Here is a 72,089-nt window from a genome sequence, read left to right as displayed (position 1 = left end):
GGTAAGGTTCCGGCAACCCTTTATAGTCTAAACTATCCACCCCTTCTGAGCCAAATAGAGCAAGATCTTAAAAGATGGCACGACCTTCCATTGAACATAATTGGTAGAGTCCACCTAATTAAGATGATGTCGATATCAAAATTAATGTATCATCTTCAAACACTTCCCCTGCTTCTCAAGCATAAAGATATTGTCCAGCTAAATAGAGCTTTTTCACACTTCATTTGGAGGGGGAAACGCCCTCGTATAGGGCTTAAGAAGCTGATGGCATCTAAGGTTCATGGAGGTCTGAGTTTGCCGAACATTCGGGGTTACAATATAGCCTGTTTGACTAGATATATATTGGATTGGATTAAAGGCTCTAGGCATTATTCAGCGTTGGAGCTTGAGAGAGACTATGCACAACCTTGGGATCTGGTGGCATTACTTCATACTAGGCAGGCTAATCTCCCAGTGAAAATCAAGCACTCTTCCTTATTTAAAGACACGATTGCAGCGTGGAAGGCGTTGAGGAAAAACTACAAACTTCCCCATAAAATATCCAAATACTTGCCTATATGGGGGAATCCAGAGTTTGTGCAGGGGACAAGCAATAAGCTGTTTGAAGAGTGGAAGGTGCGGGGTATAAGGACTGTTGCTCATCTCTTGCACACCTCAGAGCCTAGATGGTTGAGTAGAGACGAAATTATAGCGCAGTATGGCCTGGGGCCTAACCAAGTAATCCAATATGACCAAGTGAGATATAGTATTATGACTCAGTTGCATGATGTGACCCATGAGGTAGTATTTAACTCTTTTGATTGTCTGGTAAAGAACTCAATAACTTCATCATCTATCTCTTTTCTTTATGGAGCCATGCGTGATCTATTAATAGGACAGCACCCAGAAGGTTTATTTAAATCTTGGGAAAAACAATTTGAAGACCCGTCTATGGGGGTAAAAATTAGGGGAGGGTGGAATGCTCTTCGTAAATCAATTTTAAATGAGAATTGGCGAGAAACCCAATTTAGAATTATGCACAAGGCAATTTATGGTTTTAATCTCCCTCCATCAGCAACAAAGCCAGACAGGCTTACGTATTGCCCTAAGTGTAAGAGTAGTGGAACTGATCTCCTTCACGGGTTGTGGTCCTGCCCCCATTTGAGTCCATTATGGTCACAGATCAAAAGTTGTATACAAAAGGTGTGGGGTCTTGAAGTTCGGCTCTCACCTGGGTTCGCTATTTTTCACCATTGGGAGGAGGGGAACGATACCAAAGGGAAGATGACTAACCCACCCAGACTTATACATGTGATACTTCTGGCAGCCAAGAGAGCGATACTAAAAAATTGGTTGGAGTCTAGGGTCCCCGCGATTGAAGAGATCTTGGGTCAGCTCATGCATCTTCTTGAAATAGAAGGATTGGATGCAGAAAGGAGGGCGGATAGAATACGACAGCACTTTAACAAATGGAAGAAATTCATACTGGCCTATTGTACTCGGGAGGAGATAGTCAGGATTATGTCACCTTTCAAAGACACAGTCTGGTATCATACTGAAAAATTGAAGGATACATTGGATGGCTTGGAGGTGGGGGAGGAAAGGCCGAAAGCTGACTAAAAGGAGAGGGGGAAATAACCGATTTGAGTGGGACTTCTTTATTGTATGTCATTACCATGTTCACAAGGGTTCAATGGGGGGAATGATAAGAATGATGGGTTAAGGGGTCGCTGCTTTCCTTTGCTTTATCTTGCCATGTTATGGTTATTGATTTTAAAAATTGGTATGGAATTTGGGATGATCAAACATGACAATGTAATGTTGAATTTACAATGCTGAATTCGCTTATGCCAATGTTATGTTATTGAAAAATTTGAATAAAAATATAGTTAAAAAAAAAAAAAAACACAGTAGAACATAAACACAGTAAATACCTGCCGGTTCAGAGCAAAGGGGAATTCCCGGGGTCGCGCACCGGACTCCCCCAGGGAGACCACCAGGAGCGAACCCCTATACAGGGACTGTCTGGCAATCACCCCAGAAGGCCTAAATGCGCAGCAGCCGGGACACAAAGGGCAATAGGTATAGTCCAAAAATGTCCGTACGTGATGTGAGTCCTAGGGTGGATATGAAACGGAAGGAACGAAGGAACCGGGCAGAAGTGTCGACCAGAGACGGCAGACGGAGTCCAGGCACAGCTTGATGAGACCAGATGAAGTCCAGAGACGGTGTCGGGTGTTTCAACAGGATCCAAATAGCAATCAGGAACCAAGAGCAGCAGGGCAGGAGTAGACAGGAAGCAGTATACTCAGGCAACTAGACTAAGCTTAGGGACGGGCTTTTAAACAGATGAACAGGAAGTAGGGCAACAGAACAGAAAACTCCATGTTAACAAAGGGCAAGATCCTTCAGAAGAAAACTGGAAATCCCGGAACTCTGACACAGGTGCAGCAAGCCCTGCCACTACTCCCGACGGTGTCCGTTAAACGAGCAACCCCTGGGGCCAAGGGCCAATCCTCAGGAGTAGAACCCAGTGGCCCCCCAGACTGGCGGGACCGGTACATCAGAGCCCGGCCCATCATCCCTCTGGCAGTAGACGGCATCCCGCTGATGGCACTCCTGGACACCGGATCCCAGGTAACCACGATACCATACACACTGTATCAGCGGTATTGGGGGGGATGATGAACTTGCCCCTCCAGACGGTAGCATGACACTGATCGCAGCTGATGGACTCCCCTTGACCCAAGTGGGATACAAGCAAGTGGCCATGACTGTGGGACGGGCTGAACTGCAGCACCAGGGAATGATTGTGATAATGAATGAACCCAGCGACCATAACCCCAAGGTAGTGCTAGGGACTAATGTGATGGAGCACTGCATGAGTGAGGTGCTGACCCTACTGCAGCAGCTGGCCGCCACCGCAGCAGGAGGCCGACAGAGGGCTGTGCAGCGTGAGATCCGGGCCTTGATGTATCGGCAGCAAGTGAACTCAATAGGAGGGGAGATTGGGGGAGTGAGCGTGATGGATGCGGCCCCTTTGATTGTGCCTCCCAGGAGTGAAATGATGATTTGGTGCAGGGCAGCGGTAGGTCCCCAGGGGCGTGATTACCCAGCCATGGTAGAGCCCATGCCCTCCGAACACTGGCCCACAGTAATGGCCGCCTGAGGGGTAGTAGACGTTAAGAAGGGGAGAGTGCCCGTAAGGGTGTTAAACTGTGGGGAGGAGGAGGTCAGGCTTCCCCAATACGCTACCCTTGCCAAGCTGCTTACCCTAGACCCCCACACCATCCAGGAGGCCGTTCCCCCGACCTCACCGCCTTCTGCCAGTCACTACACATCCGCTGAGCGGTTAGATGAGTGGTGTCAAGAGTTACATATAGGCACTGATGTTACCCCCACACATCACAAAGGGGTATACAGGGTGGTACAGGAGTACGAGCAGGTTTTCAGCAAACATTCACTAGATTTTGGGCGGATTAAAGGGGTCCAACACCACATCCCCACCGGCGAGCATCCCCCCATTAAAGAGAGATACACACCTATCCCACCCGCACACTACCAATGCGCCAAAGACATGTTGAGGAACGTTGAGGAACATGAAGGAGGCGGGGGTTATTCGGGATAGCTGCAGTCCCTGGGCCGCCCCGCTGGTGTTGGTAAAGAAAAAGGATGACACCATGAGGATGTGTGTGGATTACCGGAAGATTAACCAGATAACGCATAAAGATGCCTATCCTCTGCCACGTATTGAAGAGTCACTGGCCGCGCTGAGAACCGCTAACTACTTCTCTACCCTGGACCTCACCAGTGGGTACTGGCAGGTGGCCGTAGCACCCAAAGACCGTGAGAAGACTGCCTTCGCTATACCCATGGGACTCTGTGAGTTCAACAGCATGCCGTTCGGGCTGTGCAACGGCTGATGGAATGCTGTCTGGGACATCTGAATTTTGAGACCGTCTTGATGTACCTGGACGATATAATTGTATACTCACAGACGTATGAAGCCCACCTGGAGCACCTAGCTGAGGTGTTCGCGTCCCTTGCCAAGTACGGGATGAAATTGAAGCCCTCCAAGTGCCATCCATTGAAGCCCAGGGTGCAGTACCTCGGACATGTGGTGGGTGCGGAGGGCATCGCCCCTGATCCCGAAAAGATCACCGCCATTCAGGACTAGCCCCAGCCAACCACAGTGAGAGAAGTGAGACAGTTCCTGGGTCTGGTAGGCTACTACCGCCGCTTTATTAAAGGATACACGAAGATGGCTGCCCCTATGCAAGATCTCCTCGTGGGACAGACCAAAGGCGGCAGAGCTCCAGGGTCCCCGTTGGTGTGGGAAGAGAAACATGAAGAGTCCTTCCGCCGGTTGAAGACGGCCTTGACCGGGGACGAGATCCTAGCGTACCCGGACTACAGCCTCCCGTTCATCCTCTACACTGATGCCAGTAATTTGGGCTTGGGAGCCGTGTTGTCCCAGGTCCAGGACGGAAGGGAGAAGGTGATAGTCTATGCTAGCCGGAAACTCCGACCTACGGAGAGGAACCCTGAGAACAACAGCTCTTTCAAGCTTGAGCTCTTAGCACTGGTGTGGGCCATCACCGAGCGATTCCGCCATTACCTAGCGGTAGCCAAGTTCACCGCTTATACGGACAATAACACGTTAACCCACCTGGATACAGCTAAGCTGGGTGCATTGGAGCAGTGGTGGGTGGCCAGGTTGGCTAACTATGACTTCACCATCAAGTACCAAGACGGCCGTAGAAATGCTAATGCAGACGCACTATCCTGGATGCCCCACCTGTTGGGAGAGGGGCCGGACGATGATGACCTCGAGGAAATCGAGTTGCCTGCGTTCCACCGGCCGCCAGCCGAGAAGTTGCATGTCCAGCAACAACAAGTGAACTTAGACCCGCTGCCCAGCCAAGGGTGGCAAGAAGCCCAGGACCAGGCACCTGCTGTCTGCTTGGTCAAGACCCTGGTGGAACAAGGCTCTGCCGGAATAGACCCGGCCCCCCCTTCCGAGGCCCAACGACTGTGGAGGGAACGAGCCCGGCTGTACCTGCACCAGGGGAAGCTGTTTCGGGAATTGATCAACCCGAAGACCCATGAGAAGGTTCGCCAGCTGGTGGTTCCCCAGGCTAACATGCCCACTGTTCTGCAAGCATACCATGACGGTGCCGGGCACTTTGGGTGGAAGAAGCTGGAGATGCTGTTGAGGGAACGGTTCTATTGGAGTGGGATGCGGGAGTCGGTAGTGTCCCAGTTAAAGATCTGACCAGGCGTACTGCAGCCAGAGCCTTCCAGGCCTACTTTTGTCGACCACATGGGTACCCGGAGAGGGTGCTGACCGACCAGGGTCCAGCTTTCGAAGCAGAAGTGTTTCAGGAATTCTGCCAGTTGTACAGCTGTAAAAAGATCCGGACCACCCCGTACCACGCCCAGACTAACGGCATGTGTGAAAAGATGAACCATCTGGTCTTGGACCTCCTTAAGACCCTGCCGTTGGAAGAGCGGAACTTATGGCCGGAAAAGCTGCCCGATCTGGTAGACATGTACAATAACATTCCTAGCAGCTCCACCAAGTGCACGCCCGCGTACCTAATGAGAGCCCGACCAGGCCGGTTGCCAGTGGACCTAGAAATGGATTTGGAGGCTCCAGAGGCCCTTCCATCCACTGCTGATTGGGACACCCGGCGGAGGGCGCAGTACCGACAGGTCCAAGAATACGTAAAAAAGAACTTGTGCTGGAGTCGGGGACAGCAAGAACAGTGCTTCAACAGGAAGGCTCCTGCATTTCCCTTTCAGCCTGGGGATGTAGTATTGAAGCGAAAGAGAAGAACCCATAAGCTGGATGACCAATGGGAGAAGACCCCGTATGTTATACAGCCCACTGAATGGGAAAATGGGAAGGCCTACCAGATCAGGGGAAGACTTCGACCATGGTTTCCAGGGACCACATGAAGAGGTGCCCACGACCGTTGAGGGTGGCAACTGAAGTTCCGGCCCCTAGACCGGCTGGGGAGAAAGAAAAAGAGGTAATCCACACCATGATGGGCGATTTCCCGGAAGATTGGCGTATGCAGAACGGCGCAGTGATTCTTCCCGTGATACTGTTCCCACAACCGGTGGAGGAAAAAGAGATGGAACCAGTGCCCAGGGATGAACCTATACCCAGCCCCCCTGCGTCTCCGCCTGCCCCACACGATAGACGGGAAGGGGAACCAGTTGTTTCCCCCGCCCCACTGCCTGTCACCACTAACATTGGGCCCCGAAGGTCCACACACCCCAACCTAGGCCGACCCCGCTTAGGTACAGGAAAACTACCATTTAGGGGTGTTATACGTTGAGTGTGTAAATAAGTAAATGAATGAATCAAACCGAGTAAATAACCTGATTGACACCGTGATTGACCCGGCCGTTGCCGGCAAGTTGTCCCCGCAGGGACCCTTTGTTACCGTTGGCATGAGGAACTCTTCATGGACATGCCTGAGAACTTGCAGGGCACCCACGAACTGGTGGGATTGTAAATAAGTTGGGGGCATGTTTTCCGCTGCCGCCTCCGGAGAGGCAGATTTGGAGGATGGGCCTGGAGGAAAGTGATGGCCCAGGCCTGCCACTACTGCAACCGGTGGCGATCCTCCGGGGGTCAGGGGTCCCCCATGGACGTGGGGTCCCCTGAAGTGACAGCCGGGTGCGAGACACCGTACCCGCTCGGGTAGCTTGGATCTGGACTGGGGGCAAGGGGTGCTGCCCACTTCTTAGGGGCAGCATCAGGGCTAGGTTGCTCGGGTGGGAGAGCGGAAGCCGTCCGTCCGTTATTAAAAATGTATATATATGTGTTTTGCAACGTTTAAGTGACATGCCTCCCATAAGGGAAGATTTGAAATGCATACTGCGTTATTTTTATATGTTTTTACAGTTGAAAAGAAAAATAAAACCGGTGATGGACGGGCAGCCCGCGGACGGTCAGCATTTAACCAAGGGGGAATGTGGCGCCCTGGACTAGCCAGGTCGTCACAGGTAGTACAACACACACCCACACCCCGAGACAGGCACATCAGCCAGATACAAAATCCTTGTGGCCTCCCTCCAGGGGCTGATGTCCACACCAGGTGGGGTGGAGCCAGGCGGTTGGCCCCACCCACTGAGGAGTTCACAGTCCTGGAGGCGGGAAAAGGAAGAGAGTTCGGTTAGGGAAGGGCAAGAGAGAGGACTGAAGTAGTTGTGGAGGAGTAAACTGACTGTGTCCGGGTGTGTGGCCCGGGCACTAAGAGCAAGGTTGGCAGACGGTGGTGGCCGTCTGCAGGAGAGGCAGATCAACGCGGAACCGTAGGACCGGGGTCGGGCGGTGGCCCGCCGGTACCAAACCGGGGATCGAAGCGAAGCCAGCACACACCGGCAGGGCCTGCGGACCCCGACCAGGCTTGGAGTCGCCGTATATAGGTCAAATCAGTTAGTGACCGGAACCCCAGGGGTTTCCTAACATTCAAGACCCGATAGAAGGCAACTGTCCGACCAGTAGAAGGAAATACAGCTACCGCCACAGCTAGAGTTCCAAGGGCCAGAGCCTGCGGGCAAAAGGGCTCCTCCGGCACATATACACGCTGGGGAGCGGGTTACCGTTGGGAAGCCATCGGGACCGAACATACACAAAGGTGCAGGGAAAGGCAGCCACCACCAACCGTCCGGGAGAAACCACAGCAGCCGGCTGCGGGACCCGTCCATCCAGCCGTTTGGTTTACCCGAGACTTTGCGTACATTTTGTGGCTGAGTGAGTACAATCGTGCCATCCGGCACCGCGCTGCGCAGTCCAGGCGACCCTGCACCTTGCCAGCCCTGCCTCCCAGTCACCTCACCGGGCCCCGGGACCACCAACCCCTACCCACAGAGGGGGGAAAACAACATCCCAGCTGCTCCCTGCCATCGCTCCCGGGATCCCCGTCACCAGCAGCGGTGGTGCCCAACCTCACCACAACCCGTGGGTGGCGTCACGGACCAAATCCCCAAACCAAACTACCCCCATTCACTCACGGGCGAGGAGCGCCGCTCAAGTCCCCGGATCCGGCCCACCGCTCGAGCCACCGAGCAGCCATCGCAGCAGCGCCGGACCCGAGCGTTAGCAAGCGCAGCGCAGTGGCGTCCTCCCCGCCCGCGACACACACAGTACCAGCTCACGTGTACAGTGCAGAGCAATGACAGAAGCGCACACAGTACCAGCTCATGTGTACAGTGCTCACAGTGCACAGCAATGAAAGAAGCGCACACAGTACCAGCTCATGTGTACAGTGCAGAACAATGACAGAAGCGCGCACAGTACCAGCTCATGTGTACAGTGCAGAGCAATGACAGAAGCGCACACAGTACCAGCTCATGTGTACAATGCTCACAGTGCAGAGCAATGACAGAAGCGCACACAGTACCAGCTCATGTGTACAGTGCAGAACAATGACAGAAGCGTGCACAGTACCAGCTCATGTGTACAGTGCTCACAGTGCAGAGCAATGACAGAAGCGCGCAGAGTACCAGCTCATGTGTACAGTGCTCACAGTGCAGAGCAATGACAGAAGCGCGCACAGTACCAGCTCATGTGTACAGTGCTCACAGTGCAGAGCAATGACAGAAGGGCGCACAGTACCAGCTCATGTGTACAGTGCAGAACAATGACAGAAGCGCGCACAGTACCAGCTCATGTGTACAGTGCAGAACAATGACAGAAGCGCGCACAGTACCAGCTCGTGTGTACAGTGCTCACAGTGCAGAGCAATGACAGAAGCGCACACAGTACCAGCTCAAGTGTACAGTGCTCACAGTGCAGAGCAATGACAGAAGCGCGCATAGTACCAGCTCATGTGTACAGTGCAGAGCAATGACAGAAGGGCGCACAGTACCAGCTCATGTGTACAGTGCAGAACAATGACAGAAGCGAGCACAGTACCAGCTCATGTGTACAGTGCTCACAGTGCAGAGCAATGACAGAAGCGCGCACAGTACCAGCTCATGTGTACAGTGCTCACAGTGCAGAGCAATGACAGAAGCGCGCACAGTACCAGCTCATGTGTACAGTGCTCACAGTGCAGAGCAATGACAGAAGCGCGCACAGTACCAGCTCATGTGTACAGTGCTCACAGTGCAGAGCAATGACAGAAGCGCGCACAGTACCAACTCATGTGTACAGTGCTCACAGTGCAGAGCAATGACAGAAGCACGCACAGTACCAGCTCATGTGTACAGTGCAGAGCAATGACAGAAGGGCGCACAGTACCAGCTCATGTGTACAGTGCAGAACAATGACAGAAGGGCGCACAGTACCAGCTCATGTGTACAGTGCTCACAGTGCAGAGCAATGACAGAAGCGCGCACAGTACCAGCTCATGTGTACAGTGCTCACAGTGCAGAGCAATGACAGAAGCGCGCACAGTACCAGCTCATGTGTACAGTGCTCACAGTGCAGAGCAATGACAGAAGCGCGCACAGTACCAGCTCATGTGTACAGTGCTCACAGTGCAGAGCAATGACAGAAGCGCGCACAGTACCAGCTCATGTGTACAGTGCTCACAGTGCAGAGCAATGACAGAAGCGCGCACAGTACCAGCTCATGTGTACAGTGCTCACAGTGCAGAGCAATGACAGAAGCGCGCACAGTACCAGCTCATGTGTACAGTGCTCACAGTGCAGAGCAATGACAGAAGCACGCACAGTACCAACTCATGTGTACAGTGCTTACAGTGCAGAGCAATGACAGAAGCGCGCACAGTACAAACTCATGTGTACAGTGCTCACAGTGCAGAGCAATGACAGAAGCGCGCACAGTACCAGCTCATGTGTACAGTGCAGAGCAATGACAGAAGGGCGCACAGTACCAGCTCATGTGTACAGTGCAGAACAATGACGGAAGCGCGCACAGTACCAGCTCATGTGTACAGTGCTCACAGTGCAGAGCAATGACAGAAGCGCGCACAGTACCAGCTCATGTGTACAGTGCTTACAGTGCAGAGCAATGACAGAAGCGCGCACAGTACAAACTCATGTGTACAGTGCTCACAGTGCAGAGCAATGACAGAAGCGCGCACAGTACCAGCTCATGTGTACAGTGCAGAGCAATGACAGAAGGGCGCACAGTACCAGCTCATGTGTACAGTGCAGAACAATGACGGAAGGGCGCACAGTACCAGCTCATGTGTACAGTGCTCACAGTGCAATGACAGAAGCGCGCACAGTACCAGCTCATGTGTACAGTGCAGAGCAATGACAGAAGCGCGCAGAGTACCAGCTCATGTGTACAGTGCAGAGCAATGACAGAAGCGCGCACAGTACCAGCTCATGTGTACAGTGCAGAGCAATGACAGAACCGCGCACAGTACCAGCTCATGTGTACAGTGCTCACAGTGCAGAGCAATGACAGAAGGGCGCACAGTACCAGCTCATGTGTACAGTGCTCACAGTGCAGAGCAATGACAGAAGGGCGCACAGTACCAGCTCATGTGTACAGTGCTCACAGTGCAGAGCAATGACAGAAGCGCGCACAGTACCAGCTCATGTGTACAGTGCAGAGCAATGACAGAAGCGCGCACAGTACCAGCTCATGTGTACAGTGCAGAGCAATGACAGAAGCGCGCACAGTACCAGCTCATGTGTACAGTGCAGAGCAATGACAGAAGGGCGCACAGTACCAGCTCATGTGTACAGTGCTCACAGTGCAGAGCAATGACAGAAGCGCGCACAGTACCAGCTCATGTGTACAGTGCTCACAGTGCAGAGCAATGACAGAAGCGCGCACAGTACCAACTCATGTGTACAGTGCTCACAGTGCAGAGCAATGACAGAAGCGCGCACAGTACCAGCTCATGTGTACAGTGCAGAGCAATGACAGAAGGGCGCACAGTACCAGCTCATGTGTACAGTGCTCACAGTGCAGAGCAATGACAGAAGCGCGCACAGTACCAGCTCATGTGTACAGTGCAGAGCAATGACAGAAGCGCGCACAGTACCAACTCATGTGTACAGTGCTCACAGTGCAGAGCAATGACATAAGCGCGCACAGTACCAGCTCATGTGTACAGTGCAGAACAATGACAGAAGCGTGCACAGTACCAGCTCATGTGTACAGTGCTCACAGTGCAATGACAGAAGCGCGCACAGTACCAGCTCATGTGTACAGTGCTCACAGTGCAATGACAGAAGCGCGCACAGTACCAGCTCATGTGTACAGTGCAGAGCAATGACAGAAGCGCGCACAGTACCAGCTCATGTGTACAGTGCAGAGCAATGACAGAAGCGCGCACAGTACCAGCTCATGTGTACAGTGCAGAGCAATGACAGAAGCGCGCACAGTACCAGCTCATGTGTACAGTGCAGAGCAATGACTGAAGCGCGCACAGTACCAGCTCATGTGTACAGTGCAGAGGAATGACAGAAGCGCGCACAGTACCAGCTCATGTGTACAGTGCAGAACAATGACAGAAGCGCGCACAGTACCAGCTCATGTGTACAGTGCTCACAGTGCAATGACAGAAGCGCGCACAGTACCAGCTCATGTGTACAGTGCAGAGCAATGACAGAAGCGCGCACAGTACCAGCTCATGTGTACAGTGCAGAGCAATAACAGAAGGGCGCAGAGTACCAGCTCATGTGTACAGTGCAGAGCAATGACAGAAGCGCGCACAGTACCAGCTCATGTGTACAGTGCAGAGCAATGACAGAAGCGCGCACAGTACCAGCTCATGTGTACAGTGCAGAGCAATGACAGAAGCGCGCACAGTACCAGCTCATGTGTACAGTGCAGAGGAATGACAGAAGCGCGCACAGTACCAGCTCATGTGTACAGTGCAGAACAATGACAGAAGCGCGCACAGTACCAGCTCATGTGTACAGTGCTCACAGTGCAATGACAGAAGCGCGCACAGTACCAGCTCATGTGTACAGTGCAGAGCAATGACAGAAGCGCGCACAGTACCAGCTCATGTGTACAGTGCAGAGCAATAACAGAAGGGCGCAGAGTACCAGCTCATGTGTACAGTGCAGAGCAATAACAGAAGCGCGCACAGTACCAGCTCATGTGTACAGTGCAGAGGAATGACAGAAGCGCGCACAGTACCAGCTCATGTGTACAGTGCAGAGCAATGACAGAAGCGCGCACAGTACCAGCTCATGTGTACAGTGCAGAGCAATGACAGAAGCGCGCACAGTACCAGCTCATGTGTACAGTGCAGAACAATGACAGAAGCGCGCACAGTACCAGCTCATGTGTACAGTGCAGAACAATGACAGAAGCGCGCACAGTACCAGCTCATGTGTACAGTGCTCACAGTGCAATGACAGAAGGGCGCACAGTACCAGCTCATGTGTACAGTGCAGAACAATGACAGAAGCGCGCACAGTACCAGCTCATGTGTACAGTGCAGAACAATGACAGAAGCGCGCACAGTACCAGCTCATGTGTACAGTGCAGAACAATGACAGAAGCGCGCACAGTACCAGCTCATGTGTACAGTGCTCACAGTGCAATGACAGAAGCGCGCACAGTACCAGCTCATGTGTACAGTGCAGAGCAATGACAGAAGCGCGCACAGTACCAGCTCATGTGTACAGTGCAGAGCAATAACAGAAGGGCGCAGAGTACCAGCTCATGTGTACAGTGCAGAGCAATAACAGAAGCGCGCACAGTACCAGCTCATGTGTACAGTGCAGAGGAATGACAGAAGCGCGCACAGTACCAGCTCATGTGTACAGTGCAGAGCAATGACAGAAGCGCGCACAGTACCAGCTCATGTGTACAGTGCAGAGCAATGACAGAAGCGCGCACAGTACCAGCTCATGTGTACAGTGCAGAGCAATGACAGAAGCGCGCACAGTACCAGCTCATGTGTACAGTGCAGAACAATGACAGAAGCGCGCACAGTACCAGCTCATGTGTACAGTGCAGAACAATGACAGAAGCGCGCACAGTACCAGCTCATGTGTACAGTGCTCACAGTGCAATGACAGAAGGGCGCACAGTACCAGCTCATGTGTACAGTGCAGAGGAATGACAGAAGCGCGCACAGTACCAGCTCATGTGTACAGTGCAGAGCAATGACAGAAGCGCGCACAGTACCAGCTCATGTGTACAGTGCAGAGCAATGACAGAAGCGCGCACAGTACCAGCTCATGTGTACAGTGCAGAGCAATGACAGAAGCGCGCACAGTACCAGCTCATGTGTACAGTGCAGAACAATGACAGAAGCGCGCACAGTACCAGCTCATGTGTACAGTGCAGAACAATGACAGAAGCGCGCACAGTACCAGCTCATGTGTACAGTGCTCACAGTGCAATGACAGAAGGGCGCACAGTACCAGCTCATGTGTACAGTGCAGAACAATGACAGAAGCGCACACAGTACCAGCTCATGTGTACAGTGCAGAACAATGACAGAAGGGCGCACAGTACCAGCTCATGTGTACAGTGCAGAGGAATGACAGAAGCGCGCACAGTACCAGCTCATGTGTACAGTGCTCACAGTGCAATGACAGAAGGGCGCACAGTACCAGCTCATGTGTACAGTGCAGAGGAATGACAGAAGGGCGCACAGTACCAGCTCATGTGTACAGTGCCCACAGTGCAATGACAGAAGGGCGCACAGTACCAGCTCATGTGTACAGTGCAGAACAATGACAGAAGCGCGCACAGTACCAGCTCATGTGTACAGTGCAGAACAATGACAGAAGCGCGCACAGTACCAGCTCATGTGTACAGTGCTCACAGTGCAATGACAGAAGCGCGCACAGTACCAGCTCATGTGTACAGTGCAGAGCAATGACAGAAGCGCGCACAGTACCAGCTCATGTGTACAGTGCAGAGCAATAACAGAAGGGCGCAGAGTACCAGCTCATGTGTACAGTGCAGAGCAATAACAGAAGCGCGCACAGTACCAGCTCATGTGTACAGTGCAGAGGAATGACAGAAGCGCGCACAGTACCAGCTAATGTGTACAGTGCAGAGCAATGACAGAAGCGCGCACAGTACCAGCTCATGTGTACAGTGCAGAGCAATGACAGAAGCGCGCACAGTACCAGCTCATGTGTACAGTGCAGAACAATGACAGAAGCGCGCACAGTACCAGCTCATGTGTACAGTGCAGAACAATGACAGAAGCGCGCACAGTACCAGCTCATGTGTACAGTGCTCACAGTGCAATGACAGAAGGGCGCACAGTACCAGCTCATGTGTACAGTGCAGAGGAATGACAGAAGCGCGCACAGTACCAGCTCATGTGTACAGTGCAGAGCAATGACAGAAGCGCGCACAGTACCAGCTCATGTGTACAGTGCAGAGCAATGACAGAAGCGCGCACAGTACCAGCTCATGTGTACAGTGCAGAACAATGACAGAAGCGCGCACAGTACCAGCTCATGTGTACAGTGCAGAACAATGACAGAAGCGCGCACAGTACCAGCTCATGTGTACAGTGCTCACAGTGCAATGACAGAAGGGCGCACAGTACCAGCTCATGTGTACAGTGCAGAACAATGACAGAAGCGCACACAGTACCAGCTCATGTGTACAGTGCAGAACAATGACAGAAGGGCGCACAGTACCAGCTCATGTGTACAGTGCAGAGGAATGACAGAAGCGCGCACAGTACCAGCTCATGTGTACAGTGCTCACAGTGCAATGACAGAAGGGCGCACAGTACCAGCTCATGTGTACAGTGCAGAGGAATGACAGAAGGGCGCACAGTACCAGCTCATGTGTACAGTGCCCACAGTGCAATGACAGAAGGGCGCACAGTACCAGCTCATGTGTACAGTGCAGAACAATGACAGAAGCGCGCACAGTACCAGCTCATGTGTACAGTGCAGAACAATGACAGAAGCGCGCACAGTACCAGCTCATGTGTACAGTGCTCACAGTGCAATGACAGAAGCGCGCACAGTACCAGCTCATGTGTACAGTGCAGAGCAATGACAGAAGCGCGCACAGTACCAGCTCATGTGTACAGTGCAGAGCAATAACAGAAGGGCGCAGAGTACCAGCTCATGTGTACAGTGCAAAGCAATAACAGAAGCGCGCACAGTACCAGCTCATGTGTACAGTGCAGAGGAATGACAGAAGCGCGCACAGTACCAGCTCATGTGTACAGTGCAGAGCAATGACAGAAGCGCGCACAGTACCAGCTCATGTGTACAGTGCAGAGCAATGACAGAAGCGCGCACAGTACCAGCTCATGTGTACAGTGCAGAGCAATGACAGAAGCGCGCACAGTACCAGCTCATGTGTACAGTGCAGAACAATGACAGAAGCGCGCACAGTACCAGCTCATGTCTACAGTGCAGAACAATGACAGAAGCGCGCACAGTACCAGCTCATGTGTACAGTGCTCACAGTGCAATGACAGAAGGGCGCACAGTACCAGCTCATGTGTACAGTGCAGAACAATGACAGAAGCGCACACAGTACCAGCTCATGTGTACAGTGCAGAACAATGACAGAAGGGCGCACAGTACCAGCTCATGTGTACAGTGCAGAGGAATGACAGAAGCGCGCACAGTACCAGCTCATGTGTACAGTGCTCACAGTGCAATGACAGAAGGGCGCACAGTACCAGCTCATGTGTACAGTGCAGAGGAATGACAGAAGGGCGCACAGTACCAGCTCATGTGTACAGTGCCCACAGTGCAATGACAGAAGGGCGCACAGTACCAGCTCATGTGTACAGTGCAGAACAATGACAGAAGCGCGCACAGTACCAGCTCATGTGTACAGTGCAGAACAATGACAGAAGCGCGCACAGTACCAGCTCATGTGTACAGTGCTCACAGTGCAATGACAGAAGCGCGCACAGTACCAGCTCATGTGTACAGTGCAGAGCAATGACAGAAGCGCGCACAGTACCAGCTCATGTGTACAGTGCAGAGCAATGACAGAAGCGCGCACAGTACCAGCTCATGTGTACAGTGCAGAACAATGACAGAAGCGCGCACAGTACCAGCTCATGTGTACAGTGCAGAACAATGACAGAAGCGCGCACAGTACCAGCTCATGTGTACAGTGCTCACAGTGCAATGACAGAAGGGCGCACAGTACCAGCTCATGTGTACAGTGCAGAGGAATGACAGAAGCGCGCACAGTACCAGCTCATGTGTACAGTGCAGAGCAATGACAGAAGCGCGCACAGTACCAGCTCATGTGTACAGTGCAGAGCAATGACAGAAGCGCGCACAGTACCAGCTCATGTGTACAGTGCAGAACAATGACAGAAGCGCGCACAGTACCAGCTCATGTGTACAGTGCAGAACAATGACAGAAGCGCGCACAGTACCAGCTCATGTGTACAGTGCTCACAGTGCAATGACAGAAGGGCGCACAGTACCAGCTCATGTGTACAGTGCAGAACAATGACAGAAGCGCACACAGTACCAGCTCATGTGTACAGTGCAGAACAATGACAGAAGGGCGCACAGTACCAGCTCATGTGTACAGTGCAGAGGAATGACAGAAGCGCGCACAGTACCAGCTCATGTGTACAGTGCTCACAGTGCAATGACAGAAGGGCGCACAGTACCAGCTCATGTGTACAGTGCAGAGGAATGACAGAAGGGCGCACAGTACCAGCTCATGTGTACAGTGCCCACAGTGCAATGACAGAAGGGCGCACAGTACCAGCTCATGTGTACAGTGCAGAACAATGACAGAAGCGCGCACAGTACCAGCTCATGTGTACAGTGCAGAACAATGACAGAAGCGCGCACAGTACCAGCTCATGTGTACAGTGCTCACAGTGCAATGACAGAAGCGCGCACAGTACCAGCTCATGTGTACAGTGCAGAGCAATGACAGAAGCGCGCACAGTACCAGCTCATGTGTACAGTGCAGAGCAATAACAGAAGGGCGCAGAGTACCAGCTCATGTGTACAGTGCAGAGCAATAACAGAAGCGCGCACAGTACCAGCTCATGTGTACAGTGCAGAGGAATGACAGAAGCGCGCACAGTACCAGCTCATGTGTACAGTGCAGAGCAATGACAGAAGCGCGCACAGTACCAGCTCATGTGTACAGTGCAGAGCAATGACAGAAGCGCGCACAGTACCAGCTCATGTGTACAGTGCAGAGCAATGACAGAAGCGCGCACAGTACCAGCTCATGTGTACAGTGCAGAACAATGACAGAAGCGCGCACAGTACCAGCTCATGTGTACAGTGCTCACAGTGCAATGACAGAAGGGCGCACAGTACCAGCTCATGTGTACAGTGCAGAGGAATGACAGAAGCGCGCACAGTACCAGCTCATGTGTACAGTGCAGAGCAATGACAGAAGCGCGCACAGTACCAGCTCATGTGTACAGTGCAGAGCAATGACAGAAGCGCGCACAGTACCAGCTCATGTGTACAGTGCAGAACAATGACAGAAGCGCGCACAGTACCAGCTCATGTGTACAGTGCAGAGCAATGACAGAAGCGCGCACAGTACCAGCTCATGTGTACAGTGCAGAGGAATGACAGAAGCGCGCACAGTACCAGCTCATGTGTACAGTGCTCACAGTGCAATGACAGAAGGGCGCACAGTACCAGCTCATGTGTACAGTGCAGAGCAATGACAGAAGCGCGCACAGTACCAGCTCATGTGTACAGTGCAGAACAATGACAGAAGCGCGCACAGTACCAGCTCATGTGTACAGTGCAGAACAATGACAGAAGCGCGCACAGTACCAGCTCATGTGTACAGTGCTCACAGTGCAATGACAGAAGCGCGCACAGTACCAGCTCATGTGTACAGTGCAGAGCAATGACAGAAGCGCGCACAGTACCAGCTCATGTGTACAGTGCAGAGCAATAACAGAAGGGCGCAGAGTACCAGCTCATGTGTACAGTGCAGAGCAATAACAGAAGCGCGCACAGTACCAGCTCATGTGTACAGTGCAGAGGAATGACAGAAGCGCGCACAGTACCAGCTCATGTGTACAGTGCAGAGCAATGACAGAAGCGCGCACAGTACCAGCTCATGTGTACAGTGCAGAGCAATGACAGAAGCGCGCACAGTACCAGCTCATGTGTACAGTGCAGAACAATGACAGAAGCGCGCACAGTACCAGCTCATGTGTACAGTGCAGAACAATGACAGAAGCGCGCACAGTACCAGCTCATGTGTACAGTGCTCACAGTGCAATGACAGAAGGGCGCACAGTACCAGCTCATGTGTACAGTGCAGAGGAATGACAGAAGCGCGCACAGTACCAGCTCATGTGTACAGTGCAGAGCAATGACAGAAGCGCGCACAGTACCAGCTCATGTGTACAGTGCAGAGCAATGACAGAAGCGCGCACAGTACCAGCTCATGTGTACAGTGCAGAGGAATGACAGAAGCGCGCACAGTACCGACAGTCGCAGCACAGCCGGTCTGACTCCTCCCACACATGTGACCGGTCACATGACACACCGTCCTCGACGATCATAAAAGAATGCGGAATACAATCAGATTGTCATTGGTGGTTGCAGAAGGCCTGGCCCCACGTTCACTTCCTATTGGATCGTCTGGTGGGCGCGGCTTGCATAGGAAGTGTGCTGAGGAGAAGGTGAGTGCGCGCCGGCTGGGTGTGTATGGAGGGCTGGTGCTGGGCACTTCTACTCCACTGATCTCTATGGAATTCCTCCTGTAGTGCTTCCTGGCAGCCGCTGTCCAGTCCACAGTAATCTCTTCTGATATTTACCCTCTAATCACTAAAAAGATCTGTGACTATAAAAACCCTGGAGGCTGCACACTGAGCTTGTCTACAAAACTCCGATATACAATGCAGCTGCTGAAGAACCTCGTACGTTAATATTGATGGCTTACCCTTAGGATCAGGCATCAGTACTAGATCCTGGGGGTGCAACACTCGACTCCCGCTCTGATCTGAGTGCCGGCAGCAGAACAGATCTCTTCAACTAATCCCTCCTGGCCAGCACTGGGAACACCTGAGTGCTGGGGAGTCGCACCTCCACCTATCTAGTACTGATGACCTGTCCTAAGGCCATCAATATTAGGATGCCGGACAAACCCATTAAAGGGAACATGTCACCATTTTTTTGCCCTATAAGCTGCGGCCAGCACCAGTGAGCTCTTATATACAGTATTCTAACATGCTGTATATAAAAGCCCAGGCCGCTGTGTAGAACGTAAAAAACACATTATAATACCTAACGGTTGCGCTGCGGTGGATGTGGCTCAAATGGCGTCTTCGTTCTCCGGTGTTGATGCCACCTCTTTCGGCCATCTTTGTCCTCCTGCAGCTTGTGTACATGACACGTCTACGTCATACACACTTGCCAGTCCTGAATGCCGGCGAGTGTGGATGAGGTGGGATGCGTCATGCACCGCAGTTTCAGATGATGGAGGACAAAGATGGCCTAAAGAGGAGGCGCCGGCACTGGAGGATGAAGACACCCATCTGAGCCACATCCACCGCAGCGACCGTTAGGTAAGTATTATAAAGTGGGGTTTTTTTTATGTTCTACACAGCAGCCTTGGCTCTAATATACAGCATGTTGGAATGCTCTTAATAAGAGACCACTGGTGGTGGCCGCAGCTTATAGGGCAAAACACTGGTGACAGGGTCCCTTTAATGAAGAATCAGTCAAGTCACTGTGACTGTGTTTTTTGGGAAACCGTAACTCTTACCTGGCTTTATCTGAGTTGATTTATGGCCACAGACCAAATCAAAGTTGAATGTGCAAGAAAAAAAAATGGCCTGTAAAAACCCAACAGTGCAGAATTTTTAATAAAACTTCATTTCAAAAATGTATTTTTAATCTCAATTACATTTTTTTTAATTAAAAGACAAACAAAACCCTTCCCCCCCCCCCTTTCCCAACATGAACAACTCCATTAAAGGCAACTGTCACCAGGTTTTTGCCACCTAATCTGAGAGCAAAATAATGTAGGGGCAGAGACCCTGGTTCCAGCGATGTCACTTACTGACCTACTTATTGTAGTTTTGATGAATGTTTTATCAGCAGTAGATTATGATTAGAGGAGTACTTAGCATGCTGTCATGTAGTCCAACATAATCCTGAGCTCTGTATAAATCCTAGATCTGCAGCAGCGAAAACATTGATTTTATCAAAATGACAGCAAACAGTAAGTGACACATCGCTGGAATTAGGGTCTCTGTCTCTACATTATGCTGCTCTCAGATGAGGTAGCAAAAACCTAGTGACCGATTCCCTTTAACCCCTTCACGACCAATGACGGATATATCCATCATGGATCGTGTGAGGTTAATCCCCAGCCCCTACCGTGGGCAGGTCGCGGCAATCCGCACACTATCAGCTGTTTTCAACAGCTGACATGTGTGACTGCATGTTACGAGTGGAATCGCATTCCACCCGCAACATTTAACCCCTTACATTTCGCTGCCAAAGTCTGGCAGCGAGATGTATATGCGCACAGCCATTATTTTCACTTACCACCGCCCCACCGGAAGTCACGTGCGTGATCACGTGACTTTCGGTGGTTGCCATGGTAGCACAGGGTCATGTGATGACGCCTGTAGCTAACATGAGTCACTTCTTCTCAGTGCCAGCACAGAGAGTAAAGCAGCATATCTGCAGTTCTCAGCCCTGTAGCTGAGATCTACAGATGGGGCAGAGCGATCGGATTGCTGATCGCTATAGCTCCCTAGGGGGACTAGTGAAATAAAAAAATGTAAAAAAAACCCCTAAAAGTTCAAATCACCCCCATTGAAAATGAAAGGGTTAAAAAAATATACACATATTTGGTATTGCCGCCTGATCTATCAAACTGTAAAATCAATTAATCTGATTAGTAAACTGCGTAGCGGCAAAAAAATTCAAAATGTTAAAATTACGTTGTTTTGGTTGCTTTAAGTTTTGCGCAAAATGCAATAAGAGGTGATCAAAACAAAGCATCTCCGCAAAAATGGTTCCATTAGAAACGTTGGCTCGAGACGCAATAAATAAGCCATCACTGAGCTATAGATCCAGAAAAATGAAAACGATACAGGTTTCTGAAAATGGCGCAAAACGTGCGCCACTTTTATTGGACAAATGTTTGTATTTTTTTTTAACCCCTTAGATACAAGTAAACCTATACCTGTTTGGTGTCTACAAACTCGCACTGACCTCAGGCATCAAAATGACATATCAGTTTTACCATATAGTGAACACTGTGAATAAAATATCCCATAAACTATTGTACGATCACACTTTTTTTGCAGTTTTTCCACACTTGGAGTTTTTATGCTGTTTTCCAGTACACTATATGGTAAAACGTATGGTTTCGTTTAAAAGTAAAACTCGTCCCGCAAAAAGCAAGCCCTCTCATGGCAAGATTTACGGGAAAATAAAAAAGTTACGGCTCTCTGAAGAAGGGGAGCAAAAAACGGAAAACGCCCTGGGGCTGAAGGGGTTAAGTCAGAAGTTTGCACAGAGCCATAGACTTCATACAAAGGAAAGATCTGAAGTACCGGCAGGAATATATTCTCTGCGTATGTTGTCGCGCTGCAGCCTGGCTACATATTCTGTAACATTGTTCAAAGACGCATTGATTTATATGCTGTAAAATCTTTATTATTCTACATTGACTTCAATGTGGAAAACAGAAACCATAAATGTCCAAAGCACAACTGCAGTTTTCTATGTGTTCTGCACTGGTGACCGTCATAGGGCTGCTTCTCACTTGCGAGTTTCTCGCAGTAGAGCAATGCGAGAAAAACTCGCATTGAAATTGGACACATGTTAGTCAATGATTCAGCTCTCATCTGCGATTTTTTTTTTTTTTTTTTTTTTTTTTTTTTTTTTTTTTTTCCTTTCGCCACGACAGCACCCACGAGAGAGGGATCCGCCCCCTTCAGGGCAGGAAACCTACAGATAAAAAGGGGCGGTCCCCCTCCCTCATCAGTTGGTTTCCTGTCCTGAAAGGATCGGGACCTACCATACCTGGGTCTAGGAGTCCTTGCGGTGTCTAAGGGAACGGCGGAGCTCAGGATTCCAGAAGCACGGTCGGTGGAGCTCCCTTCATGGACTCCATCCTCCGGTGCACCCCGTCCTCTTTCCCTAGGCTAGGCCTTGTCCTCCGGGGAAATGGCGCCTGCAGGACCGCGCCGGTAAGTAGGCTGTTCGTGGTATAACGGTGCCTCCCTGTGCTGCGTGGTGTCCAGCTCCTTCCGGGTTGCAGAGCATGTGCAGGGGGCGTGTCCGAGAACTGCCACGTCAGCTCACGCGCGAATTCCTGCAGGGACCCGGAAGTGAACGGACACTTCCGGGGGAACGGATGGCTTGAGGACTCGTGGATGCCTGACAGTACAACGTGTCTGGGACTTGCGGTAATCAACGGGCCGGTGAGTTGCTGTGTGCAGTGAGTCTGGCGCTTCCCCTGCACCACGTGCTTACAGTAACGTGTACGCGCGCGCGGGGGGGGGGGGGGGGGGGGGCGCGTGTCCGGGACTTGCTGCGTCAGCGCTCGTTGCCACAGCGTGACCGGAGCTGCAGGAGTAGTGGGGGAGCGCACAGCTTAAGAAGCGGACTTCCTTTCTATTAGAAGCTTCTATGCTTCTACAAATCGGGTGATGGGAAGTCCCCGCGCCTCCCCATCCCGGGACACTTCTCCGTCCAGGGATGCTGGACGTAAAGACTCAAGTGACACCAGTAGTTCCACGGGTCGTAAGAGGACCGAGGACTCTGCATCCTCCAAGGACCGGACAAATTGTTCGTCCCCTCCTCCAAAGCCGGTATCCGTTCTTTTTTCCTGGTATGGGTGAGTGAACTTCGTGAATGTTGCCCTATACTGATGTTCCCTTCCGGTTCTGTTCCAGGGCCCTAAGAAAAGCACCGCTAAAGCTAATAATAAGGAGTGCCCACTGTGTGCCTGTCCCCTCCCAAAGGACTATGTGCAGAAACTTTGTAGGTCCTGTATCCAAGCTATTCGGGGGGAGGCTTCAGCTTCTACCAACCCCCCTCCGGATCTCAGGGAACTGATACGTACAGAAATTCAGGCTTCTCTTCAGTCCCTGCACGGGTCTAAGAAAGCCAAGAAATCTCACCGCCAGCATGATTCCCCCCCCCGTCTTCTGACTCAGCTGACAGCCACAGTGATGCTTCTTCAGCCTCTACCTCATCCTCTTCTGACGAGGCTGGAAAGGCGTGTTTCTCATTGGATGGGATGGACACATTAGTAAAGGCCGTTCGTTCAACCATGGGGATTGCAGAAGAAAAAATCCCCAAATCGGCTGATCATACCTTGTTTGCTGGTCTCACTCAGAAGAAAAGGAAATCCTTTCCTGTAAATGAGGCCCTAAAAACCCTTGTTCGCAAGGAATGGTAGAAACAGGATCATCGTGGTTTTCTCCCGTCTTCTTCAAAACGGAGATACCCCTTGATGATGTAGACTTGTCCCAATGGTGCAAGGTACCAAAGGTGGATGTAGCTGTAGCAAAATCCTCCAAAAAATCAGCACTACCTTTCGAGGATATGGGTTTTCTACGAGACCCTCTAAGACCGTAAAGCGGACACCTTCCTGCGTAAAACCTGGGAAGCCTCTGCAGGGGCGCTGAAACCAGCTATTTCCGCGACATGTACAGCCAGGTCACTTGTAGTCTGGCTAGATACCCTAGACAAGCAGCTTAAGTCAGGTACCTCCAGGGATAAGATTATTTCCTCGCTACCCTTACTCAAAGACGCGGCTAATTATCTGGCAGATGCTTCTGCTGACTCTGTCCGCCTGGCGGCCCGAGCGGCAGGGTCTTCTAATGCAGCCCGGAGAGCCCTCTGGTTAAAATCGTGGAAAGGGGACACATCCTCAAAATCGAGACTGTGTGCACTTCCCTGTGAGGGTGAGTTCCTCTTTGGTCCACAGCTGGATGACATACTCACCAAGGCGGGTGATAGTAAAAAGGGATTCCCTAATGCATTTGCTCCTCCTTCTAGGCTCCCGTATCGCAAACGTTGTTTCCAGCCCACACGACCTGATCGCAGGGATAGATCGGACAACCCCGCCTCTGGGTCCAAGGGGGCCTTGTTCGGAAACCCTTCCTTCCGTAGGAAGTTCCCTAAACAATGAGGGGGGGTTCCGGTGGGAGGCAGACTCTCTCAGGTTTTTTGCAACCCATTGGAAAACCATCACTTCCAGCTCCTTTATACTGGATTTGATTTCTCATGGTCTCCGGCTAGAATTCACTTCCCTCCCTCCTCAATTGTATTGTATTACACCCACTAGGAGGTCGGAGGTGCAACATAGCGCACTGGTGTCGGCAGTCCTCACTCTGGTGGAAAAACGGGTTCTTACGCCAGTCCCAATTCAGGAGAGGGGCCGTGGGTTTTACTCCCCTCTTTTCTTAGTGCCAAAGCCGGATGGGTCGTTTCGGACCATAATTAATTTACGAAAGCTTAATTTCTTTCTTAAATACCGACGGTTTAAAATGGAATCCCTCCTGACCACCATAAAATTGCTCTACCCTAATTGCTACATGGCGGTCCTTGATCTAAAAGATGCATATTACCACATCCCGGTTCACGCACGTTATCAGCAGTACTTCCGGGTAGCACTCTCTATGCACAACTCTGTTCACCATTTCCAATTCACGGCCATGCCCTTCGGCGTTTCACTCGCCCCTCGGATTTTAACTAAAGTAATGGCAGAGGTCACTGCTCACCTTCGCGAACAACAGACTTTCGTAATCCCTTATCTAGATGACCTACTGGTTGTGGGTAACACGGTGTCACAATGTTCTCTCCGTCTACATAATGCTATGTCAACTCTGGGTCGTCTGGGGTGGCTTTTAAATCTCCAAAAATCTAGACTCACGCCTTCAACTTTTCAGTCTTTCCTAGGCATGCTTCTGGATTCTCGTCAACAGCGTTGTTTTCTCCCAGTGGACAAAATAGCGAAAATCCAGAGGATTGTACGACACGCACAGAATCACAGATCTCTCTCTCTCTCCGTTCTGCAATGTCTCTGTTGGGGTCCCTGACCTCCTGTATCCCCGCTGTCCAATGGGCTCAACTTCACTCCAGACAGCTTCAGTGGGAGGTCCTGGCGGCTGCACGATCCCATCCAGGGTCCCTCGATCGTCCTCTGAGATTGACAGACACTACACGTGCGTCCCTCACTTGGTGGCTTCGGGAGGAGAACTTAACCAAGGGGAAAGAATGGCATGTTCACCCCACCAATGTCCTCACGACGGACGCCAGTCCATGGGGGTGGGGGGCTCACCTGGGGGACTCTATGACCCAGGGTCTTTGGTCCCAGCAAGAATCAACAGAGTCCTCCAACTGGAAAGAACTCATGGCGGTCTCTCAGGCCCTGATGTCATTTCTTCACCTCCTCAGGGGAACACATGTACGGCTTTGTACGGACAATCAGACGGTGGTCGCATACATCAACCACCAAGGGGGAACGAGGTCGTCTTCCCTCATGTCCACGGCGGTTCAACTATTGGAACTTGCCGAGACTCATCTATTATCCCTCTCCGCAGTACACATCCGAGGGGTGGACAATGTCAAGGCGGATTTTCTCAGCCGTCACACTCTCTATCAGGGGGAATGGGTCTTGCATCGGGAAGTGTTTGCTCAAATCATACAGTACTGGGGCCTCCCGGTTATAGATTTGTTTGCTACCAGAGATAACAGGCAGTTGAAACTGTTTGGGTCCCTGAACAGGGCGGATCGCCCAACAGTGCTGGATGCCCTTCAGGTTCCCTGGCAGTACAGCCTTGCTTATGCCTTTCCTCCCATAATTCTTCTACCAACGGTCCTTCGGAAAATCAGGGAAGATCAGGCTCGCATTCTCCTTATCGCTCCCTTCTGGCCCAGACGTTCCTGGTTCTCCCTCCTGAGACAGATGTCAGTAACGGACCCCTGGGTTCTCCCATCCAGACCAGATCTCCTGTCACAGGGGCCTTTCCTGCATCCACGCGTCAAGGGACTCCACTTGACGGCATGGAATTTGAAAGGGCGTTACTAGACTCCCGGGGGTTTTCCGGTCGCCTGGTAGATACCTTGCTGCAGAGTCGAAAACCAGTGACTACCCGTCAGTATGGTCGGGTATGGCAAAGGTTCCTTGTCTCCTTCCCTGATGCCGCACCTTTGGTGGTCCCGATTTCTTCTATTCTGGAGTTTCTCCAGTCTGGGAGAGATCTGGGTCTTTCAGTCAGTACCCTTAAAGTTCATGTGTCGGCTCTGGGCGCCCTTTATAATTCAAATATTGCTGGAGATAAGTGAGTCATGCGGTTCATCAAGGCCTGTGACCGTGGTCAGCCGCTTCGTCTTCCCTGCCCGCCCCCCTGGGATCTCACTCTAGTTCTGGATTCCCTAACGCGTCCACCCTTTGAACCACTCGCCTCGGCGTCTGACAAATTGCTGTCCTTTAAAACATGCCTGTTAGTTGCACTCACTTCGGCCTGTCGTGTTAGCGATCTTCAGGCTCTTTCGGTAGATCCTCCCTTCCTTAGGGTCTTCCCAGATCGTATTGTTCTAAGAACAGACCCAGCTTATTTGCCTAAAGTAGCCTCACAGTTTCACCGGAATGCAGAAATCATCCATCCTTCCTTCCTTCTTTCCTGCCCCTTCCACACCGGAGGAATGCCGGTTTCACACACTAGACGTAAGGGACACTATTCTAGCATATATCTCTAGGACAGCCCCTTGGCGACAGGATAGGGCTTTGTTTATTGCCTTTCAGGGTTCCAGACGTGGTCGTCAGGTGACGAAGCAGTCCTTGGCCCGATGGATGCGGGATGCCATTTCTGTTGCATATGAGTTGAAACATGAGCCTCTTCCGTCTCCTGTACAGGCTCACTCTACTAGGGCGATGGCTTCATCTTGGGCTGCCATGGCGAATGTCTCCATTGACAGTATTTGTAAGGCTGCCACCTGGTCCTCTCCTTCTACTTTTTACAAACCCTACCGACTGGACCTTTCTTCCTCCTCTGACCTTTCTTTTGGGAGATCGGTTCTTCAGATGGTGGTCCCTCCCTAAGTGTATTATCTCTCCAAGTCTCTCGTGGGTGCTGTCGTGGCGAAAGGAAAAGACTATATTACTTACGGTAATGGGATTTTCCAGAGTCCACGACAGCACCCTTTACACCCCTACCCTTTTGTTTTCTTCACCCTTTTGGGTTTGGTGGTTCTACTTTTTTCTTGTCTTGTTACTAATTTGTGGCGGTTCCTCTCCATTTCTCTGAAACCAACTGATGAGGGAGGGGGACCGCCCCTTTTTATCTGTAGGTTTCCTGTCCTGAAGGGGGCGGATCCCTCTCTCGTGGGTGCTGTCGTGGACTCTGGAAAATCCCATTACCGTAAGTAATATAGTCTTTTCTCAGTCCAAATCGGACCGAGAAAAAAATCGCAGCATGATGCTTTTTTGCGAGTTTCTCGCACCATTTGTCCCAATGATTTCCTATGGAAGGGGATTAAAAGTAGCATCACACACGCACCAGCGTTCACATTTGCGAGTGTGGCAGTAACTTCGCTCATTAGATGAATGTGACAGCACATTCCCATAGGTTAATTAAATGACACATGTGTAATAGCTTTTATCTAATTAAGATGTTGCATGAAACTAGCATCGCAATCGCAACACACACGCGAGCAAAAAGCATCGCACTTGCGTTGCACTCGCACCTAACGTGAACTAAAATCAGCCGAGTTTTTTTCAGCCCAGTCGGACCGATTTTACTCGCATAGATGTGTTTCCACCCATAGAAGCAGTGCTGAGAATATTCAATAAATCTGGCTCTGCAGAAACAAACTGGCCACTTTTATATTAGAAAGTCCACGTGTTGCTAAGAAGTTCCAGTGCTAAAGTCTGTGTACACAGGCCCTCTGAATAGTGATGATCACGTCTGTAAAGTGCTGCGGTATTAATGGTGCTATATAATAAGTGAGTGACATAAATAGTCAGGAGTCACTGATAAATAGGTAGCCAGTTAAAGGGAACCTGTGAGGTACAATATGCACCCAGAACCACGAGCAGTTCTGGGTGCATATTGCTAATCCCTCCCTAACCGTCCCTGTATACACTAGCATAGATAAAGAGATCTTTAGAAAAAGGATTTCTAAAGATCTTTTATTGTATGCTAATGAGCGCAGGGACTAGTCCCCTGGGTGTTAGTTGCCCCTCATTAGCATGTTAGTATGCCCCTGTGGGTGTGCTAACATGCTAATGAATATGCAGCATCACAGGATGATCTCACTCACCTCTCCGCAGCAATTGCTGGATTTCGGCTCAGTGCGCATACCCCCGGAGTTTGGGTCATGCGCACTACTTCAGTTTGAAGCCAGGACACGTACACCCGACTTCATAGTGCACATGACCCAAACTCTGAGATCATGCGCACAGAGCCGAAATGCCCTGTCGGATGCGATGGCAGAGGAGAGGTGAGTGAGATCATCCTGTGACGCTGTGTCTTCACTAGCATGATAGTATGTCCCTGTAGGCGTGCAAACATGCTAATGGGGGCGACTGGCCGTGGAACTAATGCCCAGGGGACTAGTGCCCTCGCTCATTAGCATACGGTAAAAGATCTTTAGAAATACTTTTTTCTGAAGATCTCTTTAACTATGCTAGTGTATACAGGGACAGTTAGGCAGGGATTAGCAATATGCACCCAGAACTGCTCGTCGTTCTGGGTGCATATTGGATCTCACATGTTCCCTTTAAGGGCAAGTTAGTCCAGGAAATGGCTATAGCAGGGCTTAGGTCTAGGACACACGGCGAGAAAAATGGTGCGAGTGGAATGTGATTAAAAAAAAATCGCATTCCTCTCAGACCAATATTACTCTATGGGGCAGCACCCATGAGTGATTATTTTCTCAGCTCTAATTGGACTGAGAAAACAGTTTCAACATGCTGCGAATGTAATGCGATCCTGATTCACTTGCACCCATTCAAGTCTATGGGGCGAGAGAAACCGCACTGCACTCGCATTACACCGCTGTAATGCGAGTGCAGTGCAAGAATCGCAATAGCCGGCAACGGAGGAGAGAGGGAGATAAATCCCTCCCCTGCAGCTATGGTCTGATCGGACCACAGTTGCACGACCCTCGCATGACACTCTGCTCCTGCTGTGCTGCCAGCGTGTGCCGAGTGTCATGTGAGGACTCGCACATAACCCTGTGTGGCTCAGCCTTATTATATGTGTCTTGCCATGCTCAGCTAATAGATGCACTGCTAAAGCATTGCAGTTCAGGGACTGTTGATTGTGCATTCTATGGCTATGCGAAATCCTGCCCCCTAGTGATCGATGAGCTAATAACACCGCTAAATACGTCCTGACAAACTTACTTCCTATCATAAACTAAGCGTCACTGAAAATATGAACTGTTATTCAGTCGCTGCTCATAAGTGACTCATTACGTGTTCACTGGTCAGTGAAGTAACCCATGTTATCAGCAGCAACACCTCATTTAGACCCCTTGTTCCCTCTTGATTGTCATCCCCCTAGAAGGGACATTGGACGATGTAGTAGACAGTAAAGCCACGTTCAGTATTTGGTGAGTTGTTGTGTTTTTTTTGGGGTTTTTTTACCTCAGTATTTGTTACACTCCTGGTCTTGTCTTACAATCAGAGGAAAAGTATAAGGCTCTGTGCGCACTAGTGCATTTTACCCGCGGATTTACCCGCGGATTTGCCGCGGAAATTTCTTGAGAAATGTCTGCAATCTTTGTGCAGACATTTCCCAGCAAATCCTATGTGAAAAACAAATAGCTGTGCGCACTGTGCGGATTTTTCTCAAGAAATTTCCTTGAAGAATTTCTCGAGAAAATTTCTTGAGAAAATGAGCATGTCAATTCTTTTCTACAGGTACCGGCGGATTTCTGCAGTACAGCCTGCAAAATCCGCAGGGAACCACCCGCGGGAAAATCGCGGCAAATTCGCGACTAATCCGCGGCAAATCCGCATGCGGATTTGGTGCGGATTTTTTTCGGAGGTCCGGAAATCTTTCACTCCCAGAAGTTTCTCAAGAAATTTTCTTGAGAAACTTCACATTTCTAGTGCGCACAAAGCCTAAAAGAAACATTAGCACCAATTCTGCATTTTATTTTTTTTTTTACCCTCTCCTGGTCTTGGCTTAGCTATACTCAGGTAAAAATCTCACCAAATAACATGTGTACAAGGCCTAACACCACTTACACATGTTGAGTATTTGTTGAGTTGTTTTTCCCTCCGTATTTTTAACCCCTTAAGGACGAAGCCAGATTTGTACTTAATGCCCAGGCCATTTTTTGCAATTTTGACCAGTGTCACTTTATAAGGTTATAACTCTGGAACGCTTCAATGGATCCCGGTGATTCTGAGATTGTTTTTTCGTGACATATTAAGCTTCATGTTAGAGGTAAATTTAGGATGATATTTTTTTATTTTATTTGTGAAAAAATCTGAAATTTGACAAAAAAATTAAAAATTTTGCAAGTTTCAAACTTTTAATTTTTATGCCCATAAACCGGAGAGTTATGTCACACAAAATAGTTAATAAATAACATTTCCCACTTGTCTACTTTAGATCAGCGCAATTTTTTAAACAAAATTTTTTTGGGGTTAGGAAGTTAGAAGGGTTCAAAGTTAATCAGCAATTTCCCATTTTTTTCAACAAAATTTACAAACCAATTTTTTAGGGACCACATCCCATTTGATGTGACTTTGAGAGGCCTGGGTGACAGAAAATACCCAAAAGTGACACCATTCTAAAACCTGCACCCCTCAAGGTACTCAACCACATACAAGAAGTTTATTAACCCTTCAGGTGCTTCACAGGAACTAAAGTAATATGGAATGAAAAAAAATAAAAATTAACATTTTACCTAAAAATGTTACTTTAGCACTAATTTTCTTACTTTTTCAAGAGGTAACACCAAAAATTGGACCTCACACTTTGTTACCCACTTTCTTATGAGCGCGCCGATACCCCACATGTGGTCAGAAACCTTTGTTTGGGTAAATGGGAGAGCTCGGAATGAAAGGAGCAATATTTGAATTTTGGAAAGCAAAGTTGGCTGAAACAGATTGCGGGCACCATGTTGCTTTTACAGATCCCCCTAAGGTACCTAAACAGCAGGAACCCCCCTCAAGTGACCCCATTTTGGAAACTAGACCCCTTAAGGCTTCTATCGAGGGGTATACTGAGCATTTTGGACCCACAGGTACTTCACAGATTTTGATAACGTTACTTTGTCATATTGAAAATTGTAATTTTTTTCTCAAAAATGTTGCTTTAGCATCAATTCTCTCACTTTTTCAAGAGGTAATTCCAAAAATTTGACCCAAATGTTTGTTACCCACTTTTTTATGAGCGCGGTGATACCTCAAATGTGGTCTGAAACCTTTGTTTGGACAAATGGGAGGGCTTGGAACGAAAGGAGCAATATTTGAATCTTGGAAAGGAAATTTGGCTGAAAAAGATTACGGGCACCATGTTGCATTTGGAGGACCCCTAAGGTACGTAAACAGCAAAAAACCACCACAAGTGACCCCATATTGGAAACTAGGCTTCTCAAGGAATTTATCTAGATGTTTGGTGAGTACCCTGAACCCCCAGGTGCTTCACAGAAGTTTATAACGTTGAGCCATGAAAATAAAAAAATAAAATTTTACCACAAAATTGTTACTTCAACCAGGTAGCTTTTTTTTTTCACAAGGGTAACAGGAAAAAAAATCACCATGAAATGTATTCTGCAATTTCTCCTGAGTTTGTTGATATCTTATATGTGGTGGAAATCAACTGTTTGGGCACACAGCAGGTCTTGGAAGGGAAGGAGTGCAATTTGACTGAACATTTGGCTGGAATAATTAGTGGACGCTATGTCGCATTTGGAAAGCCCCTAAAGTGCCTAAACAGTGGAGGCCCCCAACAAGTGACCCCATTCTGGAATCAAGAAACCTCAAGGCTTTTATCTAGGTGTATATTGAGCATTTTGAATCCACGAATACTTCACAGAATTTGATAAGCTTAGGTTGCCATATTGAAAATTTTCATTTTTTTCACAAAAATGTTTCTTTAGCATCACATTTCTCACTTTTTCAAGCGGCAACAACAAAACGTGGACCCCAAAGGTTGTTATACAATTTCTTGTGAGCGCAGGGATACCCCATATGTGGCCAAAAACCTCTGTTTGGATATATGGGAGGGCTTGGAATGGAAGGAGCACCATTTGAATTTTGGAAAAGTTGAAAGAAATTGCGCGCACCATGTCACATTAGCAGGACCTCTTGGGTACCTATACATTAGAAACCCCCCCACAAGTGACTCCATTTTGGAAACTGGACCCCTCAAGGATTTTATTCAGGAGTATAGTAAGCATTTTGAATCCACAGGTACTTCACAAAAATGTTGCTGTAGCAACAAATTTCTCTCTTGTAGGCTATGTGGCCATGATCCAGCGACACTGCGTCCAGTACACAGTGCCAGCCTTCCTGCAGAGATGTGAGTGTTGTCCACGGGAGAATGCAGCTGCCCATGCCCACGATTTGGGTTCAGGCTGCTGTGGAGCTCTATGCTACCTGCAGAGCACACTCATCTCCGCAGCATAAATTGACATGCTGAGGCTCGGGAAGCTGCGCCACAGGTCGGTTTATGCTGCAGAGAAAAGAAACACAGTGGGCACGGCATTTCTAAAAATCCTTCAACTGTGCTTCTACTGCACAACGTAGCGTTTTGGACGCAGGGAAAACACTCTGCGCCCAAAACGCTGCAAACCCTGATTGTAGGCACATAGCCTAAAATGCTACAATGGATGAATGGATAGATGTCAAACATATATAACGTCCCACCCCCCTGCATATTCTAAGCTGGCGCCCTTTAGTGCCTTTCATGTGGCACTAAAGGGTGCCTAGCCTTGTATTTAGCCCAAAAAGAAAAAAAAAATAATTAAAATAAATGACGTGGGGTCCCCCCTATTTTTGATAGCCAGCTAGGGTAAAGCAGACAGCTGTAGCCTGCAAACCACAGCTGACAGCTTCACCTTGGCTGGTGATCAATTTGGAGGGCTCCCCAAGCTGTTTTTTTTTTTTTTAATTATTTATAAATAAATAATTAAAAAAAACAAACATAGGTGCGTTGGCAAACGGGGTAATAATTGGGGTTGATACCAGGTGTGTAATGTCACCTGGCATCAAGCCCAGCAATTAGTTATGTCACGGCATCTATCAGATACCCGACATAACTAATTGACAGTAATAAAAAAAAAAAAATTGGCGACAAAAAAAAATTATTTGAAAAAACACTCCCCAAAACATTCCCTGATTTGACCAATTTATTGAAAAGAAAAATCCGCTGTAATCCATTTGGACGTCCCACGTCGACTCTGGACCTTCTAGAATATGGGGGACACGTTCAGGGAACGTATCCCCCATTTTCTAGTATTGCAGACCCTCCATTTGAGGAGAGTGGGTGCAAAGAATCTGCACCCACCCTCCCTGGGTCACAGCTGCAGTGTGCCGAGCAGCAGCAGCAGCCAACGTCTCACAACACAGGAAGCTGTCAGCTGCTCGGCACTTGTGACCGCACTCACCGGCGTCTGCTGTGAAGGAGGAGGGGGCCACGGGGGATCAGCGCTCCGACAGGTATGTATGACACCGGGGAACACCGGGGGGGATCCGGCAGGGCCTAGGGAGCAGGTTTCTGTCGCATGTGTTATGGCACATACGACAGAAACCATAAGAAAAGTGTGAATGCGGCCGGCGCGCTGCTGTGCTCGCCGGTGCGCGCGGCCATCTTGGATTTTCGGGAGGGGGTTGGGGGTCGGAGGGGGCACTTTGGGGATACCGAGGGGACCGGAGGGAACCGGGAAAAAGATTTATCTCCCATCTGGCATGTTGTTTATGCCAGATGGTGAGATAAATGATTTTTTTACCGGCGCGGTCATTTACTGTAACCTGATCATCGGTATACGGTGTATACCGGTCATCAGGTGAGTGGGGACCGGAAAAACTGGCCAGAATCATGATCTCCAGGGTCTCAGCCACCCCTGGCAGCTGAGACCCCGGAAACTTTCAGACTCTGGGGGGCGCTAGACCCTTTTTTCCGACCGCCGTTAAAAAGCGGCGGATCGGAAGAAGTACCCTAATTTGTCGCCGTTAAAAGGCGTATCGGTGGTCGTTAAGGGGTTAAACCAAATTCAGGAGAGGGTGAATAATACAGCACTGGTGCCCATGTTTCTATTATATTTTTCCTCTGAGGCTTCGTGCACACATTGAGTATATGGTGAGTTTTTACCTCAGTATTTGTAGCCAAAACCACAAGTGGAATAATCAGAGGAAAAGTATAATTTTTTTTTATCCACTCCTGGTTTAGGCTTACAAATACTGAGGTAAAAATATCACCAAATATTCAACGTGTGCACGTGGCCTTATAGAAATCTCCTGCCCGCTGTACTTTTTATTTTACGCAGCATAAACTAACCTGCGGTGCGTGTTTCAAACACATATTCAACGTGTGCACGTGGCCTATTTGGTGAGGTTTTTTTACCTCAAAATTTGTAAGCTAAAACCAGGAGAGGGTAAAAAAAAAAAATGTAATAGTGGGGCCATGTTTCTATTATACTTTTCCTCAGATTGTTCCACTCCTGGTTTTATCTTACAAATACTGATGGAAAAACTCACCAAATACTCAACGTGTGCACATGGCCTAAAAGCAAAAGGGGACAGGTTACAATTATCTATTCTCTCATAAGCTTCATGCTGCCTAAACCACGGACAGCATTAATTAGAGTCTTGCTGTGCAAATGCAGCCTGCTATGTCAGCGTTTCAAAGAAAACGTACGCCCCAGTTCATCACGACCGGCCATTTTCTCACTGGTATTTATGAGAGCCGGACGCTCCTGATTCATGAACATTTGCACGCCTCTTCAAGAATCTGGGGTGTCTGACCAATAGTGTTTGCCACTTAAGAAATCTTACTCCAGTCAGGAACTGGAGTAAGATTTGTTGTACGGAACGTCACAGTTCGTCGTGAATTAGATCAGCTGTGGCATCATGCCACAATGCTGCCCCATCTCCACCCATTTCAACTGGGAGAAGCTGGCATGAAAACACCTAAGGTTACATAATTTTGTGGCTTTTTAAAGTTTTTTATATGTTTTTAGGGGTTTTATTGGGTGTGGGGGCGTAATAGCTTTGATGATTTGGAGCCGTTGTTTGTAAAAAGTCCTGGAACTTTAGAGGGCAAGACCTGCCGATCAACTGGAGAAGGGTGGGGAGAAGTCAGCTGGCAATCGCAACGGAGTAGTCAGGTCCCCGGACATTTTTATAAAGTATGTTGTCTCTAAAATGCTTACCAACAGTGAATAATTCATGTTGTCCATAATTCTGGCAGCAGTAATCTAAGCACAAACTTAAAGTTCCCTTTAAGTTTTTTGGCCACTCTCTTGCTAATTGAAACAGACTTCAGTTCACTATGTGACTACAGACTTGTGAAGGCTCATATTGTGCTCACTGTTACGATTCTCCAGGGCTGAGTCATGTGACCACAAGAATGCTATTTGGATACTACTGGCCACATTTGTGATTACACTGTATCCCAGGGGTCTCAAACACGCAGGCCGCATGCGGCCCCTCAGGCTGCTTCGTGCGGTCCCCAGGCCCGTGCCCCCGGTGACTATCATGGCAGGGACCGCAGCCACTATCTGCGCATTATGTCAGATTAATGTTTTGCCGGCGCTGCGCCCTCGCGCCGGCAATACAATCATTTGACATAAATCGCTGTCAGTGGCTGCGGCCCCTGCACCTGCCGCAATAGTCACCAGGGGCACGGCCTGCAGACGACAAGAAGCAGAGATGAGGCAGCCGAGGGAACGCGGGACAGGTGAAAAGAATGTTGTGTTTTTTTGTTTTTTTTTTGTGTGTGTGTAGGACGGCACATTAAACCCTTAGCAACCTATGACGTACTGGGTACGTTATGGCTCCCTGGTACTTAAGGACCCATGACGTACCCAGTACGTCATGGCGAAATCGCGGCCCCTGTGGCTGCGATCGCTGCAAATACCTTAGATTCGGGGAGGACGTGCCCTCTGCCTGACCTCAGGTGGGGAGGTGTCTCCTCTCCGGACCTACGGAGGCTGTGATTGGCTGAGCGGCGTTCGTAAGCCAATCACAGCCACTGTAATGTTTCAGCCATTGAAAATGGTTGAAACATTGAAATCCAGCCATGATCAATGCAGCTGTAGCACTGATCATTGGCTGCAGCTGGGTGACCTCTGTTTCACCCTCTCCCAGCTCTGATTGGAAAGATCGGCCTTGTGACCGATCTCTCCAATCACTGTGGATCTGGGGCCGGAGACCGCCCCCCTCAGCTTCACTCCGATGTCTGAGGAGAGCGATCGGTAGGTTATAGCCGCTGCCCCCCCAATTACTAAAGGATGGGGACAAAGTGCGCACATTACTATGGGATGGGGACAAGGCTGGGGACATTACTATAGGATGGGGACATTACAAGGATGGGCACAATACTATTGGATGGGGACATTATTACTATAGAATGGGGACAAGGCTGGGTACATTACTATAGGATAGGCACAGTACTACAGGATAGGGACATTACTACAAGGGGACAAGGATGGGAAACATTACTATAGAATAGAGATAAGGCTTGGGACAGTACTATAGGATGGGGAAATTACTATAGGATGGGGACATTGCTACAAGGGGTACTTTACACGCTGCAACATCGCTAGCGATTGCTAGCGATGTCGCGTACGATAGCACCCGCCCCCATTGCTCGTGCGACATTTGGTGCTCGCTGTCGTAGCAAACATTTATCGCTACGGCAGGGTCACATGCACATACCTTGTCAGCGACGTCACTGTGACCGCCGAACACTCCCTCCCTCAATTGAGAGGTGCATTTGGTGTCATAGCGACGTCACTAAGCGGCCGGCCAATAGAAGCGGAGGGGCGGAGATGAGCGGGGCGTAACATCCCGGCCACCTCCTTCATTCCGCATTGCCGGTGGACGCAGGTAAGGAGATGTTCGTTGCTCCCGCGGTGTCACACATAGCGATGTGTGCTGCCGCAGGAACGACTAACAACATTGTGCCAGTGGCAGCAGCGATATTAAGGAAAGGAGCGACGTGTCAACGATCACCGTTTTTGGAACGATTTTGTGATCGTTGATCGTCACTCATTAGTGTTACACGCTGCGATGTCGCTACCGGCGCCGGATGTGCGTCACTAACGACGTGACTCCGATGATATATCGGTAGCGATGTTGCAGCTTGTAAAGTACCCCTAAGATGGGGGACAAGGATGGACACATTACTATAGATTGGGGACATTACTATAGGATGGGGACAAGGATGAACACATTAGTACAGGATGGGGCACATTACGATAAGATGGGGACAAGGATGGGGACATTACTATAGGATGGAGATAAGGATGGGCACATTACTATAACATGAGGACAAGGATGAACACATTACTACAAGATGGAGAACATTCCTATAACATGGGGACAAGGATGAGGCACATTACTACAAGATGGAGACAAGGATGGGGAACATTACTTTAGGCTGGGGACAAGGATCAGCACATTACTGTGGGATGGGGACAAGGATGGGCACGTTACAACAAAATGGGGAACATTACTAAAAGATGTTGGTCAAAGTTTCTATATAGTGCTAATTGTAAGACTTAGTTACAAGAAAAAAATGTATTTTTTTTATATTTAAACAAAGAATGTGCACGTTTGCTATAATAAACAAGTGAAAAATGTTCAAAATCAGTGATCCAAAGGTGTGTAAAAAAAAAAAAAAAATAATAATAATAAATAACTTATATTATATATGGTACCAATAAAAATGTCACTTTGTCCTGCAAAGAATGCGGCCCCGCCCAAATTAATTAATTTTTTTTCCTCTGTGCGGCCCATACACCCAGCCGAGTTTGAGACCCCTGCTGTATCCTGTGTCTCTCTCAATTAATTTGCAATGAGAGAGGCCGCACACATCGTGGTCACTCCCTGCATTGGAGAATCCTCGCAGTGTACGCAATGTGAGAATTCACAGGTCTGCTGTGTCGCTTTGGCTGCAGACTTGTAGCTCAAGACCGGCCCAACCCTTTAAGAATGGACTAAGATTTGTGTAGATTGCTTTGAGCTGATGTCAGAAAATCAGTGCAGCGCTCACATCCTACTCAAACGTTCGAAAGCAGGGAGACAGACGCTGGGTGCTGACTGGTTGCAGGGCCTGCATGTCATAACAATATCACGTGGGCCACGGGAATGTGGCTTCAGATATCGCTGGAACCGCGGCCGCATCAGAGGTGAGTATAGGCTTTATTTATTTTTACAGGGGTGAATAAGGGGAATGAGTAGGGGTGGTCCAAGTAGTTTTCAAATGGGAGGTGAATAATTTTGGTTGCAGCTGTATATACCTTGTTACGTTTCTGCAAACATTCCAGTTGCCTTGAAGAGTTCTGTTATTGCCACCTGTTCTGGACAGTCTTTGGGGAGCAGTGAACAAAGTAATTGGTATTTACATGGGTAAAACCCATCAGAACTGGTTTAGAATTACTGCCTGACTTCTATATCTGCTCCAAGACGTGTGATATGAGTTGATGACAGTAACTTGCATGCCTTCCTAGTGTCTTGAGGAGCAAACTATCCCTAGAAGCCTAAGGTCATGGTAGTTTATTATTGGATTTTCAAAGTCCATGGTTAGCGATGCAATCCTCTGGCTGAATTAGCAGGGAGAACCGCAGAACACGCAGCCGTTGTCGTGACAGTTTTCCCATTATTTTCTTTTAGGTCTCCTTGAAGGATGGTAGGATATGACCCAAGCTCAGAGGGACGCCTTCTTTCTGCAACTGAAGTGGCTACTGCAGGATCTCTTTCTGGACTGGTCACAAGGGCGGCTATAAGCCCTCTGGATGTCATTAAAATTCGCTTTCAGGTATTTTCCTATTTTCTTTTTAATTACAATTTAAACTTTTTCATCTCTCCTTGTACTCATTCCTGAAAATTCTAAAATTTATTAATAACTTGTTAAAGGGAACCTGTCATCTGATTCATTCTGTCCAAACTACAGGCAGCATGAATCAGGTCCTGGCTGTTCAATTGCAGCCAGGTATATTTCATTGGGGGACACAGATGAGCATGGGTGTATGCTGCTGCTACTAGGAGGCTGACACTAGGCATGAAAAAGGTTAGCTTCTCCTCAGTAGTATATACCCACCGACTGGAACCAAGCCGATTTTTAGTTTTAGCTTAGTGTCCGCAGGGGAAGCAAGGAAACCAAGTTTCTGGACGCAGTATTCACAGTAAATAGGAGCTAAAGGCACAAAAGTGAATGTACAGTTAAAATATAACTTTTAATATTACAATTAAAACCTAAAAAGGTGCCTCAAATAAACATAAAATTACCACCGGATTGACCTAGTGGACCAAACAATCAGTGACGCCCTGGGTAGGTTGTTCAACCTCTAATTGATCCAATTCAACACATGCCGTGGTTGGACCCTAGGGGTAAGGACGCTCAGACAAAGAAGCCTGATTGCTATAACTCATATAATAAGGATCGTCAACTTTGACATGATCTAAGACCGTGATCTTAGACTATTACATATGTTTAAGGGCGGCTTTGCACGTTGCGACATTGCACGTGCGATGTCGATGGGGTCAAATCGAAAGTGACGCACATCCGGCGTCGCAGTCGATATCACAACGTGCAAATCCTTTTTGATACGATGAACGAGCGCAAAAGCGTCGTTATCGTATCATCGCTGCAGCCTCCGACATTTCCATAATACCGGTGCAGCGACAGGTGCGATGTTGTTCCTCGCTCCTGTGGCAGCGCACATCGCTGTGTGTGATGCTGCAGGAGCGAGGATCATCACCTACCTGCCTCCCGGCTGCAATGAGAAGGACGGAGGTGGGCGGGATGTTTACATCCTGCTCATCTCCGCCCCTCCACTTCAATTGGCCGCCTGCCGTGTGACGTCGCTGTGACGCCACACGACCCGCCCCCTTAGGAAGGAGGCGGGTCGCCGGCCAGAGGGACGTCGCACGGCAGGTATGTGCGTGTGAAACTGCCGTAGCGATAATAATTGCTACGGCAGCTTTCACTAGATAGTCCCGCCCCGTCGCACGTGCAATATCGCTGCAGCATCGGTAACACATTGTTACCGATGTCGCAGCGTGCAAAGCCCGCCTAAGAGAGATGGGGGGAGAAAAACATTGTCACTATCTATGATAAATATCATATAGTTATAATGACATTAGAGCTTTTCAAAGTCATAAACAACCCCCCCATCGTCCACACATAACATATATATGAATAGCATACAAAAGGAAGGATCATCCATTCTTGCACTCTAATGGGGGCATGTTAATGGGGCATGTGGAATATATTATACGGCAATTAGCCATTTATTTGTTCATTTTCTTGTTTATTGGTTGCACAATTTGGGTTATGCGCAATACAAATTAATATGAATTCCCATGTTCTTGTGATTTATTAACAATTTTCCACACTGTGCACTTTATGGGCCATCTGCAATTCTGCACATCAAACACTTTAGTTTCATTCCATTATTTTTTTTTCTGCCCTCTGAGGACATCTAGTGGTTAAAATTGTGTACTGCATTTCCTTCCCTTCTCGTTTTTTCCTTTTTTTTTTTTTTTTTTTTAATCTTTTTGTGAATGAGGGTCAAAACCTTTTTTTTTTTTTTTCTCTGCACTTGCAGCATACGATGTAGCTGTGTAATCACTAAAATTGCCTTATGTCCTCACACGTGTGTGTGTGTATGTGTATATATAGATAGATAGATAGATAGATATATATAATATATATCTATCTATCACTCACTCACTCACTCTCTCTCAGCTGTGCTTACCCAATGCCACTCCGCTAGTTTTCCAACCCTACTTCAGACTACGGCAAACAGTCTCTGGGCTCTGTAGTGATGTTTACTCCGCCTGCAGCAGTCACCTGATGTCATCATGATATTATCACTGTGGCCACATCAACAAAGACCGAATACGGTGGCAGAGAGCAGGCATTAGAGTGACATTGGGTAAGTATGGCTATTATTTTTATCCACAGGAAACCCAGAGGATTAAAAAATAAAACTCCTTCAATAAAAAGGAGCCACCTTTTGCTTTGATTACTGCTTTGCACACTCTTTGCATTCTCTTGATGAGCTTCAAGAGGTAGTCACCGGAAATGGTTTTCCAACAATCTTGAAGGAGTTCCCAGAGATTCTTGGCACTTGTTTGCCCTTTTGCCTTAACTCTACTGTCCAGTTCACCCCCAAACAATCTCAATTGGGTTCAGGTCTGGTGACTGTGGAGGCCAGGTCATCTGGCGTAGCACCCCATCACTCTCCTTCTTAGTCATATAGCCCTTACACAGCTTGGAGGTGTGTTTGGGGTGATTGTCCTGTTGAAAAATAAATGATGGTCCAACTAAACGCAAACCGGATGGAATAGCACGCCGCTGCAAGATGCTGTGGTAGCCATGCTGGTTCTGTATGCCTTCAATTTTGAATAAATCCCCAACAGTGTCACCAGCAAAACATCCCCACACCATCACACCTCCTCCTCCATGCTTCACGGTGGGAACCAGGCATGTAGAGTCCACCATTTTTACAAATACACGGTGGTTGGATCCAAAGATCTCAAATTTGGACTCATCAGACCAAAGCTCAGATTTCCACTGGTCTAATGTCCATTCCTTGTGTTCTGTAGCCCAAACAAGTCTCTTCTGCTTGTTGCCTATCCTTAGCAGTGGTTTCCTAGCAGCTATTTTACCATGAAGGCCTGCTGCACAAAGTCTCCTCTTAATAGTTGTTCTGGAGATGTCTGCTGCTAGAGCTCTGTGTGGCATTGATCTGGCTTCTAATCTGAGCTGCTGTTAACCTGCAATTTCTGAGGCTGGTGACTCAGATAAACTTATCCTCCACAGCAGAGGTGACTCTTGGTCTTTTTTTCCTGGGGCGGTCCTCATGTGAGCCAGTTTCTTTGTAACATTTGATGGTTTTTGCCACTGCACCTGGGGAAACTTTCAAAGTTTTCCCAATTTTTCAGACTGACTGACCTTCATTTCTTAAAGTAATGATGGCCACTCATTTTTCTTTACTTAGCTGCTTTTTTTCTTGCCATAATACAAATTCTAACAGTCTATTCAGTAGGACTATCAGTTGTGTGTCCACCAGACTTCTGCACAACACAACTGATGGACCCCATTTATAAGGCAAGAAATCCCGCTTAATAAACCTGACGGGGCACAACTGTGAAGTGAAAACCATTTCCGGTGACTACCTCTTGAAGCTCATCAAGAGAATGCCAAGAGTGTGCAAAGCGGTAATCAAAACAAAAGGTGGCTACTTTGAAGAACCTAGAATACAAGACATATTTTCAGTTGTTTCACACTTTTTTTTAAGTATTTCATTCCACATGTGTTAATTCATAGTTTTGATGCCTTCAATGTGAATCTACAATTTTCAGAGTCATGAAAATTAAGAAAACTCTTTGAATGAGAAGGTGTGTCCAAACTTTTGGTCTGTACCGTGTAATATAAATATATATATCTATATGTGTGTGTGTATTAGATAGATATCTATATCTCTCATATGTATGTACCTTTTGCGTCTTTTGTTCTTATATATGTGGTCACATTTTCTGTTTAGAGATTACCTTCATTGTATATATGCCCTTTTATCCATTGCTTTGTTGTTGTTTCTCTTTGTGTTTCAATAGAGATGAAATGTATTTATTTTGGCTAAAAACCCATGTTATTCATAGGTTTTTCTAATATTTAAAGCAGTTGTCCAGAATTACATGGGATATGTTTGGCTTTGCAGTTCGCTCACATTCCACTTCATGAGGTTGAGCTGCAATACCAGATGCAGCCTATGGGCAAGAGTGGCACTGTTTGTCTATGAAAGCTGCCATCTACAGTGAACCCTTATACTGCTGTTTTATGACAGAAGAATTTAAATAATTCCTAAATTGACCCACTGAATGTGCTTGTTGCCTCTTTTGTACTTCACCCAGCTTCAGATTGAAGATGTGAATGGACGTGGTAAACCGGGCAAGTACAGAGGAATCCTCCATGCAGTAAGACTGATTCTGAGAGAAGAAGGGGTACCTGGATTCTGGAAGGGACACATTCCAGCTCAGCTCTTGTCTGTGTGTTACGGGGCTGTACAAGTGAGTGCTAGGGCATTTGTTTCCCGTTACAACTTCTATTTCTAATTAGGCTAAACTCCTTCCTAATTCTTACCTTTTCTCCCCGCAGTTTGTGAGCTTTGAGGCATTAACTAAAGCAATTCATACTTCCACATCATTCGATTCTCGTGCTCCAGCAATGCACTTTTTGTGTGGTGGGCTGGCTGCCTGCTCAGCGACACTGGCCGTACAACCTCTGGACACCCTAAGGACACGTTTTGCTGCCCAGGGAGAGCCCAAGGTATGAGATTCTAAGGTTAATAGGTAAATTGTAGGATTTTGGCAATAGATGACTTTTGTTCGTTATGCAAAGATGATCCAAAACGTCTTGGAAACCGTCAACAAGCAGGTAATTGTATAGGTTTATTATAAATTTTACATAGTACAGTATTTTATGTCAAGTATACCAATGTTCACATAATACACACCTCAGCCAGTTCCTTATTAAAGCGCACCAATCACCAGGATTTTCCTATATAACCTAAAGCCAGTGCTATACTGGCACTATCAGGCTGATTCTATACATACCTTTAGTTGTCAGCTAGGATGTATAGGTTTTGAAACGCTTACTAACCTAACTCTCCCCCGTCCCACCTTCTAAATGCTACTCGTACCCTTCTATCTCCTATTTCTGTCCTCACATCCTACATACAACCAATAGCACGTAAGGGCACCCAAAATGTTACTGTCTAAAGACCAGATCATTCATCTTTATATGTAACCAATAAACTAGCATAACGATGGCCGGCCAGATCTACAAGTGTGCTTCACCTCTTGTGTCCCCCTTCTTCCCCATAGATTGTAAGCTTTCGAGCAGGGCCCTCATTCCTACTGTAGCTGTTGAATTATGTACGATTTTGTTTTGTATTAGTCTATACAACACCCACCGGATTGTAAAGTGCTGCGGAATATGTTGGCGCTATATAAATAAACTTTATTATTAAACACAAGCAAGTAAAGCTTTTTTAGTAGCAGCAGCTGCCAATCGGCTGATAGCTGGGGTGGGTATTCAGAGTGATTCCCGCGCCCCTTCCTGTCCCCCGGGGGCAGGGCCTCAGCCAACAGAAAATGTTACTTCCTGGTATCCGCTATATTGGGTGAGGCCCCGTCCCTTCTGGTCACATGGGTATGACATCAGCACAGGTCCTTCTAGTCACTTCGTAAAATGATTCTATAATAGAGTTAGCATAAATAACAGGGGGAGAAAGACAGACAGGGGGGCTGTAATCGCTTTGAATAAAAAGCTCAAAAAATGCTCATTTTACAAACTTTACTTGCTTGTATTTCAAAACCTATACATCCTAGCTGACAACTAAAGGTATGTATAGAATCAGCATGATAGTACCAGTATAGCACTGGCTTTAGGTTTTATTGGAAAATCATGGTGATTGCTGCACTTTAAAATCTAGATGTGTCTACCTAAGGGACAGAGACACCGAGTTTTTCAATTTTAAAAACCACCCAAGCAGTATGAAAGCAGTGACATTTCACATATTGCACATTTGGGCATCATCACCCTATGTGCTGTCATCACATACAAATGATGTAGACTCGCGTGACATTGATGCCTGTGGTGTGCTTACATGCTATGGTATCTCGATGACGACACATCACTCAGCCAGGCCTCCAATGCTTCCTAAAGCTGCTACCATGGGTGTCTGGCATCTGTGCGTCCTATCACATCATCACCTGTTATGGGGCCTAAAGGAGATATGTCAGGCAATACTATTGACACTGACCATTATGACATCATGGTTTCTCAGCATATCACATGCACTGATGCTCTACATTAGAGCCACCAACTCATGTCCCTGACAACCGCACACAATTTTAAGTTACACTCCTGCCATCATCACGTGTTATGCCTTGTGGCACATATGCCAGTCCTCTGGTATGAGTTGCGCATGAACCTGGCTGTTACTGTGGCAGGTAATTGGCTATAAGCTGCTGGTACTGATATTTATAGACTTGACCTTACTCCTTTTGAGACCTCATGAGGGGACTAATATGGCACACATTAGGTAATATTAAAGGATTTTCTCTATTGCTTCTTTGGGGTACACAGGAAACAATGGGTGTACGGTGCTGCCACTAGGAGGCTGCCAAAAATAAACAAAAGTCCTCCTCAGCAGGTTACACCCATCAACTGGAACAAAGGTAAATCGTTTTAGCTTAGTGTCTGTAGGAGGCAGGCATGCTTCCCCCTTGGAATTGTTTCTACCTTTTATATCTTCGTGTTTTCGTTTAATCTCTCTCCCATTTTATCTTTCAGGCTTAGCTTTTGATTTGATAAAGAGCGTGTGAGAGCCACTCAGTCAACCCCCCTAAGAAACAGAGAGAAAAGTGTGCTGATCTACATTGTACACTCTCTGGTCTGTCCGGCAGGACTTTTACCCCTAACCCTTCAGTGGATAGAGGCATCCAGGCAGATGGTCCTTGCCATCCATCTCCAGCACTGCTCGCCCACCAGAGTGGGACGGCGCAGGGATGGAAGACCAACCAGTACCAGCAACTCCCCTCCTGTCTTCCAAGTCTGTTTAAAAAATGAAAAAAAAATTTACTTCAGGAAAAGGTATTGCACTATTCTTCCAGGCTACTTCTACAAGTGAGGCCTGCTGCTTTCACTGCAGACCAGCAGGCTTCATTTTTAGGCTTGTTCAACCTTTTCCGGATCTCTCCATACCAGCCCGCTACTGCTGACAGATACATTCCAAAATTTCGGTCGCTGCTTCCTTAAGGCCTAATCATCCCGTTAGGCTCCACCTCTTGACCACACCCTCTAAAGACTCTTGTGTGGACACCAAAACAGCAGTGAGCTTTGGTCTCCTGGCCTCCTGTTCTCTTCAGGATCATGTCTCATGGTTTCTCAGCAGTTTCTTTTGTCAGTTTTCATCTCCTGGGACTTCCTGCCATCAGGAAAAGTCAGATGCGATAGGAAAGGGAAAAACACTCCTTTAGACCAGCCCATTCCTGAAGGTCATGCGGGCATCAAAGTAGATCGGCAACATGAAGATCTCACAGATCTTCCTCCACATGACTGGGATACTTCTCAGGGTTGGGTGGTTGTCTCCTGTTTCGGGGATGCGTGGCTTTTGGTAGTTGAATATGCCTTGGTCAAGGAGGTTGTCTCCTGGCTACTTAATAGAGTTCTCCGCTCTCCTTCGGTCCCACTTTTTTGAGTCCTACCCACTAAGGCACCCTTTTGTTCCTGGGCTTTTCAAGGCCATCTACTCTCTCCTCTAGTCAGGTGTCATTATCCCCCATCTTACCCCATGAGCGCTTTTTAAGGGGTTTTTTTTTTATTCAAACATGTTTATGGTCCCAAAAAAGGATGGCTCAGTCTGACCCATCCTGGATCTCAAACGCTTGAACAAGTGCGACCACTTGCAGCATTTAGGAATGAAATCCCTTTGCTCTGTGATAACCTTGATGGAACCGGCAGAGTTCCTCTGTTTGGTGGACATCCTGGTTGCATACCTTCACATTCCCATCTTTCTGGCGCACCAGAGATTTCTCCGCTTTGTATTCATAGTTTATCATTTTCAGTTCACAGCTCTTCCCTTTTGGCCTAACCACGTCTCCAAGGGCCTTCACCAAGGTCATGGCAGCAGTCATGACCATCCTCTGAGCCAGGGGAATTGTAGTCATCCCTTAATTGGATGACATTCTGATCAAGGCTCCCTCTTTATGAGCCTATTCCGAAAGTCTCCAAATCACTCTTTATACTCTAACCCGTCTCAGCTGGATCATCAACAGATCGAAGTCGTCAATGATCGAGGCCATCATCTGATTTTTCTAGGAATGCTTGATACTTCAGGTGCAAGAGTCTTCCTTCCAGATGAAAAGGTTTTGCCTTTGTTATAGGAGATACGCTCACTCAGCCTCTTTCAACCACAGTCTCTTCGGTTCTGCATGATCTAATTGGGCAATATGGTAGCCTCAATGGAAATAGTCTCATTTGCACAGTTTCACACCTGTCCTCTTCAGCTTGCTCTTCTGTCTCGATGGGACATGACAGCATTTATTTCTGGATCGACTCATCCTCCTTCCTCCCGAGTTAGACAGTCCTTAAGCTGGTTGTAACACTTCCCCGTCATTCACCGAGAGAGATCATTCCTCCTGATACGCTGGGTAATTCTGACAACAGATGACAGTCTTTCTGGTTGTGGAGCAGTGTTTCAGAGTTACACAGTTCAGGGTCGCTGGAAAGTCTCTTCCCAGCAGTACAAATCCTTGGAGTGGACAACTGAGCTGAAGACTACCTAAACCGTGAAGACCTCTCAGCAGATGAGTAGTCTCTGTACCAGCAGTTTTTAACCAGATCTGTCCAAGATGGGGCACACCTGATGTAGATCCCATGTTGTCCAGAAGAAACAAGCAGGTCCCTCGGTTTGTGCCTTGATCCCGCAGCCCTCTTGCGCTCATCTTGGATGCTCTGTAGATTCTATGGTCCCAGTTCTCCCTTCCATATTTCTTTCCATCTCTGCCTCTTATCCTCAGGGTCATCAAGAAGGTCAAAGTTGAAGGAGTGCCAGTCATTCTCGTAGGTCCACACTAGCCCAGAAAAACTTGGTGTGACGACACAGACTTTTTCAATGTGTGTCGTGGGTTAAAATTTCTTACATTAGCCAGACGTATTGTTCTTCTGTGTGCTAACTCATGTTTGCTAAACTATTGTTTCTACCAGACCCTCTGAGCATTCATTGTAATGTAGTTGTGTATTGCTAATCTAATGTAAATTACCTTAGTAGCCATTGTCTAGTCTGTGACTTGCAGACCTCATGTAGATATCCTCAGTCTTTCTATCCACATCATTTAAATGAACATTATCCATGCAGCTTGAAATTCATCCAATAAGAGAAGCAACCTTGTACAACCAATCCGATAAGGGCACAGTATATCCAAAGGGAAGGCTATGGCTATAAAAAGGGGACTTCCTTAAGTCACCAGTTGTTGGATTTCGCATGATCCAGTCTAAGCTCTTAGGAGCTGGCTAGGGGATCAGGACCAGGATAGCTTGTGGACTCGGTCTAGGGACTTTGGCTCCGACTAGAGGAACACTTGGCTACATGACTTCAAACCAAAGACTACTTAAGGAGGAAACCCAGGTTGGGACAATCCAGTCACCTGGTACAGACTTTGCAGACCTCAGCCAGCTTCCTAAATCTGGCGTTATTCCAGTCTCGGTGGGTGCCCGCCAAAAGCGGGGTGCTGCTGGATTGGAGTAAGTAGCCCTGGAACCTCTGAGGCATGGACATTCTAAATCCCTGGCGAGCCAGCGGAAGGGTGAGACACTGTTGCCTGTTACATTTGTGTGTTTTGCTGGTTATGTGCTATGTGCCGTTAATTGTTTGGGGATCCAATAAAGTTTTAATATTGTGATTCCCTCACCCTGTGTTGTCTGAGTAGTGTTCCGCCCACGGTTAAGGAGGTTGTGCGTTCAGTTGGGATGAGCCCTGGGCCATGCTGTCTTTCTAAAGGCAGCTGGGCCAGCGGACGAGAGCACCCACTGACCCCGTGTCTCCACACCTGGTACAAAGAGATAATGAATTTTCTCACATATGTCCCTTGGATGCTTCCAGATCATCCAGATCTTTTTTCCCAGGATCCCTTCTTCCACCAGAATTCAGTGTCTCAATTTAACGGCATGGAAGTTGAAACTGCAGTTTAAAAGACAGAGTATTTTTCCCGATGAGGTCATTCAGAGCATGATCAAGGCGAGGAAGCCCTATTCCTCCTGTATCTACCATCGCATTTGAAAGGCCTTCTTTTGCAGGTGTGAAGCTAAACGGGTCGCTCCCTTACCTTTTTCACTCCCTTCCCTGCTGACTTTCTTTAAGTCTGGCTTAAAGTCATCTTAGATCTTGCTTTTTAAGGGACCCTTAGCTTACAAAGGAATCTGCCTTCCCGCTCTCCGATCAAGACCTTTCTACAGGGCATCACTCATTCTGTACCCCATTAGATCTCCCGTTGACCCATGGAATCTCAATCTAGTTTTGGACATGCTAAAGGGCTCTCCATTTGAACCCATTTGGGATATTTCTCTCCCTTTTGCCATCAGGAAGGCAACCTTCCAAGAGAGTAATCACCTCCATCAGATGAGTCTCAGAACTCACAGCTTTATCTTGTCATTATCCATTTCTTATTCTTCACCAGGATAAGGTGGCATTACACCCTGCCATCCTTTCTTCCTAAGGTGGTCTTTGCCTTCCACCTTAACAAGGTTTTCATTCTTCCATCGTTCTGCCTGTCTCCTTTTCATCCTCTGGAGCGAATTTTACACAATCTGGATCTCGTCAGAGCTATCATTCTAGTACAGCGTCTTTTAGACGTTCGGCTTCCCTGTTCTTGATTCTCGATAGCCATCACAGGGGATACCAGCCTTAAAGGCCACAATTGCTATTTGGATCTGAGCTGCCATATTGGAAGCATATCAAGTAAAGGATAAACCTGTCCCACTCAGGGTCACAGCTCATTCCATCCATGCAGTGGGGGGCCTCCTGGGCTGTCCAACATCAGGCCTCTGTGACACAGCTCTGAAAGGCTGCTACCTGGTCCTCTGTGCATTCTTTTACCAAGTTCTAGCGGGCACACTTTTTTTGCCTCGGCAGATTCAATCCTAGGCAGGAAAGTTTTTTGCAAGCGGTAGTTGCCGGACTTAAGGGTGCTTTACACGCTGCGACATTGCTAGTGATGTCGCGAGCAATAGCACCCGCCCCCGTTGTTCGTGCGACATGTGGTGATCGCAGCCGTAGCGAACAATATCACTACGGCAGCGTCCTGCACATACCTGCGACGACTCTGTTGCTGCGGAACAATCCCTCCTTCAAGGGGGAGGTGTGTTCAGCATCACAAAACGGCCACCCAATAGCGGAGAAGGGGCAGAGATGAGCGGCCGGAACATACCGCCCACCTTCTTCCTTCCTCATTGCCGGTGGACGCAGCTAAGGAGATGTTCATCGCTCCTGCGGTGTCACACATAGCAATGTGTGATGCCGCAGGAACGACGAACAACCAGCGGCATGCACCATCAATGATATTATGAAAAGGAGCGACATGTCAACGATCAACGATTTTTGCCGTTTTTGCGATCGTTGATCGTCGCTCCTAGCTGTCACACGCTGTGATGTCACTAACGACGCTGGATGTGCGTCACTAACACCGTGACACTGACGATATATCGTTAGCGATGTCGCAGTGTGTAAAGCACCCTTTAGGCCTGAGCTTGGCTTCCTTCTGCTTCTCTCACCCTTGGGACTGCTTTAGGAGATCCTATGTGCCCCCCAATGAAGTGATAGAGAAAAGAAGATTTTGGGTACTTGCCGCAAAATCTTTCTCTGCGCTTTAAGTGGGGGGACATGGCACCCACCCTTGTGTTGAATTGTATGTGTTGTGTTTGTTTAGATATGCTACTTCAATATGTTCTTGCCTTATGTTCTTACCTTACAGTTGCTTCCTACTGCTTTCTCACTGATTACCTTGTTTCCAGTTGGAGGGTGTAACCTGCTGCGAAAGTAATTTTTTTTGCCTAGTGTCAGCCTCCTAGCGGTAGCAGCATACACCCATGGTTCCTGCATCTCCCACTGAAGGCTCTGAGAAAAAGATTTTATTGTAAAGGTACCGTCACACTAAGCAACTTACCAGCGATCCCAACAACGATAGGGATCGCTGGTAAGTTGCTAGGAGGTTGCTGGTGAGCTGTCACACTGCGACGCTCCAGCGATCCCACCAGCAACCTGACCTGGCAGGGATCGCTGGAGCGTGGCTACACGAGTTGCTGGTGAGCTCACCAGCAACCAGTGACCAGCCCCCAGCGCCGCGTGGAAGATGCTGCGCTTGGTAACTAAGGTAAATATCGGTAACCAACCCGATATTTACCTTGGTTACCACTGCACGGAGCTACACGTGCAGAGAGCAGGGAGCAGTGCACACTGAGCGCTGGCTCCCTGCTCTCCTAGTACAGCACACATCGGGTTAATTACCCGATGTGTGCTGCAGCTAAATGTGCACAGAGCAGGGAGCAGCGCACAATGCTTAGCGCTGGCTCCCTGCTCTCCTACTTACAGCACACATCGGGTTAATTACCTGATGTGTGCTGCAGCTACATGTGCACAGAGCAGGGAGCAGCGCACAATGCTTAGCGCTGGCTCCTTGCTCTCCTAGCTGCAGGACACATCAGGTTAATTAACCCGATGTGTCCTGCAGCTAGCTACATGTGCACAGAGCAGGAGCCGGCAGCACAGGCAGTGAGAGAGGCTGGTATCGAAGGTAAATATCGGGTAACCAAGGACAGGGCTTCTTGGTTACCCGATGTTTACATTGGTTACCAGCCTCTGCAGAAGCCGGCTCCTGCTGCCTGCACATTTAGTTGTTGCTGTCTTGCTGTCACACACAGCGATCTGTGCTTCACAGCAGGACAGCAACAACTAAAAAATGGCCCAGGACATTCAGCAACAACCAACGACCTCACAGCAGGGGCCAGGTTGTTGCTGGATGTCACACACAGCGACATCGCTAGCAACGTCACAAAAGTTGTTCGTTAGCAGCGATGTTGCTAGCGATGTTGCTTAGTGTGACGGGGCCTTTAGTCTCCATAATCTTCTTATTCTGATCTTCATACATGGGTATTGTCAGGTTGTTCTTGTAATGTAAATAGAAGTAATTTTGCAATTTACTGCTTAGTAATCTTTTCATTTTAGGTATTAACACTTTTCTTTACAGTTGGTTGCTTTGGCGCGGACCACCAATGCTAGACTGCAAAACTTATTCACTGCCTATGTAAAAGGAGGCTCCAATATTAATTTCAACCTTGACTATTAAGAATTAATATTAAATTCAGTAAATGACATAGTAACGTTTCCTGTTCCTTATACTATACACAGTGGGGAAAAAAATTATTTCGTCAGCCACCAATTGTGCAAGTTCTCCCACTGAAAAAGGAGAGCGGTCTGTAATTGACATCATAGGTAGACCACAACTATGAGACAAAATGAGAAAACAAATAAAAAAAATCACCGCGTCTGATTTTTGCAAGATTTTTTTGCAAATTATGGTGGAAAAGTATTTGCTGAATAACAAAAGTTCATCTCAATATTTTGTTATATATCTTTTGTTGGCAATGACAGAGGTCAAACATTTTTTGTAAGTCTTCATAAGGTTGGCGCACACTGTTGGTGGCACTAATTAAAAAGACCCATATCTCTGGAACCGTATGGTGGATTTAAAAAAAAACAAAAAAAAAAACAAAAAAACAAAAAAAACGGAATACTTAGGGAACAACTGGGAGTGAAATAAGAGCAAAAACTGATTTACTTTTGATCTAGTGACAGTTAAATGGTCTATAGGCCCATTTATACACAACGATATCGCTAACGAGATATCGTCGGGGTCATGGTGTTGGCGACGCACATCCGGCCTCGTTAGCGATGCCGTTGTGTGTGACACTTTTTTGCGATCAGTAACGATCGCAAAAAGGTGTCAAATCGTTCGTCGTGTACACGTCGTTCATTTTTAAAAAATCGTTCCTCGTTTGGAATGCAGATCGTACCTGCGGCCGTCGGCAATGAGGAAGGAAGGAGGTGGGCGGGATGTTCTAGCCACTCATCTCTGCCCCTCCGCTTCTATTGGGCGGCCGCTTAGCGACGCCGAAGGAACCTCTCCCTTAAAGGAGAGATTGTTTAGCAACGTTGGTGAACAGGTAAATGAGTGTGACGCTGCCGTAGTGATATTGTTCGCTACGGCAGCAATCACCCCGTGACGCGCCACCGACGTGGGCAGGTGCTATCGCTCGCGACATCGCTAGCGATGTCCCAGCGTGTAAAGCCCTTTTTAGTCTGTTGTTTCAACAAACTTTGCATAATTCTATAGTACTGGCAAATAGAGACTTTATCATATTTTATCAGAGAAATATGTATAATTAGTCACTTGTTAGCCACTTTTCCTCCCAGCTGCCTCCTAGAATAATCATCCACTCAAAAAAAACCAAAAAAAAACCCTCCGAAAAACCATCTTGGTCAAAATTAGAGAGGGAGCCTGCCGTGGGTTAACGTGCAGGTTAAATTTAGTATAATGGCCAGAAACCATGCTAATCCTCATGTATACACATGACTGCTTATTTTGAAAAGTCACCTGAAATAACAGGTACGCTTTTGAAAATTACAAAAATCATATTAATGTGGCTAAACCCTCTGCTGTTTGCTACACAGGTGTATAGGACTTTGCGCCATGCCATCATCACTATGTACAGAACAGAAGGAGTACTTACATTCTATCGTGGCCTGTGTCCCACATTGCTGGCAGTATTTCCTTATGCGGGTCTTCAGTTCTCCTCCTACAACTTACTGCAGAGAGTCTGGAGCTGGCTACAACCATGTAATCATGATAAAAGAGGTATATCGAAGTACTTTTACTCTTCAGTGTATATCTGTACAATTTTGTGCGTGTGTGTGTGTATATATAGATAGATATATCACAAGGGAGTACAACCTTCATATTTTTGAAAATATTTAGTTGTATATTTCCATGGGACAGCACTGAAATGTCATTTTGATACAATGTACAGTAGTCTGTGTACAGCTTGTATAACAGTACATTTGATGTGCCCTCTAAATAACTCCTCACACTGCAATCAATGTCTAAACTGGTGGCAACAAAAGTGAGTACACCCCTAAGTGAAAGTGGCCAAATTGTGGCCAAAGTGTTAATATTTTGTGTGCCCACCGTTATTTTCAAGCACTGCCTTCACTAGAGCTTCACAGGAGCCGCTGGAATCCTCTTCAATTTTCCATGATGACATCATGGAACTGGTGGATGCTAGAGAATGCCCCACGGATGCTCAATAGGGTTTAGGTCTGGCAACCTGCTTGGCAAGTCCAACACCATTTTTTTACCCTCAGTTTCTTTAGCAAAACAGTGGTCGTTTTGGAGGTGGGTTTGGGGTTGCTATCATGTTGGCATACTGCCCTGCGGTCCTGTTTCCGAAGGAAATGGATCGTGCTCCGCTTCGGTATGACACAGTACATGTTGGCATTCATGGTTCCCCCAATCCCACCACAGCTGGCAGCACTCATGCAGCCCCAAATCATGACACGCTCACCACCATGGCTGACTGTAGGCAGGACACACTTGTCTTTGTACTCCTCATCTGGTTGCTGCCCCACATGCTTGACACCATATGAACCAAATACATTTATATTGGTCTCATCAGACCACAGAACATAATTCCAGTAATCCATGTCCTTAATCTACTTGTCTTCAGCAACCTGTTTGCGGGCTTTCTTGTGCATCATCTTTAAAAGAGGCTTTCTTCTAGGATGACAACCATGCAGAGCAATTTGATGTAGTGTTTGGCGTATGATCTGAGCACTGACAGGCTGATCCCTGTAACCACTGCTGCAATGCTGGCAGCACTCATAAGTCTATTTTGAAAATGCAGCCTCTGGATATGATGCGGAGCATGTGTCCTCAACTTCTTTGGTTAACAATGACTAGGCCTATTCTAAGTGGAACCTGTCTTGTTAAACCGCTGCATGGTCTTGGCCACCATGCTGGAGCTCCGTTTCAGGGTGTTAACAATCTTTTTATAGCCTAGGCCATCTTTATGTAGCAAAGCAAATAATTGTTTCAGTTCCTCAGAGAATTCTTTGACATGAGGTGCCATGTTAAGCTTCCAGAGGCCAGTATGAGAGATTGTGTGAGCGATAACACCAAATTGTAACACACCTGCTCCCCAGTCACACCAGAGACCTTCTAACAATATTAAGTCACATGACACTGGAAGGGAAAATGGCTAATTGGGCACAATTTGTCCATTTTCACTTAGGGGGTGTACTCACTTTTGTTGCCATTAATTTGGATATTAATGGCTATGTGAGTCATTTAGAGGGCACAACAAATTTTTGTCATATCTTTAGTGTTGTCCCATGAAAATATATATGAAAATATTTATAAAAATGTGAGGGGTGTACTCACGTTTGTGATATACTGTATATATAATATGCAAAGTGTCTTAAAAACTGTTTTCCTGCCCCATAGACTTATCCACATTTTTTATTACATTCACAAACCTAAATGTATTTTGAGATTTTTATAATACACCAACACAAAGTAGCAAGTATTTGTGAAATAGAAAGAAAATGATACATACAGTGCTGGCCAAAAGTATTGGCACCCCTGCAATTCTGTCAGATAATACTCAGTTTCTTCTTGAAAATGATTGCAATCACAAATTCTTTGGTATTATTATCTTCATTTATTTTGCTTGCAATGAAAAAACTCACAAGAGAATGAAACAAGAATCAAATCATTCATCATTTCACACAACTCGAAAAATGGACCAGACAAAAGTATTTGCACCCTTAGCCTAATACTTGGTTGCACAACCTTTAGCCAAAATAACTGGGAACAACCGCTTCCGGTAACCATCAATGAGTTTCTTACAATGCTCTGCTGGAATTTTAGACCATTCTTCTTTGGCAAACTGCTCCAGGTCCCTGAGATTTGAAGGGTGCCTTCTCCAAACTGCCATTTTGAGATTTCTCCACAGGTGTTCTATGGGATTCAGGTCTGGACTCATTGCTGGCCACTTTAGTAGTCTCCAGTGCTTTCTATCAAACCATTTTCTAGTGCTTTTTGAAGTGTGTTTTGGGTCATTGTCCTGCTGGAAGACCCATGACCTCTGAGGGAGACCCAGCTTTCTCACACTGGGCCCTACATTATGCTGAAAAATTTGTTGGTGGTCTTCAGAGTTCATAATGCCATGCACACGGTCAAGCAGTCCAGTGCCAGAGGCAGCAAAGCAACCCCAAAACATCAGGGAACCTCCACCATGTTTGACTGTAGGGACCGTGTTCTTTTCTTTGAATGCCTCTTCTTCTTCTTCTTCTTTTTTTTTTTTTTTTTTTTTTTTTTTTTCCTGTAAACTCTATGTTGATGGCTTTTCCCAAAAAGCTCTACTTTTGTCTCATCTGACCAGAGAACATGCTTCCAAAACGTTTTAGGCTTTCTCAGGTAAGTTTTGGCAAACTCCAGCCTGAATTTTTTATGTCTCTGGGTAAGAAGTGGGGTCTTCCTGGGTATCCTACCATGCAGTCCCTTTTCATTCAGACGCCGACGGATAGTACAGGTTGACACTGTTGTACCCTCGGACTGCAGGGCAGCTTGAACTTGTTTGGATGTTAGTCGAGGTTCTTTACCCACCATCTGTGGAGACACTGGGCTCAGTGGGTGCTCTCGTCCACTAAAACCCGCCGCCTTTAGAAAGACAGCATGGCTCAGGGCTCATCCCAACTGAACGCCGGCCTCCTTAACCATGGGCGTAACACTACTCAGACAACACAGGGTGAGGGAACCACAATAATTAGACTTTATTGGATCCCCAAAATATTAACTGCACATAACACGTAACCAGCAAAACGCACAAATGTAACAGGCAACAGAGTCTCACCCTTCCGCTGGCTCACCAGGGATTTAGAATGTCCATGCCTCAGAGCTTCCAGGGCCGCTTACTCCAATCCAGCAGCACCCCGCTTTCGGCGGGCACCCACCGAGAAAGGAATAGCGCCAGATTTAGGAAGCTGTGTGAGGTCTGTAAAGTCTGTAGCCAGGTGACCGGATTGTCCCAACCTGAGTGTCCTCCTTAGGTAGTCCTGGTATGATGATATAATCCTGGCAGCCGGGGTCGAAATCCCTAGGCTGTGGATATGGTCTCCAACCGGAACCGGAGTCCCTAGATTGAAGCCATAAGATATCCTGATCCTCTAGTCCGCTCCAAAGAGCTTAGACTGGATCCATCAGCATCCATCAATCACCTGGTGGCTTAAAGAAGTCCCTTTTATAGCCACAGCCTTCCACTTAGCTACACTGCGTCCTCATCGATTTGGTTGGACAAGAGCGCCTCTCCCATTGGATGAATCTCAAGTTGCATGGACAATGTTCATCCAAATGATGTCTACAGAAAGACTGAGGGTATACATGTAGTCTGGGAGTCACCGACTAGACAATGGCTACTAAGGTAATCACATTAGCAATACACAACTACAATACAATGATTACTGGAAAAGTCTGGAAAAACAATACGTCTGGCTTTCAGTGGCCAACACAATTACATGAGTCAACAAGAGTCTTGTAAAAACAATCTATCATCCTGTCTGGCTGATTTTAAGAAACTTTAACCCATGAGAGTCCATGTCGTCACACCATCCGCACAATCTTGCGTTGAAATTTCTCGTCAATTTTTCTTTTTCTTCCACATCTAGGAAGGTTAGCCACAGTGACATGGGCTTTAACCCCTTAACGACCCATGACGTACTAGATACGTCATGGATCGTGTGCCGGTAAGCCCCGCCCCCTGCCGCCGGCAGGCGGCGGCGAGACGCGCACATATCAGCTGTTATCAACAGCTGATATGTGTGCCTGCTAGCCGCGGGTGGAATCTCTTCCACCCGCGGCCATTAACCCCTTACATTTCGCTGCCAAAGTCTTGGCAGCGATATGTATATGGGCGCCGCCATGATAGTGACTTACCCCGCCCCCACCGGAAGTCACGTGACATGAACACGTGACTTTCGGCGGTTGCCATGGTAGCACAGGGTCATGTGATGACGCCTGTAGCTAACATGAGTCCCTTCCTCTCAATGCCGGAATACAGCCGGCATTGAAAGTGAAGCAGCAAATCTGCAGTTCTCAGCTCTGTAGCTGAGATCTGCAGAGCGATCGGATTGCTGATCGCAATAGCCCCCTAGGGGGACTAGTAAAATAAAAAAAAGTGAAAAAAAAAAGTTTTAAAAAATTAAAAAAAAATAAAAAAACCTAAAACTTCAAATCACCCCCCTTTCACCCCACTGAAAATTAAAGGGTTAAAAAAATAAAAAATACACACATTTGGTATCGCCGCGTTCAGAAATGCCCGATCTATCAAAATATAAAATCAATGAATCTGATCAGTAAACGGCGTAGCGGCAAAAAAATTCCAAACGCCAAAATTACGGTTTTTGGTCACCGCAAATTTTGCGCAAAATGCAATAACAGGCGATCAAAACGTAGCATCTGCGCAAAAATGGTACCGTTAAGAACGTCAGGTCGAGACGTAAAAAATAAAAAATAAGCCATCACTGAGCCTCAGATCCTGAAAAATGAGAACGCTACGGGTTTTGGAAAATGGCGCAAAACGTGCGCCACGTTTTTTGGACAAGCTTGTGAATTTTTTTTAACCCCTTAGATACAAGTAAACCTATACATGTTTGGTGTCTACAAACTCGCACCGACCTGAGGCATCATACCCACACATCAGTTTTACCATATAGTGAACACTGTGAATAAAATATCCCAAAAACTATTGTACAATCCCACTTTTTTTGCAATTTTTCCGCACTTGGAATTTTTTTGCCGTTATCCAGTACACTATATGGTAAAACTTATGGTTTCATTTAAAAGTACAACTCGTCCCGCAAAAAACAAGCCCTCATATGGCAAGATTGATGGAAAAATAAAAAAGTTACGCCTCTCGGAAGAAGGGGAGCAAAAAACAAAAACACAAAAACGGAAAGTGCCCGGGGGCTGAAGGGGTTAAACTTCTTGATGACACTGCGCACTGTAGACACAGGAACTTTCAGGTCTTTGGAGATGGACTTGTAGCCTTGAGATTGCTCATGCTTCCTCACAATTTGGGTTCTCAAGTCCTCAGACAGTTCTTTGGTCTTCTTTCTTTTTCTCCATGCTCAATGTGGTGGACACAGGACAGAGGTTGAGTCAACTTTAATCCATGTCAACTGGCTGCAAGTGTGATTTTTAGTTATTGCCAACACCTGTTAGGTGCCACAGGTAAGTTACAGGTGCTGTTAATTACACAAATTAGAGAAGCATCACATGATTTTTCAAACAGTGCCAATACTTTTGTCCACCCCCTTTTTATGTTTGGTGTGGAATTATATCCAATTCGGCTTTATGACATTTTTTTTTTTCATTGAAGACAAATTAAATGAAGATAATAATACCAAAGAATTTGGTATCAGGCAGTATGTTTAGTGTAATTGTCCTGCTGGAAGGTGATCCTACACCCCAGTGTCAAGTCTTTTTTTATTTTATTTTTTTTTTGTAGCCTCTAGCAGGTTTTTCTATCAGGATTTGCCTATATTTAGCTCAGTCCATCTCACCATCAACCAGCCTCCCTGTCCCTGCTGAAGAAAAGCATCCTCACAAGATGATGCTGCTGCCACCACCATGTTTGACGCTAGGGATTGTGTTTTCAGGGTGATGTGCATTGTTCGTTTTCCACCACATATAGTTTTTTTGCGATTAGTCCAAAAAGTTCTACTTTGGTCTCATCTGACCAGATCACCTTCTCCTACATTCTAGCTGTGTTACCTATGTTTTTTCGTAAAGAGGACTTCTTTCGGCTTGATTTCAAAATTGGCTTTTTGTTTTGTTTTGTTTTTTTTCCCCTTGCGTCCATAAAAGCCAGATATGTGGAGTTTAGAACTAATAGTTGTCCTGTGGACAGAGTCTCCCACCTGAGCTATGGCTCTATGAAGATCCTCTAGAGTGACCATGGGCCTTTTGGCTATTTCACAAATTAGTGCTCTCTGTGCTTAGGAAGTCGGTTTAGATGGATGGCCATGTCTTTGCATGTTTGTAGCCATACTCCTTCCATCCATACTCCTTCAATTTTTGCATGAGGGATTGAACAGTGCTCTGCGAAATGTTGAGGGGTTGGGCTATTTGTTAACAAAATAACATTTCCATCTACAGCTTTGTCCCTGACCTGTCTGGTGTGTTCCTTGGTTTTCAAAATCCTGTTTGATCCCTAATTTTCTCAATCAAACTTTTGAGGCTTTCACAGGACAATTGTAGTTATATAAAATACACACTGGTAGAATCAGTTTACTAATTAGGTGACTCCTGGAGGCAATGGGTCCCTCAGGGTTTTATTTAGGCTATGTGCACACATTGTGTGTTTTTTTTTTTTTTTTTTTTTTTTTTTGTTCCCCCATCCCCCCCACACACCTTTTTTTTTTTTTTTTTTTTTTTTTTTTTTTTCCATGTGTTTTTCCTTGTAGATTTTTAATATTGCAGGGAATAACGCATGATGCCAGCAAAGGCTATGAGAATCCTACTTGCTGTGCACACGCTGCTTCTTTTTCCCTTGCAAATTTTGTTGCCAAAAAAAGAAGCAACATGTCAATTGTCTGTGGGGTTTTTTTTTTCTGCGTTTCTATAATCCACAGCAATGCTTTATCACTACAGTGGATTATAGCGCAGCACTATATTAAGGCCCCGTCACACTAAGCAACATCGCTAGCAACATCGCTGCTAACGATCAACTTTTGTGACGTTGCTAGCGATGTTGCTGTGTGTGACATCCAGCAACAACCTGGCCCCTGCTGTGAGGTCGTTGGTTGTTGCTGAATGTCCTGGGCCATTTTTTAGTTGTTGCTGTCCCGCTGTGAAGCACAGATCGCTGTGTGTGACAGCGAGACAGCAACAACTAAATGTGCAGGCAGCAGGAGCCGGCTTCTGCGGAGGCTGGTAACCAATGTAAACATCGGGTAACCAAGAAGCCCTGTCCTTGGTTACCCGATATTTACCTTTGTTACCAGCCTCCGCCGCTCTCACTGTCAGTGCCGGCTCCTGCTCTGTGCACATGTAGCTGCAGGACACATCGGGTTAATTAACCCGATGTGTGCTGTAGCTAGGAGAGCAGGGAGCCAGCGCTAAGCATTGTGCGCTGCTCCCTGCTCTGTGCACATGTAGCTGCAGCACACATCGGGTAATTAACCCCATGTGTGCTGTAACTAGGAGAGCAAAGAGCCAGCGCTAAGCGGTGTGCGCTGCTCCCTGCTCTCTGCACGTGTAGCTCCGTGCACTGATAACCAAGGTAAATATCAGGTTGGTTACCCGATATTTACCTTAGTTACCAAGCGCAGCATCTTCCACGCGGTGCTGGGCGCTGGTCACTGGTTGCTGGTGAGCTCACCAGCAACTCGTGTAACGACACTCCAGCGATCCCTGCCAGGGCCGGTTGCTGGTGGGATCGCTGGAGCGTCGCAGTGTGACATCTCACCAGCAACCGCCTAGCAACTTACCAGCGATCCCTATCGTTGTTGGGATCGCTGGTAAGTTGCTTAGTGTGACTGGACCTTTAGACTATAGGGTGTTGAAGACATATTATCGTCATAATTTGCAGATTTAAGATTTTAAAAGATTTAGAAAACTATGTATCATTTACTTCACACTTCACAAATACTTGCTACTCCATCTGGGTGTATTACATAAAATCACAATAAAATATATTTTAAGTCTGTGGGTGCAACATAGAAAAATGTGCAAAAGTTGATGAAGTAAGAGTACTTTTTCAGGGCACTGTACACATGTGTTATGTCAATGAAAAACAAGACATCAGAATTGTTTTGGGGTTTTTTTTTTTTTAAGAGACTTTACTGTAAGTTCTAATGAAAAGGAATGATTGGTTTAGAAAATCCATTTTCAATACATTATTGGCAAATTGTATAGCCCCTTCATTGGAGCTGGAATTTGATCACATTCCATTCAGATTGTGGCCCAATCATAGGTTTAACGATACAAGCTAATAACGTACTATATGTCCTAAGGCCTCTTTCACACGTTTTTCTTGGTCCATGGTGTAGGTGCGTGTGTATACTGTCAGTGTGCTCTCCATGTGACATCCACACACCTCACGGGCAGCATGAACATCTATACTCTCCTGTCCTCAGCCCTGCTGTCTCCAGCAATGCTGCTGCTTCTGGGTCCGAGGTGCAGTGACTATGCATGAGCATAATGAGCGGGCCTCGAAGCAAGTGACAGCAGCGCTGAAGATTGAAGTGATGGAGACAGGTGAGTATAACAAAAATAATTTTATTTCAATGACATGTTTTCTCCGGTACATGTCACACTGATGTCGCACGGATCACATCACTGTGGGGTCCGTGTGACACCCGTGCTGCTGGAGAAAAAGAAACAAAGTGGAGCACACGTCTGCGCCACACACACACTGTCCATGTCAAAACACAACGTATGCTCAGACCCAATGATTTTAATGGGTCTATGTGTGTTTTTCTCTGGTACCTGTGAAAACGGACGTCACACGTACCAGAAACACTATATCTAATATATATCTGTGTGTGTGTGTGTGTGTGTGTGTATGTATATGTGTGTATGTATGTATGTGTGTATATATATATATATATATATATATATATATATATATATATATATATATATATATATATATATATATATATATATATATATATATATATATATATATATATATTATTGTTGTGTGTAGTTACCAGGTGTTTGTGTAGGGGTTGTACATGTTCTGGGTGTGGCGGGGGGGGGAGAGCGGTGTTGTATGTGTGTTGCGTTGTTTGTGGAGCGCTGTGTCTGTAGCGTTGTGTGTGTGTTGCGCGGTTTGTGTGGGTGTGGTGTGTTTTGGGGGGAGGTATGTTTTGTGCAATGTGTGTGTTGTGCGGTATGTGCGTATATTTATGTATGCCGCGGTGTTTGTGTGTTGGGTGTTGTGTGTGTGCAGCGTTGTCTGTGTGTGTGGGTGTCTGTGTAGGGCAGTGTGTGTGTGTGTGGTGTGTTGTGTGTTTGGGGGGAGGTGTGCACCTCCCGTCGTGCTCCATCCCCCATGCTGCGGACCCCCCATCATGCTCCATCTGCCATGCTGCGCACTCCCAAACGTGCTCCATCCGCCATGCTGCACACTCCCAAACGTGCTCCATCCGCCATGCTGCGCACTCCCAAACGTGCTCCATCCGCCATGCTGCGCACTCCCAAACGTGCTCCATCCGCCCAGCTGCGCACTCCCAAACATGCTCCATCCGCCATGCTGCACCAGCATCAGCCTCTCTGCCCCCAGCATCAGCCTCTCTGCCCCCAGCATCAGCCTCTCTCCTCCCAGCATCAGCCTCTCTCCTCCCAGCATCAGCCTCTCTCCTCCCAGCATCAGCCTCTCTCCTCCCAGCATCAGCCTCTCTCCTCCCAGCATCAGCCTCTCTCCTCCCAGCATCAGCCTCTCTCCTCCCAGCATCAGCCTCTCTCCTCCCAGCATCAGCCTCTCTCCTCCCAGCATCAGCCTCTCTCCTCCCAGCCTCAGCCTCTCTCCTCCCAGCCTCAGCCTCTCTCCTCCCAGCCTCAGCCTCTCTCCTCCCAGCCTCAGCCTCTCTCCTCCCAGCCTCAGCCTCTCTCCTCCCAGCCTCAGCCTCTCTCCTCCCAGCCTCAGCCTCTCTCCTCCCAGCCTCAGCCTCTCTCCTCCCAGCCTCCTCCAGCACGCCGTGCTCCTCTGCCGACACTCACAGATCCGATCGCATACACTCACACTCACTCACACTCACACACACACACACACTCACACCCACCCGATCGCATACACTCACACCCACCCGATCGCATACACTCACACCCACCCGATCGCATACACTCACACCCACCCGATCGCATACACTCACACCCACCCGATCGCATACACTCTCACACACACACACACACACACACACACACACACACACACACACACACTGACGATATTGCACATACGCGCTCACTCACAACATCCGGAGATACCACATGCTTCCGGCCATGTGATCCTCCGGCAGGTCCTGGAAGCTCACAGCACAGTATCGCGGCCGAGAAGCAAGCGATATCTCCGGATGCTGTGAGTGTGTGGATGCGATCTGATGTGTGTGTGTGTGTGTGTGAGATCTGATGTGTGTGGATGTTCCGCCGCTGCAGGACCTTGATGCGCTGGTAACTATGCTACCATGTTACCAGCGCATCCCGTCCCCCACTCGCACGGGAGCCCACACCAGCATACGGCGGCAAACCCCAGCAATGCGAGGGTTTGTGTCGGCTGGGTTGGCGGCGTATGCTGGTGTGGGCTCCCGGGGGTACAGTACTCACCTGGGAGTCGTGTCTCCGTGTCAGTTCGGGGGATGCGTGCGGGGGAGAGGGGCCAGAGCGAGCGTGCATTGCGTGGGGGGGGCGGGGCGTAGCCGAGTTGCCAATACGTGCAGGGTGCCTGGGCGAGAGGCCAATCCGTGTGGGGGGCGGAGCCTGTGCGAGCGGCCGGCCAATCCGTGGGGGGGGGGGGAGCCAGGGCGAGCGACCAATCCGTGCGGGGGTGCGGGGCCATGGCGAGGCCAGCGGCCAATCCGCTTTGTGTCACCGTAAGGACACAATTTTGGAGCAAGATAGACAGACAGACAGACAGAATAAGGCAATTATATATAGAGATAATATATTACACACACAGTATGTATGTATGTATGTATATAATACATCTGTGCTTACCCAATGCCACTCTGCCAGTTTTCCACCACCATTTCAGACTACTGCAAACAGTCGCTGCGCTCTGTAGTGATGCTGACTCCACCAGATCACTGCGCCCAGTAATTGCTTGCAGCAGTCACCTGATATAATCATGATATCGTCGCTGTGGCCTCATCAACAAAGACTGAATACGGTGGCAGAGAGCAGGCATTGGAGAGACATTGGGTAAGTATGGCTATTATTTTTAGTCACAGGAAACCAGAGGATTTAAAAAATAAAATAAAATGGACAACCCCTTTAATAAAAAGGAGGTCCTCATTTAGGAAGACGTTGTGCAAATGTGTGGCAAGCTTTGGTGCTTTAACACCAGTTTCAAAAAATGCTAAAATGAGATGAGACCAGGCTACGCACTTCCGTCAAAATCATTAAAAATTGCAACGTTTCTTATGCAGAAATTTTACTCCAGTCACCAATTTTCTTTTTTAAAGTCTCTGAATTTGGTGCATCTTATTTCTGCCGCCCCTCATTAAGACTCATGTACAAAACACCACTCATAATGATGAGTCCTGCCATAAATTACATGTGATCGCCAACCTGATCATGAAAGGAAGACTTGGTGCTGTCCTTTAAAAATCATGGGGTCATACAGGATACTAGATTAGTTGTTTTTATGTGTGTTACATTCATTTTTGCATCAGCTAATTTGAGTAAAACTGAAGATGTTGTACTGAAAATTATAATATTATTATTATTATTATTATTATTATTATTATTATTATTAACCTTTCATATTATGGGTATAAAAATAGTCTGATACTTATTTTTGTAAAAGTTTTGGAAATTTCATTCAGTAAGGTATTGATTACAATCTTACCTTTTCAAAGAAGTAAATTGTATTTTTTTTTTCTTTTTTTTTTTTTTTTTTTTCCCTTTGCACAAGATAACCTGAAGAGCCTCCTGTGCGGCAGTGGAGCCGGAGTGATTAGTAAAACTGTTACTTATCCACTTGACCTCTTCAAGAAAAGACTTCAGGTCGGGGGGTTTGAGCAGGCGAGAGCAGCCTTTGGAGAGGTAAGTAATACCTTCTTGCCACAGGCCCCGAGTTTTAAGAATGGTGTGTTGTGTGTAGAGCGTTTCATATAGAAATGTACTTCATGACTAGACTGTTTTTGGGCATTTTTTTTATCATTATAAATGTACTTAACGCTTTATATTCATGCACATTGAAAAGTGGATTTGTGCATCTATTGTACCCAACAAATTTTACTTTGCTTCTCTGACAGGTCAAGACATACAAAGGACTGGTGGACTGTGCTTCCCGTGTGCGAAAAGAAGAAGGCTTTAAAGGCCTTTTTAAAGGACTGTCTCCGAGTTTGCTCAAAGCTGCTGTTTCAACTGGACTCACCTTCTTCTGCTATGAGATGTTCTGCAGTATGTTTTTGAGCATGAAAAAAACTAAAGCTTCACAAAAACGGCAAATGTAGGCTATAGGAACTTAATAGCTACCATGACTGCCACATACAACTTTCACTACAATCATATATACTTTGTGCTGTATTTATATATGTTTTTTTTTTGTATTATATTCCTTTATCTTATGCCTTCATATTGTTGACTTTTTAGTGGCAGTGGGGAGTAATTACTTGGTATTTTATAATGTATAAAAGTTTTATACAATACCAGTTTGACACACCAGTTCATGCAATATTGCTTCTTTTTTATTGGAATGTGGATATTGTAGATTAAGACTAAAGGCAGCAAAACCACCAAAGGACACGTATAGAAACGAGTAATGAAACACTTGTGAAATAAACCAGAATGTGTGCTCTACTTTGGAATCCTCAAAGTACCCTCCTTTTACTCAGAGAACCCCACTTTACACCCCTTTCACATTCTCTAAAGCAGTTTCATCAAGTCTCTCACTGAATGTCTTCCAGCGAACAGATATGCCGTGATAAGAATCCATTTGTGGACACTAGTCTTCAGAAAGCCTTTGCCTTCATCAGGTGTGTTTTTCAGAAGCAGTGTTACAGTGCAGTGTTGAATCCTATTCCACAACTGTTCTAAGCCAGAATATGGTAAAAAGCACTCAGCCAAGACAAACGACAGTCCATCATTACTTTAAGGCATGAAGGTCTGACATTCTGGTTCTGATGAAAGGAAGATCAAGAATGGGCTAGTCCAGAGAAGTTCAACAGAGTTCCTGCTTCAGAAACCACAAATTAGAAGTACCTCAGATAAAATTTGTCATCAAGTAGCAGCCACATTGCAACATTAACTGCTGGAGAAGGAGCGGAGACTGTGTAACCAAGTCTTTATGGTCAAGTTGCTGCAAAGAGGCCACTACTGAGGACAGGAAACAAGTAGAGACTTGTTTAGGCCAAGCAACACAATGACTAGACTTTAGATCAGTGGAAATTACGGAGTCATAGATCGGTGGAAATTACGGAGTCAAGATTTGAGATTCTTGGTACTTTCAGTCATGTCATTGTGAAATTCAGAAAAAGTGAGCGAATGGTTTCTACATGTGTTGTGCCCACCGTGAAATATGGACGGGGAGGTGTGATGGTGAGGGGCTGCTTTACAGGTCACCCTGTTGATGATTTATTCCAAATTCATGGCATATTTTCCCAGCATGGCTACCACAGCATGTTACAATGACATTCCATACCATTTGGTTGGTACCATCATTTGTATTGCAACAGAACAATAATCCAAAAAACACCTCGAGGCTATGTAAGGGCCATGTGACCAAGCAGGAGAGGCATGGAGTGCTGCAGCAGAGTACATGGATTCACAATCTCCCTACTTAAACCCAATGGAGATGGTTTGGAATGAGTTGGATCGCAGAGTGAAGGTAAAGCTGCCATCAAATGCTCAGCACCCATGGGATCTCCTTCAAGGCTGTTGCACGAGGGAATGCCAAGGTGTAAAGCTGTCAGCAGAGTAAAAGAAGGGTACTTGAAGTCCTCAAAAGTTTAATACATATACCAGTTGGTTTCACATGTGTCTTTACTCCTTGTTTCCATATCTCTTCATTCGTTATTTTTCTGCCTTCAGTCTGAATCTATAATTTGCACATCCCAATAAGAAAAAAGAAAACCATTGCATGAACTGGTGTGTCCAAACTTTTGTCCTGTACTGTAAGTTCTAAAATACTGACTTCGGTTAGCTCTGAAATCCATTTCAAAATAAGCACTGGTCCTGATAAGGGACGTTGTGCTAAGAGGAGCCATACTTTTGGTTAACATTCCGCATGATGGTTTTCAATAAAACCTTTTTGATCATATGTTCGCTATGGATGGGGCTGCGAGGTCTAGAGAATCTTCCCTCTGATAGTTTTGCCAGTCTTGGTTTCCCTCTGCTGTGTTGTTGGACAGCACTGAACTAGTTGGTTACGCTGTTAGAAGACGTGTGCTCCCTGATGACATTGCCCTGATTGCAGTGCTCTGTACATGAATTTTAACTAAGGTATGGCTTCTCTTAGTGCAATTTCAGGGCTGACAGGTTGTTTGTTACCAGATCTCTTTAAAGGGATTGTCTACTACTAAGACACCCCTTCTCAGTCTGTGTGCTTGCCCCCGTTAAAATAAAAACGCATCACTTCCGATGCCAGTACCATTCCAGTGGTGCCGGCACTCTCTTTGCCTGGGCTCAGGTGAAGTTTTTATGTCATACTAGCCCTGTGCCCACTCAGCACTGGCTTCCCTGACAAATCGAACTGGCCACTGGCCTCCAGACAAATCGAACATCAAGAGGAAGACAGAGCTGCGGCTGCGCTCTTGCTTATTATTGATGTTTGATATGTCCAAAGTATTGGACAAGGAATCTGGCACTGATTTGAGCGCAGGGCTCGCATGACGTAACAATGTCACCTGAGCCCTGGCAGAGCGAGTGCTGACGCCACTGGAATGGTGCCGGCATCAGAAGTGAATGTGTTCTATTCCGATGGTAAACACTCAGACTAAGAAGGGGTTGTCTGAGTAGTGGACAACCCCTTAAATATTGGCATATTTACAACAGATGTCAAGGGTACCAGTCCTTTACCCTAACAACAAAGGCTTTACTTGGTGGAAAATATATATTAAACTTGATGGGCGATTTTTGTAGTAATTAAGGTTTACTTGTAGAACCCAAAAGCAGCAATGATGGGCATGTTCTATTCATCTTTACTTATTTCTAGAGTGGTAGAAGGTTGAAATGCACATAAGAGCTCATACACATGGCGGAGTCCTCTGCACACAAGGGGTATTCCCATCTCTAAGATGCTATCCCAATGTGTAATGGGTATAATCATATTAGCAAATACCTTCAATTATAGAAATTTAGTATAGTTCTCCTGATACTGCCATGTTTCTTACCTCATTTGTAGGCCATTGCAGCTTAGGAATCCATAGTTACGTCCACTCATATATTGACAGTTAGTTGCTCATGGTTGCTCATGGTCATAACCATGGATACCTAAACTGCAATGCCCTGCACATCAGGTAAGAGACTTGGATATATCAGGAGAACTGTACTACATTTCTAATTGGAAGTATGTGCGATGATGATAATGATATTGATGTTGTTGTGAGATAGACGTGAGACTAGGCCGCATCCGAAGATTTCAACGGGTTTGGCCTGATGTGTATGGGGGCACCGGCCAGCTGATGGTCAAAGAAGATGTTGATCATGCCTAGTTTCTGGCTATTGATTTCTTTGTTCTTCCAGAGATAAGCTACCAGTAAACATGTCTGTCTAAAACACAGGAGCGCTCGGCCAAACGGTAGAGATGGCCAAGATGGTTGTCAGCTAAGGGTGCTTTCACACATGCGGCATTTCGCCAGTTTGCCAGATCCGTCACACTCCAGTACAGTGCAATACAGTACAATGGCATCGCGGCAAGCTCTGGTCACATGCTGTAATGTGACCGGAGCTTGCCGCGATGCCATTGTACTGTATTGCACTGTACTGGAGTGTGACGGATCCGGCAAACTGGCGATATGCCGCATGTGTGAAAGCACCCTGACAGTCCTATGTGTATGGGTGGCTTTAGTATAAAGCCGTTTAGGACTTGTTTCACTCCATTTTCCTAAGGAAAAATACACACATGAAGTGTGATTCAGCATTGCATATTTGTTTGGGGGGTTTTTTTGTTTTTTTTTTTTCCCTGGCTGATTTGTATAGTATATCAGATAAGTAAAACGCTATATGCCTCATTGTACAGTACAGGGTTTTTCTTTTACACTTACAGAAAACGTACGATGTGTCCACATCTAATGCAATATATGGATTGTATGATTTGTAATTTCCTAATATTCTATAATTGGCACAATCTTACCGGTTGCAGGGAAACTATTGCAATATAATAAATGATATGGTGCTATTACAGCCAGTCCGTCATACCGATCATGAAACACAGCCTTTACATATAGTACTGTATATCCTGGGAATCTTACTGCTTTAAGTATACGTGCCAGTTTGCACTGACAAATCATTTTTTAAGTGACGTTATTTATCTTTATAGCATTTGCTGTTTTTTATTTATCATTAATAAAATTTTTTTTACCTAATGACAGATCGTTGTGTTACATCATTTGCAAGAGCTGTGCAATGAAAGGGTTACACTTAAAGGATATATGCAGAGTTTAAAAACAAAATGTGCCAAAGCACTAACAGGCAGATAGTTGCTGTCTACAGTACAGTTAGGTCCAGAAATATTTGGACAGTGACTCAATTTTCGCGAGTTGGGCTCTGCATGCCACCACATTGGATTTGAAATGAAACCTCTACAACAGAATTCAAGTGCAGATTGTAACGTTTAATTTGAAGGTTTGAACAAAAATATCTGATAGAAATTGTAGGAATTGTACACATTTCTTTACAAACACTCCACATTTTAGGAGGTCAAAAGTAATTGGACAAATAAACCAAACCCAAACAAAATAGTTTTATTTTCAATATTTTGTTGCGAATCCTTTGGAGGCAATCACTGCCTTAAGTCTGGAACCCATGGACATCACCAAACGCTGGGTTTCCTCCTTCTTAATGCTTTGCCAGGCCTTTACAGCCGCAGCCTTCAGGTCTTGCTTGTTTGTGGGTCTTTCCGTCTTAAGTCTGGATTTGAGCAAGTGAAATGCATGCTCAATTGGGTTAAGATCTGGTGATTGACTTGGCCATTGCAGAATGTTCCACTTTTTTGCACTCATGAACTCCTGGGTAGCTTTGGCTGTATGCTTGGGGTCATTGTCCATCTGTACTATGAAGCGCCGTCCGATCAACTTTGCGGCATTTGGCTGAATCTGGGCTGAAAGTATATCCCGGTACACTTCAGAATTCATCCGGCTACTCTTGTCTGCTGTTATGTCATCAATAAACACATGTGACCCAGTGCCATTGAAAACCATGCATGCCCATGCCATCACGTTGCCTGCACCATGTTTTACAGAGGATATGGTGTGCCTTGGATCATGTGCCGTTCCCTTTCTTCTCCAAACTTTTTTTCTTCCCATCATTCTGTTACAGGTTGATCTTTGTCTCATCTGTCCATATAATACTTTTCCAGAACTGAGCTGGCTTCATGAGGTGTTTCTCAGCAAATTTAACGCTGGCCTGTCTATTTTTGGAATTGATGAATGGTTTGCATCCAGATGTGAACCCTTTGTATTTACTTTCATGGAGTCTTCTCTTTATTGTTGACTTAGAGACAGATACACCTACTTCACTGAGAGTGTTCTGGACTTCAGTTGATGTTGTGAACGGGTCCTTCTTCACCAAAGAAAGTATGCGGCGATCATCCACCACTGTTGTCATCCGTGGACGCCCAGGCCTTTTTGAGTTCCCAAGCTCACCAGTCAATTCCTTTTTTCTCAGAATGTACCCGACTGTTGATTTTGCTACTCCAAGCATGTCTGCTATCTCTCTGATGGATTTTTTCTTTTTTTTTCAGCCTCAGGATGTTCTGCTTCACCTCAATTGAGAGTTCTTTAGACCGCATGTTGTCTGGTCACAGCAACAGCTTCCAAATGCAAAACCGCACACCTGTAATCAACCCCAGACCTTTTAACTACTTCATTGATTACAGGTTAACGAGGGAGACACCTTCAGAGTTAATTGCAGCCCTTAGAGTCCCTTGTCCAATTACTTTTGGTCCCTTGAAAAAGAGGAGGCTATGCATTACAGAGCTATGATTCCTAAACCCTTTCTCCGATTTGGATGTGAAAACTCTCATATTGCAGCTGGGAGTGTGCACTTTCAGCCCATATTATATATGAGCAGAGGAAAAGAAGCCGCCGATCTGTTGATGAAGCCATAGAATCAACAGCAGGAGTGGTCTGTGACTGTTCTGTGCCAGTGAAGAATGGCGCCGGGCACAACAGGCATATACAGTCAGGGCCAGAAATATTTGGACAGTGACACAAGTTTTGTTATTTTAGCTGTTTACAAAAACATGTTCAGAAATACAATATTATATATAATATTGTATTTCTGAACATGTTTTTGTAAACAGCTAAAATAACAAAACTTGTGTCACTGTCCAAATATTTCTGGCCCTGACTGTATATGCCTGTTGTGCCCGGCGCCATTCTTCACTGGCACAGAACAGTCACAGACCACTCCTGCTGTTGATTCTATGGCTTCATCAACAGATCGGCGGCTTCTTTTCCTCTGCTCTGTACACAAGGTGAGACGGCCAACGTCATGCTGA

The 72,089-nt window shown here is 47.1% G+C and overlaps 1 protein-coding gene across 1 annotated transcript; it reads left to right on the top strand.

Moving 5' to 3' along the window:
* Positions 1-38,690: 38,690 nt before the first annotated feature.
* On the top strand, positions 38,691-69,247 carry SLC25A19 (solute carrier family 25 member 19). Its single transcript, XM_075349640.1, has 6 exons — positions 38,691-38,831; positions 42,935-43,090; positions 43,179-43,349; positions 53,314-53,497; positions 65,340-65,470; positions 65,683-69,247. Exons 1-6 carry the CDS (start codon positions 38,700-38,702, stop codon positions 65,881-65,883), a joined length of 975 nt encoding a protein of 324 aa, XP_075205755.1. The 5' UTR covers positions 38,691-38,699; the 3' UTR covers positions 65,884-69,247.
* The last annotated feature ends 2,842 nt before the right edge of the window (positions 69,248-72,089 follow it).

Source organism: Anomaloglossus baeobatrachus, chromosome 5 (genome assembly GCF_048569485.1).
Source record: "Anomaloglossus baeobatrachus isolate aAnoBae1 chromosome 5, aAnoBae1.hap1, whole genome shotgun sequence".
Taxonomy (NCBI): domain Eukaryota; kingdom Metazoa; phylum Chordata; class Amphibia; order Anura; family Aromobatidae; genus Anomaloglossus; species Anomaloglossus baeobatrachus.
This window is presented reverse-complemented; position numbering and strand designations above follow the sequence as displayed.

Bases quoted from the DNA above. Each gene is read 5' to 3' on its own strand.
- SLC25A19 (XM_075349640.1), top strand. From the start codon at position 38,700: ATGGTAGGATATGACCCAAGCTCAGAGGGACGCCTTCTTTCTGCAACT. The intron at 38,832-42,934 runs GTATTTTCCTAT...TACTTCACCCAG, and splicing joins TCATTAAAATTCGCTTTCAG to CTTCAGATTGAAGATGTGAA. The intron at 43,350-53,313 runs GTATGAGATTCT...TTTGCTACACAG, and splicing joins CTGCCCAGGGAGAGCCCAAG to GTGTATAGGACTTTGCGCCA.